The sequence below is a fragment of the Peromyscus eremicus genome, chromosome 3, assembly GCF_949786415.1.
Source record: "Peromyscus eremicus chromosome 3, PerEre_H2_v1, whole genome shotgun sequence".
NCBI classification, from domain to species: Eukaryota; Metazoa; Chordata; class Mammalia; order Rodentia; family Cricetidae; genus Peromyscus; species Peromyscus eremicus.
The window spans coordinates 74441518-74513606 of NC_081418.1; positions in this window are offsets into that span (position 1 = coordinate 74441518).

The following is a 72089-nucleotide window of genomic DNA, read 5'->3' on the forward strand; positions in this document are numbered from 1 at the left end:
TGTCTGTACTGCTGGTGTTTTATTTAGGAAGTGATCTCCAGTGCCAATGTGTTCAAGACTACTTCCTACTTTCTCTTCTATCAGGTTCAGGGTAACTGGATTTGCGTTGAGGTCTTTCATCCACTTGGACTTAAGTTTTGTGCACATTGATGGATATCAATCTATTTCTAGCCTTCTACATGTTGACATCCAATTATGCCAGTACCGTTTGTTGAAGATGCTTTCTTTTTTCCATTGTACACTTTTCGCTTCTTTGTCAAAAATTTTATGTTTGTAGGTGTGCGGATTAATGTAAGTGTCTTCAATTTGATTCCATTGGTCCACATGTCGGTTTTTATGCCAGTACCAAGCTATTTTTATTACTTTAGCTGTATAGTAGAGCTTGAGGTCAGGGATCATGATGCCTCCAGAGGTTATTTTATTGTGCAGAATTCTTTTGGCTATCCTGGGTTTTTTGTTTTTCCATATGAAGTTGAGTATTATTCTTTCCAGGTCTGTGAAAAATTGTGTTGGTATTTTGACCAGATAAACTATTTAGATAGTACAATAATCCCTAAGGAAATAGAATCTGTTAAAAGTCTCCCAACCAAAAAAAGCCCAGGACTGGATGGTTTCAGCTCAGAATTCTATCAGATCTTCAAAGAAGAGTTAATACTCTTTAAATTGTTCCATTAATAGAAGCAGAAGTAACGTTAACAAACTCCTTCTATGAGGCTACAATTAACCTGATTCCTAAACCAAACAAAGATGCAACAAAGAAAGAGAACTACAGACCGATCTCCCTCATGAACATTGATGCAAAAATACTCAATAAAATACTGGCAAACAGACTTCAAGAACACATCAAAACAGTTATCCACCATGTTAGTCAGTTTTAAGGTGTAAAATTATCAAGTACTTTTACTTGAAATAAGATGCCTGTTTGCCTAGTTTACCTTTCCATCTTTTTTTTGGGGTGTGTGTGTGGTAGCACTTTTCAGCCAGCAGGAGGCATTGGTATAGCTCCAAAGCAAGTGGTGTTAAGTGCCTTATCTGGTGGCAGAGTGAGGACATGCAGTAGGCAGTTTTTCCTGTGACTCCCTGGAGCTTCAGGACATAGAGAATTCCAGGCTGCTCTAAGCCCCTCTCTGCCTCTACAGAGGGGAGGTCTGCCAGCAGGCATGGCTCCAAGCCTTCTCTGTGCCACCACGTGTGGGGACAGTGCAGAGTCTATTTTAACTAGGTGAAACTGTGGAAGCCTTGGGCTAGGGCGGAGAGCTGTGGTGTTCAAGGAGGAGGGGGAATGCCTCACTCACAGTGGTTTCGCTGGTCTGGGGGCTAAACTTGCTGTGGAACTGAAACCAGATTAGCTCCTTTTCAGGAACGGAACCATGTAGGCTTTTCCTGGTTTTACAGAGCTCTTCAGGCGGTACCCTGCAGCTTCAAGTGCCCGCCAGCTGAGGAGGAAGCTGAGGGTGGGAGCCACCCAGGTGTTTGGAATTTGCCCCATGAGAGTGCCAGATATTGTTGAAATTATTAAGGCCACTCCATGTAGTTAAAAGGGAGGTTTATTTTGTGAGGTAACTTACAAGTGAAGGGATAGGCTACAGGGTCTGGGAAAGGTGTGGCACTGTCCAGTGGTGTTCTCTGGAGAACTCTGCTGGGTCTACCTCCAGCGTCCAGGGTCCAGGAACCAAAAGAGCCAGTGCATCCAGATCTTGGGTCTTCAGGATCCTCTCTTGGCCCTGCCTTGTAGGCATGACAGTTACTGAAGCCTCAATGGAGGTTGGAACTTCCAGATCAAAGTTGGAATGTCTACCCACTACATAAATGTATGTTGTGTGTGTGTGAGACTAAATCTATAAATACAAGTGACCATGAGATTCCCATCCCAAATTATATGTCTACAACACAATCCCTACATGTAAGGCTTAGAAATTCCACAGAATAGAGGGCAGAATGATCATAGGAGAAAGATGACCAGGACACCTGCTATGAGGTGGCATCTTTTCATATGTCAGGGAAGTTGCACCAATGAAATCTCAACAATATGGTTGCCTATACAAGACCTTCATAATGTCAGGCCTAGTTGACATGTCAATGTTAATTTGGAAAATTTCATAATACTTCACCTTTTGTGAGGCAGAGAGATAGCCAATTAATAATTGATGAGAGAGAGAGAGAAAGAGAGAGAGAGAGAGAGAGAGAGAGAGAGAGAGAGAGAGATTACTTTTTCCCTACAATGAGCCACATAACTCTTTATCCTATGAAAGGTGGTCAGCCTTAAAAACACATGTATTAACAACACTGAATAGACCCTTTAGTTGCATTAATGCAGTTAATTGTGTGTGTGTGTGTGTGTGTGTGTGTGTGTGTAGATAGATAGAATTACAGATAAAGATAGATGATAAGTAGATAGGTAGATAAATGGATAGATAGACATAAGATAGATGTTCCAAAGAAGATTGATAGATGACATATAGGTAGGTAGGTAGATAGATTGATATATAGATATATAGATGATAGATATAGATATATAGATAGATAGATAGATAGATAGATAGATAGATAGATAGATAGATAAATTGAAAGAAATATAGATGACAGATAGCTTTAACCGTCAACTTGACACAATTTAGATTTGTCTGGAAACAGAGTCTCAGTGGAAGGTTGTGTACATTGGATTGGCCTTTGGGCATGTCTTAATTATTATAGGAAGCTCTAGTCCACTGATGGCAAAGGCTCCCACTCCTGTCACTCGACTTTAAGTTTGGTAGCCTGTATTGTCCAGTGGGGCATTGTTGTCCTACATACAATAACTGTATTTCAACTCTTAAATTATGGATGTCTGTCTATATTTTAGGAAGCGTCTTTAGCCTTAAGTTTTCCTATAAGATTTTTCAAGCTGTGAACCTGTGAGCTACAAAACTGACAGTATTGGCAAAACATATCCATTGGTACACATCCTGGTTAGGTTTTGTCTTCTGACATAAGCTCAAGTCACCTCGGAAGAGAGAACCTCAATTTAGGAGAATTCTCCATGAGACTGGCTTGTAGTGAAGACTGGGGTATTTCTTTGGTTGATAGTTGATGTGAGAGGTCATTAATTTTGAAATGTGTATAAATGAATTCATCTACTGCTTTTATTAGCTTAAATAAGGTAATTATATACTCCCATTAATGTAAAAAATAAATGGCATTAATATATAAGTGTGGTGGTATTGGGTTCCCCAAAATATTGTGCACCCTAATAAACTTATCTGGGGTCAGAGAATAGAACAGCCACTAGATACAGAGGTTAGAAAATGGTGGTACTCACGCCTTTAATCCTAGCATTCCAGAGGCAGAAATCCATCTGGATCTCTGTGAGTTCAAGGCCACACTGGAAACAGCTAGGCATGGTGACCCACAAGCCTTTAATCCCAGGAACTGATAGCAGAAAGCAGAAAGGTATATAGGTGTGAAAAACCAAGAACTAGAGCTGGTTAAGCTTTTAGGCTTTTGAGCAACAGTTCAGCTGAGATTCATTCTGGATGAGGACTGAGAGGCTTCCAGTCTGAGGAAACAGGATCAGCTGAGGAACTGATGAGGTGAGGTGGCTGTGGCTTGTTCTGCTTCTCTGATCTTCCAGTGTTCACCCCAATACCTGTCTTCAGGCTTGTTTTTATTAATAAGTACCTTTAAGATTCATGCTACATATAAGTGATTCTGTGAGCAGAAAAAATGACGTTGCTTACAAATAGTCAAAATTAATAAAACTGTTGGGTTCTTATAAATCACTTTAAATTAAATGAGCATGGAAATCTAAAATCTTTTATTATCTCTCTACTGTTGAAAATAAATTGTTCACAATTAGGAATTAATCTTTTCCTGTAGTATATGAAATAATTTATTTCTCAGATGATATTATCAAACTTTTCCTTAATAATGCTGTCATGTCCACTAACATGCCTCCCATTTTGATTAAATACCTTGAGTCAAACACGAAAACCATTGAGGTGGAAGTGCATGATATACATCACAGTCATAACATGGGAAATGGACCTTCCCGTCCTCTCAAACAGATCATAGAAGACATTGATTCATTATTAAAGATGTGTACGCACCTAATATTTTAACTTAGCCTATATGATGATGGAATAATTCAACATATGTGAACATGAAATATAAAAGCACCAAAACTCAAAATTATTGCCCCTCAGACAAAGATAATTAAAAATAGGTGGAAATGTATGTAATATGAAAGAAATGGTATTACTGTAAAACCATATTGCAGTAAGAATAATACTGGCCAATCTGAATTCCATATTCTACAATTTTTCCTTGTAAAATAAAATACAGAATCATTTGATGATGAAAATTACCAGGCACATTATAACTGAGGTAATTTCACTATTAAACCCTTTGGGTTTAGAGAGTTTAATACTTTCCACTTAACTTTTTTCTTTTTTACAAGTCCTTTATTTATTCTCTCAATTGTTACAGTGAGTCCCATTTATTTCTGTAACATTTCATTGAAAGAAAAAAGATATTAAAATTTCAGAGATATTTTAAATTTTATTTTAATTAAATTTTAATTTAGTTTTCAGTTGTTATTTGTTCCAGGTGTCCATATGAGGCATGCATATATATGAATTATTCTTTCAATGAGGAAGGAAGAGTTATATTCATGCATTTCAATGATATTCACCTGATAGTCAAAAGATAGGACTGTGGCTAATAAATGGGCCAGTGTTAGCCCAAGAATATGTGGCTATTTTGGACCAGTAACAAACATTCCAATCTCCTGACAATCAGCAACCATTTGTAGAATATTTAGTGTAGGCTCTGCATTTTCCCATGAACTTTAGTTCACATGTCTCAGCTCAGCATTGGACATTACTGTGCTTTCCGTTATACAATTTTGTATGGAGCAGGTACATGATGAATTTTCTGCATGCATGAATGTCCTCTACCCTTGTGGTGATCTTTAATTTCACATAGAGAGGTTAGAAGGACAGAAAAATACTTCTAGCCATGTGCTCAGAAATTATTCTGACCTGCTCTGAAGATTAGCACATTGCACAGCACAGAATCCAAATGGAAAATTTTTGGTGATGGACAAGGTGGGAAATCTCAGATCCCATACCCACTGCCTTACTTTCTGCAGAAAAACACACTCTCTGTCTCTGGTAAGATTTACATGTGACATACATGTTGTTGTCATTTCTCAGGAAGTCCTGGCATCAAGTTTCATTCATCCCCAAACAGCCCCAGACACTGGGAACCAAGTGATCAAACATTTGAGCCTGTGGGAACACTCATTCCTGCCACCACATTCCCTGTGAACTAAATGGGGCTTCAAATGCCTCTCTGTGATCCAGCACTCAACTATCATTAATTCCTATTATTGTGAGCAGCTATGCATGAGAATGACAGTACCTGTTGTTAACTACTTTGAACATGAACATATAGATTGCAGTTTGGTGCTCTGGCAATCTACATAAACAACACTACATTTCTCCTTGGGATCTAAGATGTTCTTATCCATTAAATTTGAAGTGTGTTTCTAAAACTATGCCTGAATTATTATTGTGGAATGGCCTCAGCACCAAACAGAGAACATTTGGCTGACCCCATAACATGTGCTCCTCAGTTGTACCCATGTTTACGTACTAGTGTACTAATAATAAGCAGCTTGGCTTATTTTTACCTCTATTTTCCATTTTTTTTAGACCTGGTCTCACTATGTAGTCCTAACTGTTTAGGAACTCAATATGTAGATCAAACTGTCCTCCAAATCACAGAGATCCATCTGCCTCTGCTTTGAAAAACCTGGAATGGAATTAAAGACATGAAGCAGCACATCTATCACATTTAAAAAAATATAATGTATTTTTACTTATGTATAAATCTGTGTGGCTTTGTATGGCTGAATGCACCAGGTAGGTGAAGTACCTGCAGAGCCCACAAAGGATGCCATATTCTCCTGGAGCTGGAAATATGGTTGGTTCTGCACCAACATGTAGGTTCTAGAAATAAAAGTTGGGTCCTCTACAAGGGCATTCAGTTCTCAGATACACAAAATCATCTTTCTGCCATACCAGATTATTTTTTAATACTTACAGTGGATTGCCTATTTCGGTTTGTTGTATATTACATGACACTGATTGTAAAAATAAATATGTGCATGAGAAATCAATTCATTTAGTCAACAGAATAATCAGTACAATAGTAGGGAGTTGGAAAGAAAATCCATGAAACCTGGACTCTGGCTTTTCTAGGAAAGATATAAGAAAAGAAAATTTGAAAAGGACAAGTTATCTTCATTGTCATGATTTTGATTTCACAGAAAAGCTGATATGGGAAAGATCCATGATCTTGCTGTCATCTGTGAAGCTTCAAAAGCAAAAAGCAACACAAACAAATAAAACAGTATGATTGCAATACCTGATGGTACTAAAGAACTTTCTGATGGTGTAAAAAAAAATGAAGAATATGGTGGAGAATTTGATAAAAAATGACATGTGATGGGGTTAACCCTGTGTTTGTCTTCATTTTGCTTCCTCATCTCTGTCAGGAGCTTTAGATGACACTTTTGTGTGTGAATATTGATTTTTCTACCACAAAAGTGAAGAATGTAAAATGTTGCATTTGGGGAGACTTTTAGTAAGTTTATCTACATTTATAGTATTTTCCAATGGAAGATGCACTCTTGACTTTCACAAATATTACTCAGATGCCATCTGCCTTCTTTACAACTTAAAAGTAATTATTACCAGAGTATAAAATTAAAACAGACACAGATCAGAACTCAGTAGGATTGTCAATTTTTTAAATTATACTTGATGTGACAAATCTATCACATTATATTTTTTTCCTTCAATTGCTTCTCAATGTGATAGAAGTATAAACGAGAGCTACCAAGAGGGTAGCTCCACCTTGCTTTTTGAAAAAAATTATTCTCAATAAAAAAGAACTTTTGTAATTATATTATGCCTCCATAGCCTATTTAATAAGTAAACCCATAATGCTAATATTAAAATTCCACATTGTATAAAAATAAAAATTTTAAGAAGTTGTCATGAAGCATGACGGGATTGCTATCTGCATCATTTTTCTCTTCCCTTACATAGGCATGGGCATCTGAACTTTTATTTTTCTTGGTTTTAAGTAAAGTTAAAAGGAATTACAATTTTTGTCAATTTTCCATTTTAAATATATCCCTTCTTAGCTATGGGATTTGTGTTATTCACTTCTCAAGTATTTTCTTGAATAAAACTTTTCAGATTTTAATTTCAACAAAATCATATTATCAAAACTAAAAGAAAATAATAATGTGAATGAACATTTATATTTTAAATGATCTTACTATTTCCTTTTAAATTTTTTTTATTAATTTATTCTCTCATATATTTCATCCCAGCCTCAGTTTTTCCTCTCTCCTTTACTCCTAGTCCCTAACTGATCTGCATTCACTCCTTCTTCAATTCCTTTCACAAAAGAGCAGGCCTTCTAGGAACATCAACAAAACCTGGCATATCAAGTTGCAAAAAGACTTGACACATCCCCTAATAGTAAGGCTGCACAAGTTAACTCAGTAAAGGGGAAAGGGTCCCAAAAGCAGGCAAAAGGATCAGAAATAGTCCCTGTTCCTTTGTTAGGATTCTCAAAAAACAAAACCTAAAACCAAGCTACACAACAATAACATATGCAGAAGGCCTAGGCCAGTCCCATGCAGTCTCCCTAATTGTCAGTAGAGTCTCTATTAGCCCAAGTTTGTTGATTCTGTGGTTTGCTTGTGGTATTCTTGACCCTTTGGTTTCCAACAATGCTCCTACCCTTTCTCTGGAAGGATTTACAGAGTTCCGACTAAAGACTAATATCTGTGAATCTCTGTATCTATATCCATCTGTTTCATTCATTGGAAAAGCTAGGCAACCATATGACATGCATAGCCCAGGATTTATTATTTATTTATTTAATTTTTATTTATTTATTTATTTATTTATTTATTTATTTATTTATTTATTTATTCATTCATTCATTCATTCATTCATTAGTTTTATTAGTTAATTAGTTAGTTAGTTACTTAGTTAGTTAGCCAGTTAATTCATTTTGGGTTTTTCTCAAGACAGGGTTTCTCACATTTTTTAGAATGTGAGATTTATCCAATAAAAGTGATTCCTATCCCAAATAATATATCTATACCACTATCCCAACATCTAAGGCTTCAGAAGTCCAACAAAATAGAGAACAGAACACTCACAGGAGATAGATGACCAGGACATCTGCTCTGAGGTTGCATCTTCTTCAAATGACAGGGAAGTTTCACCAATGAAATCTCAACAGTATGGTTGTTTCAACAAGACCTTCATAACAACGTCAAGCCTAGTTGATATGTCAGTGTGGATGGGGGAAATTTCATAAGGCTTCATCTTAAATTAAGAAGAGTCAATTGGTAATTGGTGAGAGATAGAGAGAGAGACACAGAGAGAGACACAGAGAGAGACAGAGACAGAGAGAATTCCTTTTCCCCAGCAATGAGCCCCATAACTATTTATCCAATAAAAGGTGGTTAGCCTTAAAAACAGTTGTATGAGCAACAATAAATGGACTCGGTTGCATTTATGTATGTAATCCTGTGTGTGTGTGTGTGTGTGTGTGTGTGTGTGTGTGTGTGTGTGTAGATAGATAGAATGATAGATAATAGATAGATGATAGGTAGTTAGATTAATGGATATATAAACAGACACACAGATAGATATTCCATAAAATATTGACTAATAGATGACAGATAGGTAGGTAGATAGACAGATGGTAGATGATAGATAGATAGATAGATAGATAGATAGATAGATAGTTTATAGATGGTTTTAACTGTCACCTTGACATGACCTTGATTTGTCTAGAAATAGACTCTTACTGTAAGGTTGTGTAGATCGACTTGTCTTTTGGGCATGTCCTAATTATTATGGGAAGACCTAGTCCACTGAGGGCAAGGTCTCCCACTCCTGTCACTCAGCTTTATATCCATTAGCCTGTAGTGTCCAGTGGGGGCATTGTTGTCCTATACATAATAACTCCATTTAAACTGTTAAAATATGGATGTCTACACCTTTGGAAGCATCTACAGCACTAAGTTTTCCTATGTGATTTTTAAAGCTATGAACCTTGTGAGCTACAAAACAGACAATATTGGCAAAATATATCCATTGGTGCATGTCCTACTTATGTTTTTGTCTACTTGACAAAAGCTCAAATCATAAGGGAGTAGGGACCTTCAACAAAGGAGAATTCCCCATCAGATTGGCCTGTGGGAAAACCTGTGGGGAATTTTCTTGATTGATGGTTGATGTGAGAGGCCATTTAGAATGAAATATGTATTTATCTATTTCTCTACTGCTTTTATCAACTCAAATAAGATAATTATCTACACTTCTTAATGTTAAAAATAAATGGCATAAATATGTAAGTGATTTTGTGCCCTGAAAAAAATGACATTACTTACAAAGAGTCAAAATGAATCAAACTTTTGGGTTCTTATAAATCACTTTATGAATAAAGTGAGCATGGAAGTCTGACATCTTTGAATATCTGTCTACTGCTGAAAATAAATTGTTCACAATTAGGAATTAATTAATCTTTTTCTGTACTGTATATAATAATTTATTTCTCATATGATATTATCAAAATTTTTCTTAATAATGTTATCATGTCCACTAACATGTCTCTGATCATGATTAAATACCTTGAGTCAGTTATGAAAACCATTGAGGTCAAAGTGCATGCTATACTTCTCAGTTGTAACACAGGAAACCTTCATTTCCCTGCCTCTCAAACAGCTCATGGATGATATTCATTCATTACTAAAGTTGTGTAAACATCTAATGTTTTAACCTAGTCTATATTATGATGGAATAATTTGATAGACATAAACACATAATATTAAATTACCAATACGAAAATAATTGCTCCCCAGACATAGTTTATTAAAAATTGTTAATAATACATGTAATATGAAAGAACTGATGTTACGATAGAACAACATTTCAATAATAAAATGCTGGCCCATTTGCATTCCACGTTCTACAATTTTCCTGGTAGAATTAAGTATAGAATCATCTGATGATGAAAGTTACTAGTTACATCATACTAAGAAAATTTTATTATTAATCTCTTTGGGTTTAGAGATTTTAATAATTTCCACTTAATTTTGTTATTTTCCCAAGTTCTTTATTTATTCCCTCAATTGTTTCATTGAGTGCCATTGCTTTCTGTAAGATTTCACTGACAGAAAATAGAGATGAAATTTCAGAAGAAATTTTAAATTTATTTTAATTAAATTTGAATTAGTTTTCTGTTATTATTTGTGACAGATGTGCATATGAGACCTCATATATATGATAGAAATGTTTGTGAAGAATTAAAGCAGAGTTCTATTCATGCATTTCAAAGAAATTAACCAGGTAGTCATAAAAAAATGGCTATGGCTACTAAATGGGCCAAAGTTAGCCTAAGAAAATTTGGCTCTTTTGGACCTGCAACAAACATTTCATCTTTCTGATAACCAATTACCTTTTGTAGAATATGTAGTGTAGGTTTGGAATTTTCTTCTGAAATTTAGTTCACAAATCTCAGCTCAATCTTGGCAATTTCTGTGGTTTATATCATACAGTTTTGGGTGGGGCAGCTACAGGATGAAATTTCTGCCTGCATCGGTGTCCTCTACCATTGTGATGAACTTTAATCCCACAGAGATAGATTAGAAACACAGAAAAATACTTCTGACTATGTGTTTAGAAATTATTCTGACCTCCTCTGAAGATTATAACATCGCACAGCATGGAATCCAACTGGAATATTTTTGGTGATGGACAAGGTGTAAACTCACAGATTCTATACCATTGCTTTACCTCCTCTAGAAAAATGCAATTTCTATCTCTGGTAAGATTTACATTAGACTTATTTTTGATTGGCATTTCCCAGGATAGTTTGGCATTGAGCTGCACTCATTCCCAAATAGCCCCAGACACTGAAGACCAAGTGATGAAATATCTGAGCCTGTGGGGACACTCACATTCCTGCTTCCACATTCCCTGTGAACTAAATGGGAACTTCAAAGGCCCAGTCTAGGATTCAGCACGCAACTGTCACTCATCCCTATTATTGTGAACAGCTATGCATGACAATGACAGTTCCTTTTGTCCACTGCTTTGAACATAATCATGGAGGTTGCAGTTTGATGCTCTGTCAATGTACATAAACAACACTACATTCCTGTAGCTGGAAGATATCCTGTGTCCCGGCCTGTTGACAGTTGGGACAAATCTCTCACACTTGCATCCCCCAAGTAAACACAGAGAGGCTTATATTAATTATAACTGCATGGCCATGGCTCAAGCTTTGAGCTAGCTATCTCTATATCTTAAATTAGTCCATAAATATTAATCTATGTATCACCACATGTCCTGTGGCTTTACCTGTGTCCCATTACATGTTGCTCCTTGGGTGGCTGGCTAGAGTCTCCCTCCACCTTCTTCCTCTCTTTCTCTTTGAATTTCCTGCCTGCCTCTAAGCTGCCTTGCCATAGGCCAAATGGCTTTATTTTTCAACCCATCAGAGCAACACATGTTCGCAGCATACAAAAAGACATTCTCCTATCACTTCCCCTTTTCTGTCTAAACAAAAGGATGGTTTTAACTTTAACCTATTAAAATTACATATAACAAAGCAGTTATCAAGCAAGAATTACAGTTATAATATCTAATCTATTTGTATTTTGTAAGATTGACTTTTCTATCTATCCTATATTTGTAAGTCTAAGGTTTCATATCTAATTTATCTCCTATAACCAAGGAAAACCATAATTGTAACTATCTAGTCTTCAGCTACATCAAAGACCCTGGAAGGATTTATTATCACCTAAGTAAACAGGAAATGCATTATAAGCAACTTCCAAAATTCTAGAGTGACAGAGACAGCTGCCTGCCTGGACAGTTGCCCATAGTTCCTCTGTAATATTGGGGCATCCATCGTCAGCCCATAGGCCTAGTCTCTCAGTCATTTTTTTCTCTGTGTCCTGTAGAATGTCTGGCAGTTTTTTTCTGCAAAGCAGGAACCTGAAGAACCATCTTGCCTTACAAAGATCAGTGGTCTCCTTCCTATGGGTCCTGCACATCTAGTTTATATAACATCAGTCGATGCAAGGGCATTTTTTTTCACCCAATGGCTAACTTTTGCACAAAGAAAGCTAACTCCCTAATGAGTTTCTTCAATGCCCATTATCTTTTCTGAAGTAGATTGGTGTTGCAAGGAGCAGACAAGTCTCAATGTCCAGAGAGTCAAAGTTCTTAAAACATTTTAAATGCCATATTCTGTAGGTCTTTGAAGTATTTGAAGATTACCTACCTAATTGAAATATATCTATGTATTACTTAACTAACATGACTATAATTTGATTATCATAGATGACTAATTGTTAATCTGTATTTATCAACTATACACTACAATCTTATATGAGTTGCACAAACAAAATATTTTAAACAAGAGTAGAAATATACATACAGTATAACAAAATTAACTTTAAATTTGTATCAATAAACTAAAATCTATATCAATTTAAAACATTTTAAACAAGTTGTTCCTTAAAAGTAGGTTCAACAATCCACCCTTTTATCCTATCATATTGATATCCTGTATTTCCATATTATAGTCCCCTTTCTTCTTTTAGAAAGATATTGACTATGACCAATAACAATTTGTAACCAACAACCTAAACAAAGACAAACATCCATAATACATTTTTTTGGGAATGTGGGCATAGTTTTCTAGGCTACTTCCTGCTGATAACGGATGCTGTATTCTTATAGAGATCCTGAGAAAATTAAGAATTATGATCAAGTCCTGAATGGAACAGTCTGTGAGGCTGCATTATTTGAGTCAGTTGCCTTAAAACTGTTCTGAATGTTGGATAATTGTCAGTTCAGTCTCTATGAGCCTCTATGAGACCAGGTTTGTTGATTTTGTGGTTTTTGTTGTGGTATCTTTGATCATTTTGGCTCCGACAATTCTTCTACCACTTCTGCAGGATTCAGAGTTCCTCTTAAAACCTAATGTCTATGGATCTCTGCATCTGTTTCCTTCAGTTGTTTCAGTCATTCTAAATGCTAGGCAATCATATGTCATCCACAGCATAGGATTTATTTATTTGTTTGTTTGTTTGCTTAGTTGTTTTTTTTGTTTTTTTGCTTTTTTTGTTTTTGTTTTTGTTTTCAAGACAGGGTTTCTTTGTGTAGCCTAAAGTTTCCTGGAACTCACTCTTAAATCTGAGTGGTAACTTACAAGTTGTTATTGGCAATGATTTAAAAAAAGCTCAACAAAGGAGATTAAGGGTTCTTGTTTTGTTAAAAAAAAAAGGGAGGGGGAATCTATACATGCTAGGATAAAAGGGTAGATTACTGAATCTATTTTTTAAAAAGCAGCTACTTGTTTTAAATATTTTACAATTGATAGGGATCTTTGTATGTTGATACAAATTTGAGATTATGTTTTAGAACGTATGCATACATTTCTATCTTGTTCAAGATATTGTACCTATATAACTCATTTGAAAATATGATGCAAATTTCTAGTCCTTGAAAGTTATTATTACCAACTAAACAAGATATAAAGAAATATGTTAGTAGTTAGGCATTACAATCAAACTTATAGTCATATTAGGTATGTTTTCATGGTCAGAGATATATTTTAGACAGATCATCTTCAAACTCTTCAGAGATCTACATAATATGGCATTTAAGAAGTTTTATATGAAGTTTACTTATTTTATGGCAAAAGTGAGCCATTGAGCAATAAAGTGCCCTTGCCTCAACTGCAGACAATATGCTGTCCAAATGGGACAAGCAGGACACACAAAAAAAGTACTGTTGAACTTTACCAAGACAAGGTAAGAGAGCCCTTCAGAAAATCCTACTTCACAGATAAATCTGTAAGATATTCTAGGTCTGTAGGCCGAAGATGGATGTCTCAATGTTGCAAAGGAACCTTGGTTGAATATCCAGGCAGCTAGCTGTTTCTGTCATTTCTCACATTTTTTTCTGTCACTTGCTTGTATTTCCTCCTTACTCAGGTAATGTTATTTCCTTCTTGGGTCTCTGATGGAGTTGAAGATTTTACAGTTATAGTTATAGTGTTCCTTGTTACCAGATTCAGAAAAGAAATTCACTTAAGAAATATAAAGTATATAGGGTTGAAAGACATTAAAAGATTGTTTTGGTAATGCAAGTTAGAATAGAAAGTGAATTATGCACAACTTTTTGGACTCACCAAGATAGGATAGATATTGAGTATTTTCTTTGAATTTGTCAAATGTTTATGGACTAGATATCATTGATGTATTTATTGTCTATATATTTCAATTTTAGACAAAAATGGGGAATTGCCTCAAGATTATGATGGGAATACATGCAGAGATGATTGACCACACTAGCGGAAGTCCATTAACTGTGGACTAGTGGCTGTGGAGCCCCCATGGGACTGCATATGGGACTGGATATGGAAGACGGTTATTTGGCTTGAATTGTTTGGGGGGCACCCTGGCAGAGGGATAGGGATCGGGATCTGTCTTTGGTGCATGGACAGGCTTTTGGGAATCTGGTGCCTGTGGTGTGACTCCTTGCACAGTCTTGGTTCAGTGGGCAGGAGCTTGGACCTGCCTAGGCTCAGTGTGCTGGGCTCTTCTGACTCCTTAATGGGAGACCTTTATTTGGGGGATGTGAGGATGTGGGGCGGCTTGGGAGGGAGAGGGCTGCAGGTGGGAGAAGAGAGGAGGTGGCATCTGTGGGTGTATGTAGAATGAGCAGAAAATTTCTTAATAAAGAAATGTTTTGTTTGTATTCTAATAAACTTTACCTGGAGATCAGAGTATGGAGCTAGCCACTAGATTAGACATAGAGGCCACGGAGTGGTGGCACACACCTTTAATCCCAGCATTTGGGAGGAGGAAGCAGGATGATCAAGAGTTTAAGGCCACTATGAGATTGAAAGAAACAGAACCAAGTGGTGGAGGCACTCAACTTTAATTCCAGCACTAGGGAAGTGGAAACAGGAAATGAAATGGCTGGTCAGATAGAGTAATATAAGGTGGGAGGAGACAGGACCTCATCCCTCTTCTTAGGGTCTGATGATTCCTAGAGGCAAGAAATGACTGTGGCTTGCTCCTTGGTCTCTCTGATCTTTGATTATTTACCCTGATATCTGGCTCCAACAGAATTAAGACCAATTAGAATTCATGCTACATGACTCTGTCCTCTTTGTCCAGCTACTTTTTCTATTTGTGACTGGTTTCAACCAGAATTACCTAACCCTCTCAAACTAAAAAAAAAAAGAAAAGAAAAGAAAAAGAAATAGAGCAATCAATCTTGATGAAGTTAGGAACTCAGGCTGAGGCCACCCTACTCTGAATATACCCACCCAGGAGACAATGACAATATTGGCAAAGGACAAATATCCTGTGTAGCAGCCTAAAATAGGTTTGGCAATTGTGAGAATGCAGGCAGTGTATGTGTGTGTGTGTGTGTGTGTGTGTGGGGGCTGTATTGTCTAGGCAAAGTCCAAGGAAAGAAACCAATGTTCTTATTAGGTAGGCAAGGGGAGAGTATTATTAATTTTTTCTTCAGTTATTTTGCTATTATATTACTTTTAACCCTCTACCATTCTAATGGGACAATCTCTACATGACATCCTACCTTCTCATGTTCCTTTAAAAGCATTAACCATGCCTTGTAGATCCTTGTGTCATAGAACATATGGCTTTGTTTATATGGATATTGTGTCCAAGAGAACAAGAACCTGTGCTGAAGACAGGCCACATTTCTGCTCTTGGCAAACATTTCATTTCCAGCCTTCAAGGGAGGATTGCCCAGGTGTCAAAGCAGAGTGAGTAGTTGCAGATATATGTGGTGGGTGTTACCTATGAAAAATAAAACTCAGGGAAAGGAATAAGAAAAAAGATCAGAGTCTTGTGAAAGGAGGTGGAGGGAAAAGTGAGTAGAGGGTCCAGACTGGATATATCCCATATGCTTTTGGTCAGTGCTAGGGAGATCTAGAGCAGAGAGCTCATTATGGGAATCCCACATTAGGTAGAAATCTCTTTGTGCTACTGTCCTGATGTATGTGCTGATCGCTGGGGATGCTGGAGAGTGTATCTCCTGTAGAGGGTCCTAGAAGCTTCTCCAGAAAAAGGACAGCTGACTCTTGAAGAACAACCATGGGAATCCCCATGGCAAGACAGGACATTTGATTTCAAGTAATTTTGTCTCTATTTTAAGATTTCATGGATAGTGACTGGTGCTTTTCAAATCTCTTCTGAAACAGTACTATGACCATAAGCAACCAGACAAAAGCAATATGTGAGATTTTATAGAGGGTCTTATTATATGAGACATGCTTAAATCCAAGCTATAAATATAGAATAACATCCCCAAAGAAATATAAACTGGCCACTATCTCATGACACTAATCTAATCAATCACCCTGCAGGAAACACTGGTGCAGATTAAGAGATGAAATTACTTAAGAAACCTTATTTCTGTTCTCAGATTCCCTGAAGTCTCAGTCTGTGCCCGCCTTTCCTTGCTGGCATTCAGATGAACAAGGTCTCTCCCCTCTTGAGACTCTTTTCTATTTTCTTCTTTCAAACTAGAATTGAGACTTGGATACAGACCACACAACAAAATCTGTTATTCAAAACTACCTCATTTAATTTTTCTTTCTTTCTTCCTTTGTTCCTTCCTTCCTTCCTTCCTTCCTTGCTGTGGGATGGTCTGTATGTCAAATGTGTTGCTGATTGGTCAATAAATAAATCACTGATTGGCCAGTGGCCAGGCAGGAAGTATAGGTGGGACTAACAGAGAGGAGAATTGAGAGAACAGGAAGCTGGGTGAAGAGACACTGCCAGATGCCACCATGACAAGCCACATGTGAAGATGCCGGTAAGCCACGAGCCATGTGGCAAGGTATAGATTTATGAAAATGGATTAATTTAAGCTGTAAGAACAGTTAGCAAGAAGCCTGCCACGGCCATACAGTTTGTAATCAATATAAGTCTCTGTGTTTACTTAGTTGGGTCTGAGTGGCTGTGGGACTGGCGGGTGAGAGAGATTTGCCCTGACCGTGGGCCAGGCAGGAAAACTCTAGCTACACTTCCTTCCTTCCTTCCTTCCTTCCTTCCTTCCTTCCTTCCTTCCTTCCTTCATTTGTTCATTCCTTCCTTCCTTCCTTTCTCCCTTCTCATCTTCCATTCATTCATTTTTTCTCTTTCTTTTGACTGAGACAATGTGTTTACAGTGTCCTAGAATTCACTTTGTAACCAAGCTGCATTTAAGTTCATAGAGATCCTCCTGCCTTTGCATCCCAGGTGCTGTGATTAAAAGCCCGAGTCACCACTCAGCTTCAGTTTGCATTGTCAAACTAGGTTTCATTGTTGATTTCTTTGTTTGTTAACTTTTCTACATTACACTCAACACTGTCAGCATCCAAATAGCATCTCTTGTGAATTAACTTTTCTTCAGCATCCTCACTTCACTCTGCATTCCTACTATATTGCATGACATCAGCAGCACCTCTGGTCATCTGCTTATAAGAAATGTCTTTCAGATGTTATGATCTTATGGAGAAGATAGGACATTTCTTGTATTGTGTTAGAATATTTTAAGTCTGAATAGAAACATGTGGTTCAGATCTAGTTATTAGGTGATGATGTATAATGTATATGTTGGAGCTGTTTTTTTAATAATCGTATAAATTACTTAATCAGAAACCATTTAAATGCCAACCCTCAAGACAAGAGTTGAGTTAGAAACAACAACATTCTGGTTTTCTGTCTCAAAGTTCTATCATTGTGTGAGGATCTGACCAAGGAAGCCATTGAAAGGTCTCTTTTAGCTCATGGTGTATTCAACTTTCTTTAAATTAAAAAGTATGGTTTCTGGTACCCTGAGGTGTGAGGATTATTTGATTACTTAAGGCAACTTGCATGCTGACTAATGCAACATTGCACCATTTGCTGTAATCACAGTTGACTTCCAGGAAATTGAAAATATTATCTGCAAATTTTTAGCTGTGACTGTGAGACCTTAATTTTAACAGAATCAAAATGAGCTTCATTATCCTATGGCATTTGTGTTCCATTGTGAGCTCCATATCAACTTTCTGCCCCTATCTCTATCTCCCCAAACCTGCCCTCTCAAAGTCCACCAAACAGCAACCTCTCCCTGGGGCTACTCAAGACCACCCGTACAAGTTACTTAAGGTCTAGTAGTTATATTTTCCATGTGGCTCTTCCACTATGACCCTTCCCCTATGACCCTTCCTTTGCCTTCCAAAAGGTTATCTGGGATTGTTTTGCTCATTAAACCTGGATTTATTAATTTAGTTTGATTTGGCTTATTACATTAGCAGCAGCAGTGGATACCCAGCAACCAGGGATTTAAAATTTATCACTTTATAACTGATTAACTCTTCTTTATTTCCACTTTTCACTCTTTAGCATATTTTCTTTGGTTAATATCACAGACTTTTAACATAAGTTGATAAACAGAGGAGGTTGTTTTTGTTCAATAGATGCGATGCATATATTCACCTTATTGTTTTGCTTAAGTTTGTGTTAATAAGCTGCAATGTTTCTGTTATAGATAAGAAAAATAGTAAACATTCTTCCATTCTAAGGGAGGATTAGGAGAACCATGAGGTTTTCAAGGGATAAACAAAAAAATTATTTTTAAAATCTATTTGATATAAATTGAATTTTACCATTTATTAATGACAAATTTGAATACAGACTTAATTTGATTGTTAATTTTTATGTAAAGAATTAATTTCATTTGTGTGTCCTTTTAGTGTCATATTCTGCTAATTTTAAGGTACAATTTTTCAGGGGTTAGATCTTTACAACTTGTTTAATATAGTTACATAGTTCTTGTGAGCAAACTTAGGGAGCGTTAACATTGAATCAAAGTTGGACAAATGAGAAAAAATAAAATCCCAGCTACACCAGAACTGAACACTGAATGTGGCTGGAGCTGCAAGCAGCTGGAGCTAGATGTGCCTGGACTGCTTATGGGCTTACCGAGTCCTTGGCTCCCAATAGCATGGCTCAGGCTAGAGCACATGGCCTGACTTTCTTTTGCTTTTTTTTCTTCTGATGGGTAGTAGGCTCTTTCTCTCTCTACCCCCCTGCTCCCACCTCTCTCTCTGAATTCCCATTTTGAACTGCCACCACACTAGGTAGCTGCTTTGAAATTCCCTCAGACTTCTACTATTCTATGCAATCAACAGATCTGGTAAGTCAATTAAGATATCTTAAAGAGTGCAATTAGTTAAAAGAGAATTTTTTCCTGCATTAAAAAATTGGAAATATTTTACAAGGGAAGGAATTTGCTCTGTGTTTGATAACACATTAGGCAGTCTGAAAATGGAACAATTAAATAAAAGTATAATTAATGTTGATAGGATGTACATAACATCAATTATGAATATTATTTGTTTAATCACTTTTATTCAGTATTAAAAAGTTTGGTCAATTTAAGTGCCAAGATAAAAGCCTTAGAAAAACTTGAAATGAATTATAGAGAAATTCAGACCCAGACAGGATTTAAAGGTGAAATCTTTTCAGGATTGAGTTATACAGTTACTGAAAGACAGCCTGTTTTTAAACAACAAAACTTAATCTATCCAGTAACCTTACAGGAACTACCGGCTTAAGGGCATCTACAAGCTAATTGAACTCCAGTTGAAATGTTAGTTTTAAGGAGATTTAAGGAAGCCATAGTCTCATATGGTATGCATTCTCCATTTGTAAAGCACATGTTACTTGGTTCCTGGTCAACTTGTAATAGAATTGTCCCTTAGGACTGGAAAGGATTAGTTACAGCTGTCCTAGAAGCCAGGGCACAATTACAAATGGTTCAAAGAGGAGGCTAAAATAATAGAGCAACAATGTAGGACTAGAGGGTGGACATTTCCCAGGATCAGCTTTGTGGAGAAGGCCAATATACTGATCATCAAAGACAATGTTTATATGATAACCAAACCTTAACTCTGTGCCACATGAATGAATGGGACAGAATTGAAGAAACAAGAAAGAAAACTGAATCACTTACAAAAATTATACAGGGCCCCACAGAATCCTTCATGAATTTCTTAGAAAGGCTTTCTTCAACAGTAAATAGAATGATTGCAAATTCAGAACCTGGACAGAAAATAATTGAATCTTTGGCTTTTGAGAATGGGAATGTCAAATGCAATAGAATAATCAGGCCATTAAAGACCAGATCAGCACCCTTGGAGGACTGGATCAGGGACACAATTAATACTGAGTATCATGACCATGATGAGATGTGGATAGGAGAGTTGATTTCAAAAGCTTTGAGGAAAAATAATGTCAGATGTTTTGGTTGTAGTAAACAAGGTCATTTGAAAGAGGAGTATAAACAGGGCTTTCTTAGAAATAATGTTTATTCAAGAACAATGGCAACAGAATGTCCCTCCCTTATAGATTATGCAGAAGGTGTTTTAAGGGTAAACATTGGACCAACAAATGTAGATCCACAAGGGACAGACAAGGTAAGCCTTTTTCTCTGCCCTTAGGAATTTCCCAGAGGGGCCTCATGCAGACCTCCACAGAAAATTCTGTTCAGACCTTTCCTGCCATCATAAAAGAAACCCCTTCTCAGAGCAATTAAATAACCGAATGCCTATTGGAATAAACCAGGCTGCTTGGGTGATAGAATTGTTGTAGCAGAGGGAATAAAAAAATTCAAGAGAAACCATAAAGTGAATTTTTGGGAAACTTTTATAAATGAATAAAGATCCAAATTAAAAATATGAATAAATGACCTTCTTTTGTAAGGTTTACTAGCCACAGGTGTGGATGTGACAATAATTGTAGCAGAATTTTGGCATCCAAATTGACCTCTTCAGGAAGTAAATGTTCAGCTGTTAGGGATTGAAACATTATCTCAAGTGAAACAGAGTGCAAATGGCTCGACTGTATAGTTTGAGAAGGACAGAGAGGAAAATTATAGCCATATGTGGCTAATATAGCTATGAACTTATGGGGCCATGATCTATTACAACAATGGAATACTCGGATTAACATTCCTCCAGCCTCAGAAACAAACCATAAATTAACACATGTTTCTGAGAGAAATATTAGGGGGTATTATTATTATAAAGTGTGGTCACCAGCCATGCAGATTGTACAAGAACAAGGCACAACTGCTAATCTTTCAAAGACACCAACAGCTCTACTTTAAAATGGTTAACAGACAAGTCTGTATGGGTTCAGCAATGGCCTGTAACAACAGAGAAACTCCAGGCTTTAGAAGAGCTGGTATAAGAGCAGTTAAATGACCAGCATATCAAAGAGTCAACCAGCCTTTTGAATTCTCCTGTGTTTATTATTAAAAAGAAAGCTTTTAAATGGAGAGTGGTAACAGACCTTAGAGCAATTAACAAAGTAATTCAGCCAATGGACTCTCTACAATCTGTAATTCCTTTGCCTACTCTGTTACCTAAAGGATGGCCTCTTATAGTTATTAATTTAAAAGACTGTTTCTTTTCAATACACTACAAGAAAAAGACAGAGAAAGATTTGCCTTTACAGTGCCTACTTATAATAATTCTTATCTGGTTAAGAGATATCAATGGAGGGTTATCCCAAAAGGAATGTTAAATAGCCCAACGTTGTGCCAATATTTTGTACAACAGCCATTGGAAGTAATACATAAACAATTTCCTAAATGTATAATTTATCATTACATGGATGATATTTTACCAGCTGATTCAAATGCAGATAATTTAGAAAAAAACTGTTTGTAGAAATAAAGAAAATTTTGCCTTGTTGAAGAATACAAATTGCTTCTGAAAAGATACTAAGAGGAGATTCTATTAACTATTTAGGATATAAAATAGGTCTACAAAATTAGACCCCAAAAGGTGCAAATTAGGAGAGATCAATTAGAGATTCTTAATGACTTTCAAAAATTATTTTGAGACATTTCCCATATATAAACTGTTGTTGGGGTAAAAAATGATGAACTGAGTAATTTGTTCAAAACCTTAGAAGGTGCCGGCGGTGGTGGCACACGCCTTTAATCCTAGCACTCAGGAGGCAGAGCCAGGTGGATCTCTATGAGTTCAAGGCCAGCCTGATCTCCAGACTGAGATCCAGGACAGGCACCAAAACCACACAGAAACCCTGTCCTGAAACAAAACAAAACAACACACGCGCGCGCGCACACACACACACACACACACACACACACACACACACACACCAAAAAAATAAAATAATAAAATAAAAAAATAAATAAAACCCACGAAAAACCCAAAAACAAACAAACAAAAAACCTTAGAAGGTGACAAGGACTTAAATAGTCCAAGAGAATTATCAACTGAAGCTGAGAGAGAATTTAGCCTTGGTAGAAAAGAAAGTACAGGAAGGGCATGTGGATCATGTGGATCCATAACTTGGTTGCATTTTGGTTATTTTACCCTCTATGCATTCTCCTAGAGGAATTGTAAGGCAAAGGGAAAATATTATATTGGAATGGATATTTCTACCAAACAAACAGAGTAAAAAATTAAAAACATGTGGAAAAGATCTCTGACTTGATTTTAAAAGGAAAATTGAGACTTTGTCAATTAGCAGGAACAGACCCAGCAGAAATTGTCGTACCTTTAACTAAGGATAAAATTGACAAATTATGGGCAGAAAGTGAACCTTAACAAAAACCTTGCAGTAATTTTTTTGTGAGAGATTAACAGCAAATATCCCAAAAGTGATAGAATTCAACGTATAAAGAGAGCTGACTGGATTCTGTCTCCAATTGTTTGGGAAACACCTATATCTGGAACCCATACATTTTATACAGATGCAAACAACAAGGAAAGATAGGTTACTAGTAGGAAAATTTAAGTAAAGTGGTTCAAAGTCCTTATAATTAAGTTCAAAGTTCAGAATGGTATGCTATTCTGTTTGTATTAATGGATTTTTCTAAACCTCTCAACATAGTTACTGACTCTAAGTATGCTGAAAGTGTGGTCTTACATATCAAGACTACAGAATTTATCCCTGATAAATCAGAATTAACTTTGTTATTTATTCAGTTACAAGATATAATCAGGAATAGGAAGTATCCTTTCTTTATTCACATCTGATCCCATATGGGTCTGCCAGGCCCTCTAGCACAAGGAAATTATGAGATTGATAAGCTATTAATAGGAAATGTGCTGGAGGGCTCAGCATTTCATAAAAAAACATCATATCAATAGTAAGGGTTTAAAAAAGAGTCTTTCCATAACCTGGCAACAAGTCAAGGAAATTATAAGGAAATGTCCTATTTGTTCTTTTTACAATCAGATCTGCTACCAGCAGGATATAACCCAAAGGGTACTCAGAGGAATGAAATCTGGCAGATAGATGTGTTTCACTTTGCAGTATTTGGAAAATTGAAACATGTACACCACACTGTTGATGCTTATTTAGGATTTTAATGGGCAACTGCTCTGAGTTCTGAAAAAGCTGATTTTGAATCATGCATTTGCTAGAAGTTATGGCCATCATAGGTATACCTGCACAAATTAACACTGACAATGCTCGTCTCTGGTAAAATGAAAAAGTTTTTTTGCTTATTACAATATAAAGCATATTACAGGTATACCACATAATCCTACAGGCCAAGCAGTCATAGAAAGACTGAATCAAATTCTAAAGGATATGCTAAATAAACAGAAAGGGGGTAACAAAACCCCCAGAAATAGGTTACATAATGTTCTATTAACTGAATTTTCTCCATGCTACTGAGATAGGAACAACAGCTGCAGAGAGACATTGGATAATAGAAAAAATTACAGAATTAAATCAGCCTATATGTTTTAAAGATGTGCTGACCTCAGAATGGAAACCAGGATATGTGTTATTTTGGATGAGGTTTTGCTTTTGTTTCTACAGGAGAAGATAAGATGTGGATACCATCAAAATTGATAAAGGCTTGATTTGAACAAGAGAGATGTCTTAATTAGAAGAGGTAATAGTTCATCAACCAGCATGACCAACCAATTTAAATTAACTTTTACAACTAACAAATGCTTTTCATTTAATCATATATAACTTGCCAAAAGGAAACCTTCCTAAAGTTAGGCTTGGGGAAGGGTTTTTGTTTTTGTCTTTCAGGAGAATGAAGGCTAAGGAATCTGAAGAAAACTGGACAAATGAGACATCTGAAGAAAAAGGATAAATCATCTTGAAAAAATGTCCCAAGAAAAAGAGTAAATTCGCCTATTGGTACATCACATATAAAATTCCATAAGTCTTCCTAAATGTTTGTTTCTGCTCTTCTCTAAAGATACAACACAAATGGTCTTTTTGTAGTCTCAGTTCAGTTAAAAATTAAAACTGGCTTTGGAGTTGGAGAATGGCTCTCTCCTTCTCTAAACCCAAGCATGCTGTTAAAAGGAAAATGCAAAATCTCTGTATTATGTCAGAAGAAAGAGCCATCTTCTGATAAGGGACAGAAGAAAACCAAAAAACTAAGGGGCTATTCTATTGCCACTAATCTCAATTCTTTGCTTCTATTTTGATTCTTTAAACTTTTCTTAAGGTATAAATTTTATATCAAAATTTATAAGATTAATATATATGTTTTAATTTTTGCTATGATATTTATGGTCATATAGAGTACTAATTCTAGAAAAATGGCTCCATTTAGCTGCCTATACTGTCATTGTGTTGGAGTCTCTATCAGTTTTCTGCAGGGAATAATGACCAGGCCTAACAGCATATTTGGAGTTTCCAGAAAGATAATGGGGTCCCACAATGATGATTCCATGTGGACAATAATAATACCACTAAGCTGAGAAACATCTCCAAAAGATCAGCTTTGGACTCCAAACTGCTCAGAATGATTTTGAGATAGCTAGCTGATATGATCCAGCCTCACAGAGTGATGACTTGAGATAAGCCCTTCTCTTTTGCATTGTGCAGAGACTGGACAACAAATGATACAGCTATCTTCCCTGGAACTTGACAATTAACCCAAAATTTTTCTGTTTAGGTTCCCCTAAAAACGCCTTCACCCACAAACAGCAGGAAGTAATTTTAAGAACACGACACCCATATTCCCAAGAGGTAGGATGAGTGATTTTTGGTCTTTCAATGGGTTATGGGTTTGGAATAGTTGTCATTATTTAGGAGGGTTGGTTACAAGTTATTGTTGTTAATGGTCAGGAAAGGGATAAACAAAGGATATTATATTTAAGGTTTATGTTTCAAAAAAAGGAGGACATCGACAAGAGGTAGGTAATTTAATCTACTCTGAAAAGAAAAAGAAGATATAGATATGATATAGATTTAAAAAGGTAGATTGGTGTATCTACTTTTAAAAGACAACTGCTAGTTTTAAATACTTTACATTGGATTGGATTTTTATATATTGTATACAAATTATATATATTGAGATTGATATTTTCAGAAAATGATGTATGTATACTTCTAATCTTTTTCAGGATATTGTACTTATACATTTCACTTAACAATGTAATGCAATTTGCTAATCCTTGAATGTTATTATTACCAACTATTAGGATAGAAAGAAATGAGTTAGAAGTTAGACTTTATAATCAAACTTGTAGTCGTATTAGGTATGTTTTCAAGGTCGAACAGAGATATCTCATATAGATAGGTCATCTTCAGTCCCTTGAGAGATGTACAGAATATGGCATTTAAAATGATTTAGTAACACAATTTTTTTCTCTTTTTTTATGTCTGCTCCTGGCAGCACCAATCTACTTCAGAGAACATATGTGCATTAAACTAAATGCATATAAAGTTAACTTTCATTGTGGAAAAAGTTAATCACTGGGCAACAAAGTACCCTCACATTGACTGCTGACAGTATGCTATCCAAAATGGACAAACAGGACACAAAACAAAGGCCGACCGATCATTCCAAGGCAACTGTGGCTGCAGCTTTGGTAATAGGTGTCCTCTGAGGCTGGGAGAATGTGGAGAATATGGCACCATTGCTGAAGTGGCTTTGCAGTCCAAAAAATGTAGAGTGCCCCTTTCTTCAAAGGCAGCTGAAGAGGCAGTGGACTGATGGCTTCTGTTGTACAGTAGAACAGTAGCTGAAACAGTTATTCTTGGAGGAGTAACTAGACTGATGGAGTCTAACCTCTCAATGGTAGACTGGCATTTAATAAAGGAGATGAAGCCACCCATAAGCCGAGAAGAATGGGCAGCCAAATTCCAAAACCACCAGCAATTTCCAGAATTTAAAATCCTGAATGATGACAGGATACTGGCAGAATTCAAGTTTATCTGATACATGAAATACTCACACTGAGTGTGAGGTTGAGCTGTAGGCCTTGTGTACATCCTACTTCACAAATGAGTCTGTCAGATACTATAAGCTTGTAGGTCAAAGGTGAAGCCCCAACATGTAGAGAAACCACGACTGTCCAGGCAGTTGGCTGTTTCTGTCAACTCACAGTTTTGAAGTTGCTTGTTTGCACTTCCTGTTTTACTGGTTTTTATTTTCTCCTCGGGTCTCTGAGGGAGTTAAAGATTAGATAGTTGTAGTAACGATTTTCCTTGTTAAGAAACAGAAAAGAAACTCAATAAGAGGGGTAAAGTGTATGTTTGAAAGATATCATAAGATAGTTTTCTGTTGGTAATATAAGTTAGGACAGAAAGTGAATTAGGTACATTTTGGCCTCACCAAAATAGAATAGGTAATGGAATATTTTCTCTGAATTTGTCACATGCAAATGGACTAGACATTGTTGTTGTATTTATTGCTTGTATATACTCTATTTAGTTATTGAACTTATTGTATATAGTCCTCTCAAGTTGTGCTGCCTCTTAATGACCCAGTCAAATGAGCCTATGAGGTAATTCCTATCCAAATCATCACAGGAATGTAGCTCAGTCATAGAACACAAGGTCCTGGGTTTGATTCCCAGAGGTCCTAAGTATTTTAATTGATTGCAGTGTGGTGGCAGAAAAAAGTATTGAATCATGAATAGACACAGTATGGGACTCAATGGTAATAACAATGTCTACAAGATAACACTGGTCTAGTATATTAGTGCTTATGAGTTTGTATGATCCCTTTTCAGGCAAAGTATTTTTCAACTTTGTCAGGAGCAAATGTTCCACAACATGGTTGAGTCAGGGAAACATCTGCAGGACATGGTCTAAATTCCTACCTCACTACTATTACACTGAGTATGTCTCTCAGTTCTCATCAGAAATGCAGGCTAATTATGTGCCAAAGTCCTTCACATCTCAAATATTGCTGACAGCTGACTTCTGGGTCCCATTGCTGAATGTAGATTTATGTCATTAGAAATTTCCGTAAAAGATGTGACAGGAGTGGCTTTTGTCCAACTGTCTTTGGACATGCACCTCTCTTCTTGGGTGATCAAAACAACCTTTTGTTGCTGTTCTCTTTAAGGTATCCTAAATTTAGTATAGACTTATTTTGTTTTGTTGTATAAGCATGGGTTTATTATGCTTTATAGGTGTGTATGTTTTGTAAATTCCTATGAAGGCTGCCTGCTTAGCTCAAATGACATCAACTGGGCAATGGTTGGCATACTTCCCTGGAACATTGGTAAAATCTACACAATTCTTCTAGCCCAAGGAAACATTGTTTATCTATTATGAACTATACAAAAAGACATCCTGAGATTCGTTAAGAAGGCAGCCTTTGCTGCTGAGCAGCCATTTTTTCCCCCAGTGGCTGTACATTGATGTCATTCTTACTGAAGGGACAGGAATGCTATTGTCATTGTTTAAAAATGAGCTCAGGGAAAGGTGATTCATGTTGTACAGTACATAGCTCAAGAAGCAAAGTAGTGTCTACAAGAATTACAAGCTGTTCTATGGAGACTCATAGGAAACACTAGCTTTTAAAAATATTATATTTGTGTAATAATCTCATCATATTTAATGCTATCCTTCCTTTCTTTTAATACTAAATCTTTTTTTTTTTTTTTTTTTTTTTTTTGGTTTTTCGAGACAGGGTTTATCTGTGTAGCTTTGTGCCTTTCCTGGAACTCACTTGGTAGTCCAGGCTGGCCTCGAACTCACAGAGATCTGCCTGGCTCTGCCTCCCAAGTGCTGGGATTAAAGGCATGCACCACCACCGCCCGGCCCTTAATACTAAATCTTAATACCATGTATTTAATACTATGTCTTCCCTTTCTCTTCCTTCTACCTCCACCCTATACTTTTCAAAATATCCAGTCAACTTCCTGGGTAAATGCCTTGATCTGTTAGTGAGTACTAACTTTAATTTATAAAACCACAACCACAAACAACAACAACAACAACAACAACAAAACCAACAAACCCTGAATCAGCAATTGCAGATTTAAAAGAGATCACTTTGCTGTAAATCATGCTAGAGAGTCTCAAGGTCTTCCTTACAATATTATTGATGGCAGTATTTACTTAAAGTACACTTTGAGCAAGCACATCAAGTAAAATTCACAATTTTTTTAAACAATCATGAGGACCCTGATGCTGGGAATCAGTAATGCAGTACTAACTCGTATGAAATAAGAGCATCACGGCTTGCACACTAAGCACTAATAGAAACTAATCAATATAAAAAACAAAAACGTATTACACCAAAACAAGTGACTCATAGTGTAAATCTGGCTTTTTTGTTTCTTCTATTGATAATTTTAAAAGCTTTAAATCCTAGATGGGACCTTATCCTGGAGTATGTTATTTGTGGCTTTATTATATATATAAAGTCACACACATACACACACACACACACACACACACACACACACACACACACACACATATATATATAAATGTGTAGTATAATAAATTAGCTGGAAAGAAGATAACGACAAGTAAGTGGTGTTCATCATTGTGGTTTCAGTTGTTTTCAATGAATCATTTCTTTTTGTGGGAATTCCAGAATTTGCCTTCTATATTACACATTTGTACCTATACACTCCAAATCAGGAATCCAGTAGTTGCTTTTCTGTTAATAATAGCTAAGATAGGGAATTATCCAAAATGTCCATCAAACGATGATTGGATAAAGAAAATGTAGTATAAAGACACAATACATTATTATTCAACTGTAGAGAAAAACAAACTCATAGCAGTTGCAAGTAAATGGAAGGAACTAGATATTATCATGTTAAGTGAAGTAAGCTAGATTGGGACAGACAATATTTCTTTCATATGCATTCAGTCTATGTGCATATTTCTCTCTGTCTCTGTCTCTCTCCCCATATAGAACATGGAAGTAGAATTTAGGATTATGAAAGGAGAGGAAGGATTCTGAAAGAAGGGAGAAGAACAAGAGAGAATGTGACATGAAACAGGACTATTTGTGGGGAAGAAGGAGACTTGTCACATGTGGAAGAATAGAAGCACCATGAGGCCACCTCTTTTTATGTCAACTCAACAATTAATAGGGAAAATTAAAAATGAGGAAAACTATGGCTGTGAATTTAGGATATATATGTATAAAGGAATTTTGAGAGAAGTAAGGAGGTTTTGTCATGGAAGTCATGCTAGATTGTCACATCTTTTAGTAGTGTTTTGGGCAGAGAATTTTGTGATAACCAGAAAAAGTTCTACTTACATTTTATTTTGCCTTTGTTTTTAAATATAGACAATAGTTGCCTCTAATATTTATAGGACATGGTATGATGTTTCAATATGTTGATACAGATACTTCTTGATTAACAGTAGGGCTATATCTCAACAAATCCATCATAAGTTGAAGATACCAAAAGGCACAACTGTATGTACAACATTTGTTCACTATCTTATTCTAACCAGTCATAAACATGATCTGAATGCTTACAGTAGCATGTAGAAGGGGCAAAATCTAGGAGGAAGCCCATTATAATAAAATATTTGATATGTCTTTCACACACACACACACACACACACACACACACACACACACGGGCACAATACTGAGTCTATCACCAAGACACTAGCTGCTCTGCAGGAGAACTCAGGTTCAGTTCCCAGCATCCATGTGGTAGCTCACCACTGTCTATAACTCCAGTTCCACTGTATCCAACACCCTCACACAGACATATTTGCAGGTAAAACTACAATGCAGAAAAAACACAAGTAAATAAGTCATAAAAAACTGTGAATATCTGATACAATCAACCTATAATTTGAGAATGAAAAAGTGACATCATAATTCTAAATACCGTTCATAATTCACTCTAATATTTGTTCTGTATAATATAAAATAAAATTGTGTTAAGTACAAAATAGATTTATAAAATGAAAATGAATGTTTTCAGCATGAATACTCAAGGACAAAGGCACAAATCAGTATATAATATAATATATCAGATTTTATCAAGTGTTTTTCTGTGTTTATTTAAAGTGTTACTGTGGGAACTTCATAGTTAATCATACAACAATTACATGACAAATCTATTTTGTGTCTTCCAATACCAAAACATCAGCTATGATTTCCATCACTATTATAACTGAGAGGTATATAAACAAGATATGAAATAATTTTATATTAAATATGTTTAATCATACTGAATGTTCATGTTTCTGGCAATGATAACTGTGATTCATCATATAATTGAATATATTTAAAATATCATTAATTAAAATATTTAATAAATTATCATTACATTAAAATGAATATTTAAAGAAAATATTCAGCTTTCCTGAGTCAACATAATATCTAGGGAGCTATTCCAATAAGTCTTGTCCCATTGTACATTGTAAAGGTGAATCTACATAAGTTTTGCTACCATCTGACAAATGTGGGAAGATGTATCACAGTTGTATTTTACATAAGATGATACAAGATGTTCCCCTAAGACTCACGTTATAAAAAACAAAACAAAACAAAACAAAACAACCCACCAATAGCATATTGCCAGGTCTGGTAGCAGTTTAGAGGCTATTATCAGTGAGTTGGCAATGGTGAGTTAAACATTAGAGCTCTCCAACAGTAGAATCCATCCTGCCAACTAATCAAGTAAAAATTGTTTCTTACTTGTTGATTATAATATATTTTGTATCAAAAACACAATCATGCTTGGTAGTGTTTCTTAATACTTTATATATCCAATTTTATATGAGAGAAAACACCTTCCCTGTCAGTTTCTTAGGAGAATAGTGTTTTCGACATTATTTACATGAATTGCACAGAGATATATTCATGCATATGTTTTCGAGCAATATAATAACCTTTTATTTTCAATATGTAGGCACCTCCTCCATGAGTACACAGGACAGGAGTGCTTAAACATTTTCATGCAATATAACAAAATATGACATTGAGCTCAGTTAACTACACAAGCATCACACATTAGGAACAAAATAATCTCAAATACACAACTTTTATATATAATAACAGTAGTAATTTGTTTCACTAAATGTTGACTCTACTTCAGACAGGAGGTAATAAAAGACAGCACATTTTACCTGTTTTTCCAACTCCAAAAACTCATTGATCAAATAATTTTAGTGTTCCAGATATTAAACCAACATCTTAGATACAATGTGGTAGAAATTTATTCTGATATGGAGGAAGGGGAAGGATTTTGGAATTTTATTTTTTTGTTCATAAGAAAATATGGGTGAGCCATTTGCCACATATACTTCATATTCTCCAAGATCATCACCAAGTGGATTCTACAACACAGCAAGAGGTAAAATTGAAAAATATACTATCCTAAATGTACAGATATAAACATTTCCAAATCCTTAATGGATGTTAGATACATTTTTGGAAATGAAAATATGACATAAGAAGTTGTCTTGAAATCTCTCCTTTATTAATTGAACTAAAACATTAATTCATATCACAGCAAATTGGAAGTTCACACATGTAGTCCCACCTTATTTTCAGGAGACTTTTCTGAAGGGTATCATTTTTTTGCTGAGGGGGTTAGGAAGAGAAAGTTGATTTTTATGAAATGACAGCCAACTTTGATCAACCTGTAACCCAGGCAGGATTCTAACTGTCATCTTTTATAATTCTCCTCCATCAAATGCAGCAAGGGGAACAAACCCACTGAAGAAATGAGGAAAAAATATATGAAATTGGCCAATGCATACAAAAATCCCTATTAAAACATTATAAATGTCCGTAATACAGGTAATGCCACTGTTCTTTTGTATAAAATAACCAGAGGTCAGAGTAGTTCATTGATTCTTGATTCCAATACCACTCAAAAAAAGTGATTAAAAATCCTTAAAAGTACTAGTGAAATTCAACAGACCTTTTTTATACTCATTTATTTGTTTCCTCTCATAGGCCAATGTCCAAAATAAAATTGTTGATATTGTGAGCACACGCTTGATAGTTAATAACCTATGCTCATGGGAATTAAAGCATGTTTTTAAGCCAATCCGATCATTTAAACATAAAATAGTAAATGAGTAGGAAGAGAATAGGCTATGGCTTAGGTTAATATGTGTAAATAACACAGAGTATGGAATTAGTTTACCAAAATGCTTTTTATTAACAGACAAATTGAGTCTGATGTGAAAATGTAATAGAAGATATGATTAACATTTCAGAATACTGCTTTGATTCCTCTATCTCTGTGATAAAGACTAAAGGTCTCATAATTTTGATGCAATTCATCATTGCCATGTGTAAATTAGATATGCATATATTTTTCTGCATGTTTAAGATATCAATCTATAAACAGAAGTTCTCAACTCAATTCTGAAACAGAAGAATTCTTTCAATTAGTGGGTGCAAAACTAAGTAAATATAAATTATACCATTCATGATCATCTTCAGACTGAGCCCTATCTATAATAGGATTTATTTCTGAGAATTCCTTCAACATTAACCCCTTTATTTACTCAGAAGTTTTCATCGAAATATAAAATATTCAGTATTTTCTCACATATTTAGAATTTTTTTTTTATTTTGCAATACAATTCAGTTCTACATATCAGCCACAGATTCCCTTGTTCTCCCCCCTCCCGCCCCCCTCACCTTCCCCCCAGCCCGCCCCCCCATTCCAATCTCCTCCAGGGCAAAGCCTTCCCCACAGACTGAGATCAACCTGGTGGACTCAGTCCAGGTAGGTCCAGTCCCCTCCTCCCATGCCGAGCCAAGGGACCCTGCATAGGCCCCAGGTTTCAAACAGCCAACTCATGCAATGAGCACAGGACCCGGTCCCACTGCCTGGATGCCTCCCAAACAGATCAGGCCAATCAACTGTCTCACCCACTCAGAGGGCCTGATCCAGTTGGTGACCCCTCAGCCATTGGTTCATATTTCATGTGTTTCCGTTTGTTTGGCTATTTGTCTCTGTGCTTTATCCGACCTTGGTCTCAACAATTCTCTCTCATATAAACCCTCCTCATTCTCGCTAATTGGACTCCCAGAGATCCACCTGGGGCCTAGTCATGGATCTCTGCATCCAGATCCCTCAGTAGTTGGATGAAGTTTCTAGCACGACCATTAGGGTGTTTGGCCATCCCATCACCAGAGTAGGTCAGTTCGGACTGTCTCTCGACCATTGCCAGCAGTCTGTTGTGGGGGTATCTTTGTGAATTTCTGTGGGCCTCTCTAGCACTTTGTTTCTTCCTATTCTCATGTGGTCTTCATTTACCATGGTCTCCTATTCCTTGTTCTCCCTCTCTGTTGTTGATCCAGCTGGGATCTCCCACTCACCCAAGCTCTCTTTCCCTCGACCCACGCCCTTCACTACCCCCACTCATGTCCAGGCTGTTCATGTAGATCTCATTCCATTTCTCTGTCGTTGGGCGATCCCTGTGTCTTTCTTGGGGTCCTGTTTTCCAGTTAGCCTGCCTGGTGATGTGAGTAGCAGTCTAGTCATCCTTGTTCCACATCTAGTATCCTGTTATGAGTGAGTACATACCATGTTTGTCTTTCTGAGTCTGGGATACCTCACTCAGGATGATTTTTTCTAGATCCATCCATTTGTCTGCAAACCTCATGATGTCATTGTTTTTCTCTGCTGAGCAGTATTCCATTGTGTATATGTACCACATTTTGTTTATCCATTCTTCAGTTGAAGGGCATCTAGGTTGTTTCCATGTTCTGGCTATTACAAACAACGCTGATATGAACATAGCTGAACAAGTGCTCTTATGGTGTGGTTGAGCATTCCTTGGGTATATGCCCAAGAGTGGTATAGCTGGATCTTGGGGGAGATGGATTCCCAATTTTCTAAGAAATCGCCATATTGATTTCCAAAGTGGTTGTACAAGCTTGCATTCCCACCAGCAGTGGAGGAGAGTTCCCCTAGCTCCACATCCTCTCCAGCATAAGGTGTCTTCAGTGTTTTTGATCTTAGCCATTCTGACAGGCGTAAGGTGGTATCTCAGAGTTGTTTTGATTTGCATTTCCCTGATGATTAGGGATGTTGAGCAATTCCTTAAATGTCTTTCAGCCATTTGAGTTTCCTCTGTTGAGAATTCTCTGTTTAGTTCTATAGCCCATTTCTTAATTGGACTGTTGGGCATTTTGATGTCTAATTTCTTGAGTTCCTTATATATTCTGGATATCAGTCCTCTGTCAGATGTGGGATTGGTGAAGATCTTTTCCCATTCTGTAGGCTGTCGCTTTGCTTTGTTGACCGTATCCTTTGCCCTACAAAAGCTTCTCAGTTTCAAGAGGTCCCATTGATTGATTGTTTCTCTCAGTGTCTGTGCTACTGGTGTTCTATTTAGAAAGTGGTCTCCTATGCCAATGTGTTCAAGACTACTTCCTACTTTCTCTTCTAGCAGGTTCAGAGTAGCTGGATTTATGTTGAGGTCCTTGATCCACTTGGACTTAAGTTTTGTGCACGGTGATAGATATGGATCTATTTGCAGCCTTCTACATGTTGATATCCAGTTTTGCCAGCACCATTTGTTGAAGATGCTTTCTTTTTTCCATTGTGCACTTTTGGCTTCTTTGTCAAAAATTATTTGTTCATGGGTGTGCGGATTAATATCAGGGTCTTCAATTCGATTCCATTGGTCCACATGTCGGTTTTTATGCCAGTACCAAGCTGTTTTTATTACTGTAGCTCTATAGTAGAGCTTGAAGTCAGGGATCGTGATGCCTCCAGAGGTTGTTTTATTGTACAGGATTCTTTTGGCTATCCTGGGTTTTTTGTTTTTCCATATGAAGTTGAGTATTATTCTTTCCAGGTCTGCGAAGAATTGTGTTGGTATTTTGATGGGGATTGCATTGAATCTGTAGATTGCTTTTGGTAAGATTGCCATTTTTACTATGTTAGTTCTGCCTATCCATGAGCATGGGAGATCTTTCCATTTTCTGACATCTTCTTCAATTTCTTTTTTCAGGGACTTAAAGTTCTTGTCATATAGGTCCTTCACTTGCTTGGTTAGTATTACCCCAAGGTATTTTATGTCATTTGTGGCTACAGTAAAGGGTGATGTATCTCTGATTTCCTTCTCCGCTTTTTTGTCCATTGTATATAGGAGGGCTACTGATTTTTTGGAGTTGATCTTGTATCCTGCTATGTTGCTGAAGGTGTTTATAAGCTGTATCAGTTCCTTGGTGGAATCTTTGGGGTTGCTCAAGTATACTATCATGTCATCTGCAAATAGGGAAAGCTTGACTTCTTCCTTTCCAATTTGTATCCCCTTAATCTCCTTATGTTGTCTTATTGCTCTGGCTAGAACTTCAAGTACTATATTGAATAAGTATGGGGAGAGCGGACAGCCTTGCCTCGTTCCTGATTTTAGTGGAATTGCTTTGAGTTTCTCTCCATTTAATTTGATGTTGGCTGTTGGCTTGCTGTAAATTGCCTTTATTATGTTTAGGTATGTTCCCTGTATTCCTGATCGCTCCAAGACCTTTATCATGAAGGGGTGTTGGATTTTGTCAAATGCCTTTTCAGCATCTAGTGAGATGATCATGTGGTTTTTTTCTTTGAGTTTGTTTATATGGTGTATCACATTGACAGACTTTCGTATGTTGAACCATCCTTGCATCCCTGGAATGAATCCTACTTGATCATGGTGGATAATTGTTTTGATGTGGTCTTGGAGTCTGTTTGCCAGTATTTTTATTGAGTATTTTTGCATCAATGTTCATGAGGGAGATCGGTCTGTAGTTCTCTTTCTTTGTTGTATCCTTGTTTGGTTTGGGAATCAGGGTAATTGTAGCCTCATAGAAGGAGTTTGGTAATGTTCCTTCTGTTTCTATTGTATGGAACAATTTAGAGAGTATTGGTATTAACTCTTCTTTGAAGATCTGGTAGAATTCTGCACTGAAACCATCTGGTCCTGGGCTTTTTTTGGTTGGGAGACTTTTAATGACTGTTTCTATTTCGTTAGGGGTTATTGGACTATTTAAATAGTTTATCTGGTCTTGATTTAATTTAGGTATGTGGTACCTATCCAGAAAATTATCCATTTCTTTTAGGTTTTCCAGTTTTGTGGAATAGAGGTTTTTGAAGTATGACCTGATGATTCTCTGGATTTCCTCAATGTCTGTTGTTATGTCCCCCTTTTCATTTCTGATTTTGTTGATTTGGATGCTCTCTCTCTGTCTTTTGGTTAGTTTGGATAAGGGCTTGTCTATCTTGTTGATTTTCTCAAAGAACCAACTCTTTGTTTCATTAATTTTTTGTATTGTTCTCTTTGTTTCTATTTTATTGATTTCAGCTCTCACTTTGATAATTTCCTGGCATCTATTTTTCCTGGGAGACTTTGCTTCTTCCTGTTCTAGAACTTTCAGGTGTGCTGTTAAGTCACTAGTGTGAGATTTCTCCAGCTTATTTATGTGGGCGTTTAGTGCTATGAATTTCCCTCTTAGTACTGCTTTCATAGTGTCCCATAGGTTTGGATATGTGGTGTCTTCATTTTCGTTGATCTCTAGGAAGTCTTTAATTTCTTTCTTTATTTCTTCCTTAACCCATTGGTGATTCAGGTGGGTATTGTTCAGTTTCCATGAGATTGTAGGTTTTCTGTAGTTTTTGTTGTTGTTGAAATCCAACTTTAGACCATGGTGGTCTGATAGAACACAGGAGGTTATTCTAATTGTTTTGTATCTGTTTAGATTTGCTTTGTGACCAAGTATGTGGTCGATTTTTGAGAAGGTTCCATGGGGTGCTGAGAAGAAGGTATATTCTTTTTTGTTAGGATGGAATGTTCTGTAGATGTCGATTAAGTCCATTTGAGTCATGACATCAGTTAAGTCCTTTATTTCTCTGTTAAGTTTCGATTTGGGGGATCTGTCCAGTGGTGAAAGTGGGGTGTTGAGGTCTCCCACTATTAATGTGTGGGGTTTTATATGTGATTTAAGCTTTAATAATGTTTCTTTTACATATGTGGGTGCCCTTGTGTTTGGGGCATAAATGTTCAGAATTGAGACTTCATCTTGGTGGATCTTTCCTGTGATGAGTATGTAATGCCCTTCTTGATCTCTTTTGATTGATTTTAGTTTGAAGTCTATTTTGCTGGATATCAGGATGGCTACACCCGCTTGTTTCTTAAGACCGTTTGATTGGAAAGTCTTTTCCCAGCCTTTTATTTTTAGGTAGTGTCTATCTTTGAATTTGAGATGTGTTTCTTGTATGCAGCAGAAAGATGGGTCCTGCTTTCGTATCCATTCTGTAAGCCTATGTCTTTTTATAGGTGAATTAAGTCCATTGATATTGAGAGATATTAATGTCCAGTGATTGTTCATTCCTGTTATTTTTTGGTGGTGATGTGTGTGTACTTTTCTTCGTTGGGGTTTACTGCTGTGGCTTTATCTATTGCCTGTGTTTTCGAGGTTGTATCTGACTTCCTTAGGTTGGAATTTTCCTTCTAGTGCTTTCTGTAGGGCTGGGTTTGTGGATAAATATTGTTTAAATCTGGCTTTGTCATGGAATGTCTTGTTCACTCCATCTATGAGGATTGAAAGTTTTGCTGGGTATATTAGTCTAGGCTGACATCCATGGTCTCTTAATGTCTCCATTACATCTGTCCAGGACCTTCTGGCTTTCAAAGTCTCCATTGAGAAATCAGGTGTTATTCTGATAGGTTTGCCTTTATATGTCACTTGGCCTTTTTCCTTTGCTGCTCTTAATATTCTTTCTTTATTCTGTACGTTTAATTGTTTAATTATTATGTGGCGAGGGGACTTTTTTTGGGGGTCTAGTCTGTTTGGTGTTCTATAGGCTTCCTGTATCTTCATAGGCATTTCCTTCTTTAAGTTGGGAAAGTTTTCTTCTATGATCTTGTTGAATATATTTTCTGTGCCCTTGAATTGGTATTCTTCTCCTTCTTCTACCCCTATTATTCGTAAGTTTGGTCTTTTCATGGTGTCCCAAATTTCTTGGACATTTTGGTTCATGACTTTGTTGACTTTAGTGTTTTCTTTGACTGATGAATCTATTTCTTCTATTGTATCTTCAACGCTAGAGATCCTCTCTTCCATCTCTTGCATTCTGTTGATTATACTTGCATCTGAAGTTCCCAATCGTTTTCTCAGATTTTCTATTTCCAGCATTCCCTCTGTTTGTGTCTTCTTCATTTTTTCTATTTCCCTTTTCAGGTCTTGGACTGTTTCCTTCATTTGTTTCATTGATTTTTCTTGATTTTCTTTCAGTATTTTATTGTTCTCTTCCAGGACTTTTTTGATTTCTTCTAATTTGTTTGCCCTTTCCTCTAGTTGTTTACAGCATTCTTCACATTTTTTTGTCTTTTCCTCTACACGAGCCTCTAGCTTCTTCATGATGACATTCATAAGGCTATTTTCTTCTGCTTCTTCCAATTTCTGATGTTCAGGTCTAGGTGTTGGAGGAGGGCTAGGGCCTGGTGATGGTGTATTACTATTCATTTTGTTGTATGTGTTTCTGCCTTGACGTCTGCCCATCTCCTTGTGGTTCGTTCCTGGCCTTATCCGCACACTTGGTTCAGACAGAGCTGACAGATTCAGGAAGTCTCTCTCTTTTGTCCAGATGGGAGCTCTCTTGTCCAAATTGGAAGTCCGGGGCAGGATGGGAGCTCTTGTTCAGAAGGGAAGTCCGGGGGACGATGGGTGCTCTCCTCTCTCTCTCTCTCTCTCTCTCTCTCTCTCTCTCTCTCTCTCCTCCAGATGGGAAATCCAGGGCAAGATGGGAGCTGGGGGCCAGCCTCTAAGTCTCAAGAAGAGGCTTGGGGCTCAGGCGGATGGGCGTGGGGGCAGGGCGTGGAGACTGCAGGGTCTGCCAGGGGTCTTGGAGAAAGAGATCCTTCCCGGTGGGGCTAGAAGGGAACCTGCCCGGGGACCAGAACCTGGGGCCAAGTTGGGCAGGTCTTCTCCGGAGTGGCTGGTGCCCAGGGATGGGGTCGGGGGCAAGCTAGGGCACTCACCTGTGCTTCAGAAGGGAAGTCCTGGGCAAGATGGGAGCTGGGGGCCGGCCTCTAAGTCTCAGGAAGAGGCTTGGGGCTCAGGCGGATGGGCATGGGGGCAGGGCGTGGAGACTGCAGGGTCTGCCAAGGGTCTTGGAGAAGGGGATCCTTCCCGGTTGGGGTAGAAGGGCACCTGCCCGGGGACCAGAACCTGGGCCCAAGTTGGGCAGGTCTTCCCCGGAGTGGCTGGTGCCCAGGGATGGGGTTGGGGGCAAGCTAGGGCACTCACCTGTGCTTCAGAAGGGAAGTCCAGAGGAAGATGGGAGCTGGGGGCCGGCCTCTAAGTCTCAGGAAGAGGCTTGGGGCTCAGGCAGATGGGCGTGGGGGCAGGGCGTGGAGACTGCAGGGTCTGCCAGGGGTCTTGGAGAAGGGGATCCTTCCCGGTTGGGGTAGAAGGGCACCTGCCCGGGGACCAGAACCTGGGCCCAAGTTGGGCAGGTCTTCCCCGGAGTGGCTGGTGCCCAGGGATGGGGTTGGGGGCAAGCTAGGGCACTCACCTGTGCTTCAGAAGGGAAGTCCGGGGCAAGATGGGAGCTGAGGGGCTGGCCTCTAAGTCTCAGGAAGAGGCTTGGGGCTCAGGCAGATGGGCGTGGGGGCAGGGCGTGGAGACTGCAGGGTCTGCCAGGGGTCTTGGAGAAGGAGATCCTTCCCGGTGGGGCTAGAAGGGCACCTGCCGGGGACCAGAACCTGGGGCCAAGTTGGGCAGGTCTTCCCCGGAGTGGCTGGTGCTCAGGGATGGGGTCGGGGGCAAGCTAGGGCACTCACCTGTGCTTCAGAAGGGAAGTCCTGGGCAAGATGGGAGCTGAGGGGCCGGCCTCTAAGTCTCAGAAAGAGGCTTGGGGCTCAGGCAGATGGGCATGGGGGCAGGGCGTGGAGACTGCAGGGTCTGCCAGGGGTCTTGGAGAAGGGGATCCTTCCCAGTTGGGGTAGAAGGGCACCTGCCCGGGGACCAGAACCTGGGCCCAAGTTGGGCAGGTCTTCCCCGGAGTGGCTGGTGCCCAGGGATGGGGTTGGGGGCAAGCTAGGGCACTCACCTGTGCTTCAGAAGGGAAGTCCAGAGGAAGATCGGTGTGATAACTTTAAATGCAGACGACTAAGGTTTGCAAGCATGTTCATGAAAACAATCACCTGTCCTGTGTATGCAAACTCCAGAGCCTGCTTTAAGCCCAGGCTGGTCACACCACGTAAATTCACTTCATCAGCTCCACTTTCCACCATACAAAGACTGAACATTGCCTGAGACAGCGTTCAGACGGCATTCTCCAGCTGGGTCCTCAGAGTCAGGCTTAGAAGTTTTGAGAAGAATCTGCAAGCATTCCAGCCGATGAGGGGGAGCAGTCTGCCGGGCTTGATACCCAAGGGGGCCGGTGGACACCTGGCTCTCTGCGAGGCACAATGGTTCTGCTTCCCCCCTCGAATCTGGGCTCAAGGAAACTGCAGCAGCTCTGTCTGCCCGGCCGGGGCTGCAGCAGTGATGATCGCGCGCTCTGGAGTGTGTGGATGCCAGCCTGTGTGCGCGCTAGCCCGCGCGCTCCCGAACTCCCGGGGGGGGGGGGGGGGAAACTGTGTCCCCAGAAAGAGGGAGCCAGCCAGCCCCGCAGGTGGCGCGTGCAGCGGGACCCGCTCTCCCCTCCCCTCCGCGGACCTCCAGCTGCCCCTCACAGCTGCTCCGCCTTCCTCGAATTTTTATTTATAGTCCCTGTGTTAAAAAAAAAAAAAAAATGAACTTATGCCAGGCGGTGGTGCTGCATGCCTTTAATTCCAGCACTCTGGAGGCCGAACTCACTCTGTGAGTTCGAGCCCCACCTGGGCTAGAGAGTGAGTTCCAGGAAAGGTGTAAAGCTACACAGAGAAACCCTATCTGAAACAATAACAACAACAACAACAACAAAAATAAAATAAAATAAAATTCCTTATTATGCAGAATCAGTTTCTCTGTGGCAAGAACATTAAGTTTCATTTTATTTTTTTTTACAAAATCAGAGACAAGTGTATAGTAGAGCATTGCAGCACATTTTTTTGTTTTTCATTTTAACTGCATATGGGAATGTTCTGTCTGAAGGGGCACCGCTATTCAAAGCGTCTTTGTATCCTACTCTGTATTGTACATCAAACAAAATAGCATTACTTTTCTGAATTTATATCATATGAAAATAAGAAATAAAGGGGTGTGTGGAATGGAAAGAACAAGGGTGAAACAAATTAAGACATTTTAAGATTTAGTATTTGACTATTTGTTATTATTTATTTATGTTTTATATTATATTATATATTAAAGTTACGAAATTTATGCCAGGTATGGTGGGACATTCTGTGGTATCAGCACTTGCCAGGTGTGATCAGATAGCATAGATACAAAGTCATCCCCTGAAAACTCGCAGGTTCAAGCCCAGCCAGTGACACCTGAGAATGCATCTCAGGCAAATGAGTCTCATTTTCAGTTCAAATTGAATTTTTGTGTTTAAACTTTATAGAGTTACACTTGAAAATTCAGCATAGACGTTTTCATCATTTAACTACTTCTCCATCATTGTACTAATAACATGATATTCGAAGAATTGCTGTTGGTCTAATATATTTTTAAAATATTGATTTGGAAGATGTTTTGAGAAAAACAAGATAGCTTACACACGAAGAGTTTAAATGAACGAATGTCAATTGCTTGAAGTGTACTTATATACAAACTGTGAGAAATTATCCTCTGGCAAGAATCAAACAAATTGTCTCCATATCTGAGCATTTTAATGCTCACAAGAAAATGAATACTGACTCATCTGTGGGACTTTTTTTTTCATTTTTCTTTATTAAGAAATTTTCTACTCATTTCACATACCACCCCACAGATCCCACCTCCTCCCTCCTCCCACCCCCCAGCCCTCTGTCTCAAGCCATCCCACATCCCCACATCCCCCAAATCAAGGTCTCCCCATGGGGAGTCAGCAGAGCCCAGCACACTGAGCCTAGGCAGGTCCAAGCTTCTTCCCACTGCACCAAGTCTGTGCAAGACATCACACCACAGACATCAGATTTCCAGAAGCCTGCTCATGAACCAGGGAAAGATCCTGATCCTCCTGCTTGGTTCCCTCCAAACAGTTCAAGCCAAACAACCATCTTCCATATCCAGAGGGCCTAGTCCAGTCCCATGGGGGCTTCACAGCCACCAGTCCACAGTTCATGGGCTTCCACTAGTATGGCCAGTCATCTCTGCACATCCTCCCATCATGATCTCGACATCCCTCACTTGCAGAATCCTTCATCTTTCTCATCGAATGGATTTTTGTAGCTCAGCCTGGTGCCTGGCATCTGCCTTCCTCAGTCACTGGACAGAGGCTCTATGATGACAGTTAGGTTATTCGCTAGACTGGTCACCAGAGTAGACCAGTCCAGGCATCCTCTTGACCACTGCCAGCAGACCCAGGTGGGGTCATACTTGTGGATTCCTGAGAACCTCCCCAGCACCCTGCCTCTTCCTATTCCCATAATGTCCTCATCTAACATGACATCTTCCTCTCTGTCCTCCCACTCTGTCCCTGTTCTAGTTTGACCCTCCCATTTCCCTATGTTTTCATCCTTTACTTCTCACCCTCTGCCACCCCCCCACACACTCAGTCCGCTCATGTAGATCACATCCACTTGTTCTTCACAGGGTCATCCATGTGCTCCTCCTAGGGTCTTTCTCTGTTAGCTAGCCTCTCTGGAGTTGTGGGTTGCAGTCTGGCCATCCCTTCCCTCACATCTAGTAACTACTTATGAGTGAGTACATACTATGTTTGTCCTTCTAAATCTGGGTTACCTCACTCAGTATGATATTTTCTAGTTCCATCAATTTGCCTGCAAATTTCATGATTTCGTTGTTTTTTACTGCTCTCCAAAATATATAAAGAACTCAAAAGGCTAGACATCAAAATACTGAACAATCCAATTAAAAAAATGGGCTACAGACCTTAACAGAGAGTTCTCAACAGAAGAATCTCAAATGGCTGAAAGGCATTTAAGGAATTGCACAACATCCTTAATCATCAGGGAAATGCAAATCAAAACAACTCAGATACCATATTATACCTGTCAGAATGGCTAAGATAAAAACACTGAAGACAGCTTATGTTGGAGAGGATGTGGAGCAAGGGGAACACTCTTCCACTGTTGGTGGGAATGCAAACTTGTACAGCCACTCTAGAAATCAGTATGGCTGTTTCTCAGAAAATTGGGAATAAGTCTTCCTCAAGACCCAGCTATACCACTCTTGGGCATATACCCAAGAAATGCTCAATCCTACCACAAGAACACATGCTCAGCTATGTTCATATCAGCATTATTCATAATAGCCAGAACCTGGAAACAATCTAGATGCCCCTCAACTGAAGAATGGATAAAGAAAATGTGGCACTTATACATGATGGGACTCAATTTTTAATGTAAATATGTGCTATTGATATTTGATTTAAACTTATTAGAACCAAGAAAGATATTGGACATGAAAAATAATGTTAGTGAGTCTGATTTATGGAATTTTTCATATTAAAATGGGAATTAGCATGTAGCACTTGGCCATGCATAACAGGTATTGTGGCATGAATCTTAAAAAGTCTTATTAATAAAAACAAAATAAGAGCCAGGTATTGGGGTGAATGCTGGAAGGTCAGAGAACAAGCCACAGCTTCCTCACTTTGCCAATTCCTGAGCTGATCCTGTTTCCTCAGACTGGAAGCCTCTTTGTCCTCATCTGAATGGGTCTCAGCTGAACTGCTGCTCAAAAGCCTAAAAGCTTAACCAGCTCTAGTTCCTCATCCTCATGCCTTAAATATCTTGCTGCTTCCTGCCCTCACTTCCTGGTATTAAAGGCTCTTGTTACCATGCCTGGCTATTTCCAATGTAGCCTTGAACTCACAGAGATCCAGACACGTCTCTGCTTCTGGAATGCGATGATTAAAGGCATGTGTGCCACCATTTTCTGGCCTCTATATCTAGTGGCTGTTCTGATCTCTGACCCCAGATAAGTTTATTAGGGTGCACAGTATTTTGGGGAACACAATATGACCACAAGGTAAAACATTTATAACGTGTAGCACTTGGTCATGTATAAATCAGTAAACAGTCAATGTTGCTGCTATTCTTGAGACATTTCATGCCAACTGTGCCCTTTCATGTGTATAATGTCACCAAATTAGCTTATCATCATGGGATTAGAATTCCTGGAACATCATGCTCCATTGAATTCTCATCCTGTGAGTTTAAATAAAACAATGGCAGACAATGTAAATACTGACAACTGGAAAGTTCTGAAAATTTAAAACAAAGAACTAAATAAAAGGATCAGTGAAAGTGGGCTCATTGCACATCTTGCAAACTTAAATGCTTTGCAAGTGTCTTCAGTTCATAATTTCACTGGCAGCTGAATAGCTCTGGTCTTCTGCTCCAGAAGAGAAACTTCTAGAAGATGAAGGTTCTTCTGCTCACGGCCCTAGCTTGTTTGGTATCTGCTGCTGAGGAACCCTTACCGGTACAAGGGTGGACTTTCAGGGGGTTATACAGGGGCAAAAAGACTGTGTGTGTGCCCATGATGATGAGTTCAAAAATACTGCAACATAGGTATAGAAATCAGTCCCCAAACCACCCAACAGATGAAGTTATAATTCATTTCTCCTTAAGTCACAGTGATTTCTCCCTGGAAAATCAATCCTAAAGCCTTGGAGACATATGCTGGGGCAATTTTTGTCTTAATTTGTACAGGTTTTCCCATGATGGCCATAACTTCTAATAGGCGTGTAATCACAGAATTAGCCTTTTTAGAACTCATAGGAGTTGCCCATTGAAATCCTGAATAGGTGTCAATGGTATGATGTACATACTTCAATCTTTGAGATTCTGCAAAATGAAACATATCCATCTGCCAAATTTCATTTTTTTGTATACCTTTTGGATTGCTCCCTGCAGGTAATGGAATTTGGTTATAGATGGAACAAGTAGGACATTTTTTCACAATATCCTTAGCCTGTTGCCAAGTGATGGAGAAATCCTTCTTCAAACCTTTGCTATTTACATGGTATTTCTTATGAAATTCTGAGGCTTCTAGCACATTACCTATTAGTAACTGATCAATCTCATCATTACCTTGTGCTAGAGGTCCTGGCAGACCTGTATGGGATCTGGTATGTGTTATATATATAAAGGATGTTCCCTTTTTCTGAAGATTTCCTGAAATTGTATGAATAATGAAGTTAATTCTGTGTTATCAGGGATAAATTCAGCAGTTTCAATATGTAAAACAACTCTCTCTGCGTATTGAGAGTCAGTGACTATATTGAGGGGTTCTGTGAAGTCCATCAGTACCATAAGAATGGCATACAGTTCTGTCTTTCGTACAGAGTTGTATGGACTTTGTACCACTTTACTTAAGTCTCCTGATTTATATCCTGCTTTCCCTGATTTATTTGCATCAGTATAGAATGTGAGGACTCCAGAAATTGGCTTTTGTCATACAATGTGAGGAAGGACCCATTCAGTCTTCTTTATGAATTCTATTCTCTTGCTTTTGGGATAGTGGTTGTTAATCTCTCCCAAAAAGTTACTGCAGGCTCTCTTCTAGTATTCATTATCTTTCCATAGTGATGAAATTTCCTTATTAGTTAAAGATACTACAATTTCTGCTGGGTCCATTCCTGTCAACTGGCAAAGTCTTAGTTTACCTTTTTGAATCAAATCAGAGATCTTTTCTATATAAGTCTTTAATTTGTTATTTGGTTTACGAGGTAGGAATATCCATTCCAATATAATATCTTCCCTCTACATCAAAATACCTGTGGGGGAATGTCTGGAGGGGAATATGACAAGAATGCATTTAAGTTCTGGATCCACATGATCCACATGTGTTTCTCGAATTGTCTTTTCAGCTTCGGCTGATAATTCTCTTGGACTATTTAATTCTTTGTCCCTTTCTAGAGTATTAGCCAAATTTTGTAGTCCATCTTTTGGTATTCCCATGATACCCAGTAAGTTGGAAATGCTTCCTAATAACTTTTGAAAATCATTAAGAGTCTTCAATCGATCTCTCCTTAGTTATACCTTTTGGGGTCTAACTTTTTGTAGCTCTATCTTATATCCTAAGTAATTAATAGAATCTCCTCTTTGTATTTTTTCAGGATCAATTTGCAGTCCCCAGCGAGGCAAAACTTTTTTTTACTTTTTCAAACATGCTTTCTAATGTGTCTAACTTTGGATCAGCTAATAGGATATCATCCATATAGTTATAAATTATGGATTGTGGAAACTTTACATGAATTATCTCCAATGGTTTCTGCACAAAGTATTGGCACAAAGTAGGGCTGTTTAACATTCCCTGTGGGAGGACCTTCCATTGATATCTCTTGACTGGCTGAGAATTGTTATAATTAGGTACTGTGAAGGCAAATTTTTCTCTATCATTTTCTTGTAAGGGTATGGTAAAGAAACAGTCTTTTAAGTCAATAACTATTATAGGCCATTCTTTAGGTAGCAGAGAGGGCAAGGGCATCTCAGTCTGTAGGGAGCCCATTGGCTGAATTACTTTATTAACAGCTCTTAGATCTGTCAGCATTCTCCAGTTATCAGACTTTGTTTTAATATCAAATACAGGAGAATTCCAAGGGCTGGTAGATTCTTCAATGTGTTGAGCATTTAACTGCTCTTGAACCAGCTGTTCTAAAGCTTGTAGCTTGTCTTCTGTCAAAGGACATTGTCCAACCCAGACAGGTTTATTAGTTAGCCATTTTAACGGTAAGGCAGTTGGTACTTCTGAGAGTTCAACAGCTGTCATGCTCTGTTTGTGTACAGCCTGAATGGTTGGTGACTGATTTTTATAGCATGTCATGATATTGTTTCTAGAAACATACATTGGTCTGTATTCCTTTTCTGAAAGTGTAGGAATTTTAATCTGGGTATTCCACTGTTGTAACAGATCTTGGCCCCAAAGATTTACTGCTACATTTGCTACATATGGCTTCAGCCTTCCTCTCTGTCCTTCTGGCCCTATGCATTCAACCCATCTCGAACTCTGTTTTATCTGAGATAGGGTGCCAGTCTCTAAAAGTTGGACATCTACCTCTTGAAGAGGCCAATTCGGATGCCATGATTTTGGTGTAATTATAGTCACATCTGCACCTGTGTCTACCAGGTCCTCCATAACCAGGCTGTTAATTCGAATTCTAAGCTTTGATCTTTGTTTATTTATGGAAGTCTGCCAAAATATTTATTTTATAGTGTTTTTTGTAAACTGTGATCCACCTATCAGAGCTATTTTATCATCAATTGCAGTGTCGGTTTTTACATTAGGCATTGGTTTATTCTGTTTATTCAGTTGTCCTGGAGTTTAACTTTTTCTACAGTGGCTGGGAATGTTCCTACTACATTTGATTTGAGTTCTTGTAAGAGGCTCCCTGAGGCATTTCCCACCAGTAAAGGGTTGCCTCGAATATCTGTTTTTGATCTGCACTCACTGGTCCAATGTCGGCCTTTGCCACACCTTCTACATAATCCGGGAGGTGGCTGGGGTCTCCTGTTTAGGCTATTCCTAAAAGGAGTATTACTTCTAGGAGTATCCCATGTACAGTTTTTACTTATATGACCTGGTGTACCACATTTAAAACATTTGGAACATGGGGCCTTCTTTCACCTCTGGGATTTGTCTCTCCTATCCAAGCCTCATTACTATAATTACGAGACTCAACACCATTAGTATACTGAATCCATTCTTCCAAAGGAGCTGATCTGATCTTTAATGGTGTAAGTATTCTTCTGCATTCTGCATTAGTATTGTCGAATGCCAAGGACTCAATTAATACTTTTCTTAATTCTTTATCTGATACAGTTCTTGTTATAGCTGTGTTCGGTCTTTGTAAAAAATCAGTGAAGGGTTCGTGCAGTCCCTTAAACATCTTTGTGTATACCTCAGTTGGTTTTCCAGGTTCTGAAATTTTTTCCCAAGCATTTAGAGCTGCTGTATGGCATAGGGATATTGTATGCTCATCATAAATGGCTTGTACATTCCTGTCAGTGAAACATCCCTCACCAAGTATTTGATCTTGGAAGATCACCAAACCTCTGAGTTTACCTTGTTGTTCCAAATTTTTTGCCTCTTCTCTCAACCAGCTTTTCCACTGTAGCTGCTGACTATATTCTAGAACAGCGAAATTAACTGATGCCATTCATCTGGGATGATTCTATGTGAGGTAGACCACGAATTTAACAATTGTTTTACGTATGTGGAGTGTATCCCATATGTAATTACTGCTTCCTTTATATTTTTAAAGTCCCTTGTTGAAATTGGTTGTAATGTATATGTATTATATGGCTCGGGGTGTGTGTCATCCGCTGGCTTCTCATGGATGATAACAGGATAAGCCATTGTGTGAGAGCCATTTGGAGATGTTACAACCTCTGTGGTCTTGCCCTTCTGCTTATTAGGTCCCTTGTCATGTTTACTGAGAGTTTCTTCTAAGGCCTGCAAATGAGCATCTAGGGTCTGTTCTATAGAGTGAACCTCCTCTCTGGCAAGGGACTCCAGATTTCTCATGGAATCATAGAAGGTTTTTTTTTTTTTTTGGTTTTTCGAGACAGGGTTTCTCTGTGTAGCTTTGCGCCTCTCTTGGAACTCACTTGGTAGCCCAGGCTGGCCTCAAACTCACAGAGATCTGCCTGGCTCTGCCTCCTGAGTGCTGGGATTAAAGGCGTGCACCACCACCGCCCGGCTCATAGAAGTTTTTATGTTCCTCAGAAACACATGATTCCATGGACCTTATCTTATCAATTAATGATCATCTTTCTTCCTTATATAGTGTCTGGAGAGTTAGTGTTCTGTCCATTAAATATTCACATTTATTATCAATAAGATCAATTTTTGGTACAAGCCTGTTTTGTAAATCCTGATCAGCAGATTCCAGAGAAAGAATCTTTTTCTCTAAGGTCTCATTGCTATTCTTTAAAGCAGATTCTAGAGATAGAATCTTTTTCTGTAAGTCTTCATTGTTATTTTTGAAAGCCTTTAAATCCTGGTTAGCAGATTCCAGAGAGAGAATCTTTTTCTGTAAGCCTTCATTGCTCTCACTTAAAGCCTGTATCAGTCCCAATAATGACTCATCTTTGTTCTTGAGATTAAACCTGTGTTTGAACACTATGTGGATTATTACAATGAATGCCAAAATGGTACAGGCCAGATATGCCTTAGGAAGGTCGTATATTTTCAGGAAGATGTCATTCATCATACAGGCAAAAAGGTTTTCAAATTCTTGTGAGGTAATGTTGTCAGCCATATTACAAGAATTACTCAAAATTTGTTAGTCAATTTTAAGGTGTAAAATTATCAGGTACTTTTACTTACCTTTCGTGGTTTTGGGGGATGTAGTAGCACTTTCAGCCAGCAGGTGGCATTGGTTCAGCTCCAAAGCAGGGCCTGCTGGTGATCTTGGCTGACTGCAGCTTGCTGGAGTCAAGATGGTGGGAGCTGGAGCCTGCGCCCGCACCCAGGAAGCCGGGGAGTGCCTCTTTCGCTGGTCTGGGGCTAAGCTAGAGAACTGAGACCGGACTAGCTGCTCCCTTTTTCAGGAATGGAACTGTGTAGGCGTTCCCTGGTTATATGGAACTTTGCAGGCGGGTTTAGGTACTCACTAACCAGCTAACTGTGGAGGAAGCTGAGGGCAGGAGCCACCCAGACCTTTGGAATTTGCCCCACATGAGCGCCAGATATTAGTGTAAATATTAAGACCACTCCACGTAGTTAAAAGGAGATTTATTTAATGGCGTAACTTACAAATTAAGGGATAGGTAGGTCGCGGGATCTGGGGAAGGTGTATCACAGTCCAGCGGTGTTCTCTGGAGCTCTGCTTGATCCACCTCCACCATCCAGGGTCTGGGAACCGGGAGCACACCCGCCGATCCAGATCTTGGGTCCCCAGGCGCCTCCCTTGGCCCTGCCTTGTAGGCGTGACAGTTGCCGAAGTCTCAATGGGGGTTGGAACTTCCAGATAAAAGCTGGAATGGCTGCCCACTACAGCAAAAATTTTCCTTCCCACCATGCTTTTGGTCATAGTGCTTTAACAGAGCAATAGAAACCCTGTGATAGGCACCACACTATAGTCCACTAAAATCCCATTTGTCTCCTTTCCACTGTCATTGTGCAAGGCGATGATGCCATCTGCTTTCTTTACAACTTAGAAATGATTTTTTACCAGAGTTATAATTAAAACAGAACAGATCGGAACTCAATAGAATTGTCATTTTTCCATTACATTTGACATGACGTATCTATCATATTATTTTTTTCTTCCTTGATTGCTTCACAAAGTGATAGAAATATAAATGAGAGATACCAAGAGGGAGAAACACTTTAGTTTCCACCTTGCTTTTATGAAAATTATTTTCTATAAAAAAACTTCGGGATTCATATTACATCTCCACTGTCTATTTAAAAAAATAAGCTCATAAGGCTAATATTAAAATTCTGCACTGTATAGTTTTTCTTAAAATAAAAATTTTAAAAAGAGATCATGAAGCATCATGGGATTGCTTTTTGATCATCATTTTCTCTTTCGTTACATAGGCATGGACATCTGAATATTTTATTAAAAATTTTTATTCATTCTACATACCAACAACAGATCCCTTTCTCTTTCCTCCTCTTGCATCCTAGTCTCCCCCCTCCCCCACAGCACTCCCCCCCATTACCTCCTCTGACAAGGTAAGGCCTCCAATGGGGAGTCAGCAGAGCCTGGTACATTCAGTTGAGGCAGGTCCAAGCTCCTTTCCTCGCATCAAGGCTGTGCAAGGTGTCCCACCATAGGTAGTGGGCTTCAAAAGGCCAGTTCATGCACCAGGGTTGGATCCATCTGAATTTTAATTTTCTTGATTTTAAATAAAGTTAAAAATAAATACGATATATTTTTTCAATTTTCTATTTAAAATATTGGGCTTCTCAGCTTTGGGATTTGTGTCTCACTTCTTAAGACTTTCTTGTATGAAACTTTTTCAGGTTATATATTCAACAAAATTCTATCATCAGATCTAAAAGAAAATAATATTGGGAATGAACTTTTATATTTTAAGTAATCTTCCTGTCTTTTTACTTTTTAATTTTTTTATTAACTTATTCTCTCATCTATTACGTGTAAACAGCAGTTTCTCCTCCCTCTTCTTCTTCCAGTCCCTACCCAACTTGCAACTATTCTTCCTCTATTTCCCTTCAGAAAAGGGCAGGCCTCCCAGGAACATCAACCGAATCTGGCACATCTAGTTGCAGTAAGACTTGGCACATCATCTCATATTAAGGTTGGACAAGGCTACCTAGTAAGGAGAAAAGGGTCCCAAAAGCAGGCAAAAGCTTCAGAAGTAGTCCCTGTTCCCTTGTTGGGAGTCTCAAAAAAAAAAAAGACACAAAAAATAAGCTATACAACAATAACATATGCACAAGGCCTAGATCAGACCCATACAGTCTCCATAATTGTGGGTTCAGTTTCTTTGACCTCCCTATGAGCCCAGGTTTGTTGATTCTGTCATTTTTCTTGTGGTGTCCTTGACCCTTCAGGTTCCAACAAAACTTCTAACCCTGCTTTCACAGAGTTCACAGAGTTCTGACTAAAGCTTAATGTCTGCGGATCTCCGAATCTTTTTCCACCAGTTGTTTCAGTTATTTGAAATGCAAGGCAACCATATGACATGCACACTAAAGGATTTATTTGTTTATTTATTTAGTTAGTTTTAGGTTTGTTTTTTTGTTTTTTGTTTTGTTTGTTCGTTTGTTTTTTTCTAGATAAGGTTTCTCTGCGTAGCTTTGGCTATCCTGGAACTCACTCTGAAGTAGAGGCTGGCCTGGAACTCACAGAGATTCACCTGTCTTTCCTCCCAAGTTCTTGGATTAAAGGTGTGCTGGACAGCTACCAGGCTAGGATTTATTTTGACATGTCTATAATAATAATTTCCCCCCGGAATGTGTATAATTCACCTTAGTTTCATGTTTCTATAAATGTTTGGAAGTTTCATTAAGATTTTGAAACATCCAGATGATTAAATTATTCTGGAATCCTGGCCCTTGGGCATGTGGTCTGGGCAGACAGCACCCATTCTCTCTCTCTCTCTCTCTCTCTCTCTCTCTCTCTCTCTCTCTCTCTCTTTCTCTCTCTCTCTCTCTCTCTCTCTCTCTCTCTCACACACACACACACACACACACACACAGAGCTCACACCATGTTTTGAATTACCTGTCATGTTAAGTAATCACATTTTTGAATTACCTGTCATGTTAAGTAATCACATACAGTCAGATACTGGACATCTATGTCTTTTCCTGCTATAACTGTGTGAGTCTGGCACTCACATTCCATCTTTTAAAAAAAGCACATTCCTGCTTCTGAATTTACTCTTTCCAGGTTGCTAATATTCTATGATTGTCTTGGTAGCATTAACTGCCTTGGGGATATATTTAAATTTGGGTAATTAAACCAGATTTTAAAGACTGAAACAGAGACTCTGGGGTCAAGTTTGGAATTAGCAGTAAAAACATGCTTCCAAGAGAAGATTCTGTCCTAATTGTCTGTCTGAATTTCTGTTTTTGACTGGTTTCAACCAGAATTACCTAACCTTCTCACACTTTAGAAAAATAGAGCTGTCAATGTTGCTGAAGTCAGGAATACAGCTCAGACTGAGGCCACATATGATTGATGTATTATGCATCCCAATAAACTTATCTGGGGATCAAAGAACAGAACAGCCACTAGATTAGACATAGAGGCCAGACAGTGGTGGCACACACACCCTTAATCCTATCACTAGGGAGGCAGAGATCTGTCTAGATCTCTGTAAATTCAAGGCCACACTGGAACAGAGCCAGGTATGGTGGCACACACCTTTAATCCCAGCACTCGAGATCTCGTCTTTGCTCTGGAAGGACACATGTCTTTAAACCCAGGAAGTGATGGTAGGAAGCAGAAAGGTATATAAGCATGAGGACTAGGATGTAGAAGGCTTTTAGCAGCAGTTTAACTGAGACCATCAGAGGTGAGACCTCAGAGGCTTTCAGTCTGAGGATTCGTGGGAACAGGATCTGGTGAGGAGTTGGTGAGGTGAGGTTGACTGTGGCTTTTTCTGTTTCTCTCATCTTCTAGCCTTCACCCCAATATCTGGCTCTGGGTTTTCTATTAATAAGACCTTTTAAGATTCATGGTATAGCCTTCTCTGAATATACCCAGGCAACAATGACAATAATGGCAATGGACGTATATCCTGTGTACCAGCCCAGGATATGTCTGGCAATTGTGAGGATACAGGCAATGGAAAGGGAAATATATTCTCTAGGCAAGATTCAAGCACAGAAATCAATGTTAGGTAGAGAAGGGGAGGTTATTATTACATTTTTCTTTAGTTTTTTCCATTATTTTCCTTTTAACCCTCTACCCTTTGGATGTAACAATCTCTACGGGACACCATGACTTCTCATGTTCCTTTAAAATCATTAACCATGCCTTGTAGACTGTATGTGTCATTGAACATATGGCTTTGTTTGGATGGATATTGTGTCCAAGAGAACAAACACCTGTGCTGAAGACAGGCCACGTTCTTGCTCACGGCAAACATTTCATTTCCAGCCTTCAAAAGAGGCTTGCCCAGGTGCCAAAGAAGAGTGACCATTAGGAGATTTGTGTGGTGGGTGTTGCCTATAAAAAACAAAGCCTGAGGAAAGGAATAGGAGAAAGTTCATAATCCTGTGAAAGGATGTGGAGGGAATCTGTGTGTATTCGGGCCCAGACTGGACATGTCCATGTTGCTTGTGGTCAATGTAAGAGAGACCTAGAGCAGAGATTACTCATTATGGGAATCTCACATTGGATAGTAATCTGTGTCCTAGCACTCTGTTGAATGTGCTGATGGCTGAGGATGCTGGAGAGTGTATCTTCTATACTGGGTTCCAGAAGCTTCTCCAGAAAAATGACAGCTGACTTTTGAAGAAGAACCAGGGAATCCCTATGATAGGGACAGGACAGTTGATTTCAAGTAACTTGGTCTGTATCTTAAGATTTCAATCATAGTTAATGGTGCTTTTCTGAAGCAGTACATTGACCATAATAACCCCCAAAAAAGCAATAGGTGAGTTTTTATAGAGGGTCTACTGAGGTAAGGCATATTTAAATCCATGCTCTAAATATAGAATATCATTCACAAAGAAATGTAGACTCTTCACTGTGTCATGACACTAATCTAACCAATCACTCTGCAGCAAAAGTTGGTACAGATTTAAGAGACAAATCTCCTTAGGAATCTTCATTTCTGTTCTCATATCCATTGAGGTCTCCCCCTGTGCCAGCCTTCATTGCTGACATTCAGAGGAACAAGTTCTCTCCCCTTTTTGAGATTCTTTTCTGCTTTCCTCAATCAAGCATAAATTGTGACTTGGTTATAGACTATATCACAAGATGTGTTTTTCTCTACTGTCCCTTTTTTTTCTTCCTTCCCTCCCACCCACCTTCTCCCTCTCTTTCCTTCCTCCCTCCCTTCCTCCGTTCCTTCCTTTGTTCCTTCCTTCCTTCCTTTGAGTCTGACCTCCAGGAAATTGAAAATATGATAAGTGACTTTTAGCTCTTACTGAGAGACCTCAGTTTTAACAGAACCAAGCTGAACTTCATTATCCTATGACCTTTGTAACTAATTAACTTTTCTTTATCTCTACTTTTCCGTCTCTAACATATTGTCTTTGATTAATATTACAGACTTTTAACAGAAGTTCATAAATACAGGTTTTTTTGTTCAATAGATGTAAGGTATGTATTCTTCTCTTTGTTTTACATAAGTTTATGTTAATAAGCAGCAATTCTTTGGTTGTAGATAAGGAAAATGATAAACAATCTTCCTTTCTTTGTGAGGAATAGGATATCCATGAGATTTTAAGGAATAAACAAAAAGAATTTAATTTTTAAAATATATTTGTTATACATATAATTTTAGTAGTTGTTAATGACAAATTTGAACAAAAGATTAATGTGCTCACTAATTTTTATGTAAAGAATTTAATTACACAGCTGGAGTGAGGGTTCATGGTTAAGAGCACCTGCTGCTCTTCCAGAGGGTCCAGGTTGGGTTCCCAGCATTCACATGATGTATCACAAACCCTTGTAACTTTAGTTCAGTTTCAAAGGATCCAACATCCTCTTTTGGTATCTGTGAGTACCAAGCACACACTTAATGCACAGACACACATGCAGGTGAAACAAGCAGACATGTTGAATACAAATAAGTAACTCATGGATAGACATAGAATTGGGCTCAATGGTAATATCAATGATTTCAAGATGGCACTGGCCTGCTATTTGGGCACTTTTGTTGAGTTTAAATCACCCTTGTTCATCTTCAGGAGCAAATGCTCCACAAGATGGATGAATTAGAAGAACAGGACGTGGATCTAAGGTCCCATTCCACCACTATTACATGCAGGAGGTCTTTCTGTTCTCACTAGAAATACATACTATTTATGACCCACAGTCCTTCATATCTCATGTATTACTATAGCAGACTTATGTGCCCCATTGGTGAATATAGATTCGTGTCTTGGGGGCATTGCAGTAGAAATTTGTCAGGGATGGCTCTTGCCCAACTGTCTTTGGATGTGTACCACTCTCTATTGGGTGTTCAAAACAACCTTATGTTGCTGTTCTTCTTCAGGTTCCTAAATTTATTATAAATTTATTGAATTTTATTATAGAAGCATGGGTTTATTATGCTTTATATGTGCGTGTGTTTTGTAAACTCGTATGAACGCTGCCTGCTCAGCTTAAAGCAAGTGGGAAATGGATTGTGTATCGTGGAGCAGGGATAAAATTCACACAATTCCCCAAGCCCAAGAGTAACATTGCTTATCTATTATAAACTATCCAGCAAACCACCTTTGCTCTTCAACAAGTTGGCCTTTACAGTTGAGCAGCCATTATTTTTTTTTAAAGATTTATTTATTATGTATACAGTGTTCTGCCTACATGTATGCCTACAGGCCAGAAGAGGGCACCAGATCTCATTATAGATGGCTGTGAGCCACCATGTGGTTGCTGGGAATTGAACTCAGAACCTTTGGAAAAGCAGCCAGTGCTCTTAACCGCTGAGCCATCTCTCCAGCCCCTGAGCAGCCATTATTTAAGTGGCTATACATTGATGTCTTTTTTGATGAAGGGATATGAATACAATTGTCATTGTTTAAAAAGGAGCTCAAAGAAAGCAGAGTACATGTTCCCCTGTTCATAGATCAAGAAGACAAAGCTGTAACCTCAAGAATTACAGGCCATTCTATGGAGATTCATAGGAAACAACTGCTTCTAAAAATATTATATCTCTGTAATAAACTCATTATACTTAATATTATTCTTCCCTTATCTTCCTTTTCTTTTCTTTCTAACTCCATTCTACATTTTCCAAAATATCTTGTCTACTTCCTGGATCAATTGCTTGATCTGTTAGTGAATACTGACTTCAATTCATAAAAACAAAACAAAACAAAACAAACAAACAAACCATAAAACAGCAACTGCAGATTTAAAAGAAATCATTTTGTTCTAAAATATGCTAGAAAGTCCCAAGAGCTTCCTCACAATATAATTTATGGCTCTTCTTCACTTAAAACAAACTTTGAGCAAATACATCAAGAAAGATTTATAATTTCTTTAAAGGATCATGAGTCCTTAATCCAGGGAATCAATAATGTAGTACTAACTGATGTGAATAAGAGCATAATGGCTTGCACACTAAGGACTAATAGAAACTAATCAACTTACAAAAGGAAAAGTGTTTTGTACCAGAACAAGTGACTAAGAGTTCAAATTTTATTTTTTTTATTTGTTTCCTCAACTGATAATGCTGAAAGCTTTAAATCACCCTTGCATGTGCAATCAGAGGGTATAGACACTTAAGTCATCCTGTGAAAACTCAGATACAAACCTAGCCAGGGACATCTGAGAATGCATTTCAGACAAATGTGTATGATTTTCAGTTCAAATTGAATTTTTGTGTTTAAACTTCACAGAGTTACACTTAAAATTCAATATAGACATTTTCGTCAGCTTATCACTACTCAGCTATTGCTATTGTACTAATAACATGATATTCAAGAATTGCTGTTGATCTGAAATATTTTTAAAATATTTATTTGGAAGTAGATTAGAGAAAAAACAAGATTGTACACACATGGAACTTTTAAATGAGTGGAAGTCGTGAGTCTGAGGATTGCTTATATACAAAGTAGGAGACATTATCCTATGGAAAGAATTAAATAAATTGTCTCCATATCTGAGTGTTTTTGTGCTCACAAGAAAATGAATACAGACTCATTTGTGGAATTCATTTTTCACCTGAGTCTGTGCTATTGATATGCGATTTAAATGTTTTATAAACAAGAAATAGTTTATTGGACTTGGAAAATAATTTTAATGAAACCCATTCATTAAATTTTCATATTAAAATGGGAATAAAATTGTAGCACTTAGATCTTGGTCATATAAAATCAGGATATCTGAACAGTCAACATTGCCATTTTTGAGACATCTCATGCTGATTTTGTTCCTTCATTGGTAAAATGTCATCACCTTGCTTGTCATGATCATAGGATTAGAACTCAGTGCAGTTTAATGTTTCTGAATTGCTCTCCTTGATATACTCAGGAATATCATATTCCACTGAATTCTCATCTCATGAGTTTAAATAAGGCACTGTCAGACATGCAAATACTGACAACTGGACTGTTCTGAAAATCAAAAACAAACTACTAAATAAAAGGTTCAGTGAAAGTGGGCTCATGGCAGAGTGTGCAAACCTAAATGCTGTGCAAGTGTCTTCAGTTCATCATTTCACTGGCAGCTGAAAAACTCTGGTCTTCTGCTCCAGAAAAAACAGAAAACTCTAGAAGATGAAGGTTCTTCTGCTTGCTGCTCTAGCCTGCTTGATGTCTGCCATCCATCAACCCTTACCGGTACAAGAATGAATTTTCAGGGGAGTTATAGAGGGGAAAAACAGGTGTGGTTAACTGTAGCACGAATCTTAAATGGTCTTATGTAGCTAGAGTTTTCCTGCCTGGACCACAGTCAGGACAAATCTCTCTCACCTGCCAGTCGCACAGCCAGTCAGACCCGACCAAGTAAACACAGAGACTTATATTGGTTACAAAATGTATGGCCATGGCAGGCTTCTTGCTAACTGTTCTCACAGCTTAAATTAATCCATTTCTATAAATCTATACCTTGCCACGTGGCTCGTGGCTTACCGGCATCTTCACATGCTGTTTGTCATCATGGCGGCTGTCAGTGTCTCTCTGACTCAGCCTTCCACTTCCCAGCATTATTCTCCTCTTTGTCCCGCCCATACTTCTTGCCTAGCTAATGGCCAATAAGTGTTTTATTTATTGACTAATTAGCAACGCATTTGCCATACAGAACATCCCACAGCAGTCTTATTAATAAGAGCAACCTGGAGCCAAGTATTGAGGTGATGCTGGAAGATCAGGGAAGCAGAACAAGCTTCCTCACCACGCCAGTTCCTCAGCTGAACCTGTTTCCACAGACTGGAAGCCTCTGTGTCCTCATCCGAATGGGTCTCAGCTGAACTGTTGCTCAAAAGCCTAAAAGCTTAACCAGGCTATAGTTCCTTGTCCTCACACCTTAAATACCTTTCTGCATCCTGCCATTGTTTCTTGGGTTTAAGGCGTGAGTCACCATTCCTGGCTGTTTCCAGTGTGGCCTTGAATTCTTTCCTCCCAAGTGATAGGATTAAAGGTGTATGTGTGTGCTACCATTTTTCTGGCCTCTGTATCTAGTGGCTGTTCTGTTCTCTATCCCCAGATAAGTTTATTAGGGTGCACAATATTTTGGGGAAAACAATATCACCACAGTTAACTTGCCACTTTTTGATCTGACAATCAATGTGATTTGATGAAAGTATTGGTTCCATAAGGAAAGACCCTAGGGTACCTGCTCAGTGGAGATTCCCCCTGGAGTCCAAGAGAGATTTGTACAAATGACTAGGATTCTAATCTTAGGGATATCAATTGAATCTACACATGCTGAGCTCTCTCAGTCCATTCATTTTGTTGTTCTATGTTCGTTCTCCTTATACAGCTTCTTTATGACTCTCATACTTAGTTCCTCTCTTGGCTAACACTTTGTACCTTTTTCTGATGTTCTCTTTGTTCTCTCTCTGTGTGTCTCCATCTCTGTCTCTCTCTCTCTCTCTCTCTCTCTCTCTCTCTCTCTCTCTGTGTGTGTGTGTGTGTGTGTGTGTATCCAAAAACAAATGTTTCAGAAAAGGTGTAGAAATCAGAGATAAAATTAACCAACAGGCACAGTCTTAACTCCTTCCTGTTTGGATTACAGTGATTTCTTACTGGAAAAATCAATCCTAATGCCTTGGCATACAAAGATATTTTTTTTCATCCAAATATGCGTTGGATGCATTTACACATGGATTTTATTATGTTTTCTTTAGATTATTTATGTGCATAGAAGCTGCTTTGTAATAGGAACCTATAATCTATATTTTACACTCAATTTTTACTCTATATTTTTCCTCAATCATATTTAGTATTATACAAAACTATAACCTTTATAAAGTAAATATATATGTATTAAAATAATATCTCAGGCATTTTTAATATATAAACAAAAATACACAATAATGCTGTTATATTATTTATGTGATAAACTTTTATAACACTATATAAAAATACTATTCTATTTCTTTAGTTCAAAATCTATAATTTAGTTAATTTTTCCAACCATTGTTCACTTAAAAATTTTCCTTATTTTATCTTGCCATTTTATACGTGTGGGTATTTGGTCTGCATATTGCATTATGTATATGCAGCACCCACAAAGGCCATGTGCTATCCCTCAGAAATGAAGTTACAGGAGTATGTGTGCCAGCCTGTGGTTGCTGAGACTGGAAACCAGATCCTCTGACTGATGCATCTAATTCATATTAATTTTTAGTTTTCAGGGAACTGTAATATCATCTACCTAGCATCCAAATATGTGTGTATGACAGAAGAAAATAGTCAAGTGAGGATGTTGATGCGTGAAGTGTTTTAAGAATTACATACTTGTGAGCATAACATTCTATGTTAGGTAAGAAAATTTTATTCAAGTACAAAAAATGATTTGTTCAAATGGAACTCAAAGCATTCCCAATATATTTCTGAAATGGGAAGATAATGTGGATCTAATAATAATTCAGAAAAGCTGGAGTTGAAAGTAACTGCATCTAAAAATATTAAACTTCAGCATTCATATCTTGATGTTTTAATTTTTTTCTATTAAAATAGTGAAAATTCAAAAGCTACCCTTCCTGTCTGCAAACTCATCTTCTTGGACTGACCTGACTTCTGGCTGACCTCTGGCTGACCTCATGTGCTTCCTCCTTTCTTCTAGATTCAGCCACAGCAAGCATTGTCTGCCCCTCTGCTTTCCCAACCCTTTGCTGGCTCTTCCCTCCTCAAAGTGTCCTCCTTTCAGGGCACCCACTGCTTCTCCCCTCTGATCTCCCAGGACAGCACCTCAGGGTAGCTTTCCTAACCTTGTTAATAGGGTTTTATAAATGAGTCCTTCAGATCTCATATGTGTTGTTTGTATAATGTGTATAACTCTCTAAAATTATCCTATGTGTTCCTTCATTCTTCTCACCAAGATATACTTTCCCCAGTTGTGTGATAGAAGAGGTTCACTGTGTAACCCTGCTCTATTGAATGAATACACAAGTAAACTGTAGTTGGATAATTTAATATGAGGAAGAAAAAATGAGCCTCAATGGGTTTGGGAGATGTACTTATGTAAAACTGAAAAAAAAAAACAAACTGTTTAGAAGAAAATGGAAGCGTATGAAAGTTAAATAACTAGGGAAATGTTAATACACACAAAATAGGAGTGGCATAATCCAGCCATGACGGTAGAGATGGGCACAGATTGGAACTGGCTGTGTTGACCATGTGAAACAGATACTTATTTGGAGGAAATACACAGATGGAAGAGCAGTTTGCAAGTCTTGAGATGGGGAAAGAGCACATGTTTTACCACCAAGCCCATGCAAGCTTGAATGTGCTGCCAAACAGCTGATTCAGGAATCTGGTCCTGGGAGGTGCCTGCACTATATAGATTATGCAAGAGTTTATACAACTTTATATCTTCACGGTACTGGAGGCTACTGCTTATGAGGCTCAGAGCAGGTAAGAGCCTGTGTTAGAGTATTCGCGATGCTCACCAGAATGGGTCAGATGCTACTTATCTTCAGCCCTGACTGTTTTTGGGCAACTGAGGCTACATAATAAAACTGGATTTTTTTATAAGGCCAGATATCTAGATTTTTATATAAATTTCTCTATAGTACAATACTGACAAAAAAGCACTTACCAAAACGTACCAGGATCCAAGCAAAAACAGATTTATTGTTAGCACCCTGCAGCCTCTAGTACCTTCCAAATTTCATTGAGACATATTTTTGGAAATAATGAAGAAGTCTAGGAAATGAAATAAGGAGAAATTAAAATATTTTCATAGTAGAGTTGTCATATCTTCATTTCAAAGGAACATGAGAGTACAGAAAAGCACAAAATACTGAAAACAAGAAAAAACAAGTTGTATTCATATTTCCGAAAATATTTTACTAAAGGACAATTGTTTGGTAACTGACAAAGTGCACATATAAATGCATATATAAATATGTTACATATAGACAGTTTTCTGGTTTTTTAAAGTTCTTATGATCTTTATTTTAAAGGCTCCAGTGTAATCATGTAATTGTGGATGGTTCTGTTTTGAGTTGTTATTTCACTTTCATTTTTTTACTATTCAAATCTAATGGTGGACATCATGATATCTAAATGTTTTGCTACACATCATTAGAAGTGATTGGCTAGGGCTTGGGGATTTAGCTCAGTGGTAGAGCGCTTGCCTAGCAAGTGCAAGGCCCTGGGTTCGGTCCTCAGCTCTGACAAATAGAAAAAAAAAAGTGATTGCCTAAGGTTCTCTCCAATATAAACTGTTATCTGTGTTTTTGATCTTAGCTACTCTGACAGGTGTAAGATGGTATCTCAGAGTTGTTTTCATTTGCATCTCCCTGATGACTAAGGATGTTGAATATTTCCTTAAAGTCTTTCTGTCATTTGAGATTCTTCTGTTGAAAATTCTCTGTTTAGCTCTGTAGCCCATTTATTAACTGGATTTTTTGATACTTTGCTGTCTAGTTTGTTGAGTTATTTATATATTTTGGAGATCAGCCCCCTATCAGATGTGGGATTGGTAAAGATCTTTTCCCATTCTGTAGGCTACCTTTTTGTTTTATTGGCAGTGTTCTTCACCTTACAGAAGCTTCTCAGTTTCAGGAGGTCCCATTTATTAATTATTGCTCTCAGTGTCTATGCTACTCGTGTTATATTTAGGAAGTGGTCTCCTGTGCCAATTCACTCAAGGCTACTTCCTTCTTTCTCTTCTATGAGGTCCAGTGTAACTGGATTTATGTTGAGGTCTTGGATCCATTTGGACTTGAGTTTTGTGCATGGTGATAGATAGGGATCTATTTGCATTCTTCTACATATAGATATCCAGTTATGCCAACACCACTTGTTGAAGATGCTTTGTTTTTCCATTGTATACTTTCAGCTTAATTGTCAAAAATCAGGTGTTCTTCGGTATGTGGATTAATTTCAGGCTCTTTGATTTGATTCCATTGATCAATATGTGTGTTTTTATGCCAATGGCAAGCTGTTTTTATTATTATAGCTCTATAGAAGAGCTTGAGTCAGGGATGGTGATGCCTCTGAAAGTTCCTTTATTGTATAAGATTTTTCTGGATTCCCTGAGTTTCTTGCTATTCCATATGAAGTTGAGTATTATTCTTTCAAGGTCTGTGAAGAATTGCATTGGGATTTTGATGGAGATTGCATTGAATCTGTAGATTGCTTTTGGTAAAACTGCCATTTTTACTACGTAGATCCTACCTATGCATGAGCATGGGAGATCTTTCAATTTTCTGATAGCTTCTTTAATTTCTTTCTTCAAAGACTTAAAGTTCTTGTCATACAGGTCTTTCACTTGTTTGGTTAGTGTTACCTCAAGATCTTTTATGTTTATTCACTATTATGTTTGTTACAGTCTCATTGTGATGACCAATTACCTAGCGAGTTGAAACTTAAGGAAGAAAGGGTTTCTTTTGTCTCACAGCTGGAGGATATATATGGTTCTCCATGGTAGGAAAGGGACATCAGTGGCCCTGTCTCCAGATGGACTGTCATGAGTGTGAGGCTTCTGGTCACAGTGTATTCACAGTCAAGCAACAAAGGTAGATTGATTATCTGCTCGGCTCACTTTCTTCTTTCCCATTTTCATCCAGTGTAGGACCTCAGCCTTAGGTATAGTTCTACTCACACATCTTCCATTCTCAGTTAAGCATTTTTGGAGATGCTTTTACAGACATGCCCAGATGTCTGTCTCCAAGGTGGTGCTAAATCCAGTCAAATTGAAAATGAAGATTAGTAATCACAAGCTCACTCTTGTTTACTTGACACTCAAACACATCACTTTTAATCAGAGTGCTTACTCTACCATTCTTTTTTGAAGCAAACCCTTCCATGCTATTCTTTATTCAATCTCTTTCCTGTCAAATGAATTTGTTCACAAATTGCAGAGTTTTTGTTTTTTCTCTCAAGGCAGCTTTCCTACTGTCCTAGTAAAGAACATGAGATTCTCTTTCATGATCCCAGATTCAATAAATTTCTCACTTTGTCTGCATTTTAAACTCTCTCAAAATGCTCATCTTCACTAAACTGCACATTTTTCAGATCTCTCTGATGTAACTGGAAAGTAACTCTAGGATAGTGAGCCTTGCCACAAGCCTGGATTTTGTGCCCTCTTGATATTTCCTCTGCCAAAAAACTTAGCCAATAACTTTTAAGTTCAGCCACATGGAAGTTCTCCAGATGATTGTAGAATGCAGCCAGTTTGTTTCCTAGAATTTAATATGAGTGGTATTTAGATCAATTCTTGACAGAGTTCCTTTTGCCTTCTCGGATCTCATGAATCAATCCTCCACTGAGTATTTCTTTTGGCTTCTTGTCTTCCAAACTCCTGCTAACCTGCCTATTCAACTCCATTTACTGACTTATATACCTTTCTACCTGTATTTCTAAACTTTCCTGTACTTCTGCAAATTCCAAAGGCCTAAGAGTTACCCACTAAGGGTTATCTTACCAAAGACTGCTCCTGAGTACCAGTTTTCTGGGTCAATTACTATCTTCTTGCCATGACTTGAGGAAAAGAAACTTAAAGAAGGTATATTAGTCACATTTCAATTGCTGTGGTAAGACACCATGGTGAATGCAACTTAATTAGGCTTACATTTTTAAAGGATTTGAATCTATAATGGTGGGTAAAGGTACAGCAACATGTGTCTAGAGCAGCAGAGAGCTCACATCTTGATCCAAAAACAGGAGGCAGAGATCATGCTAAATAAAAAAGTCCTTTGAAACCTCAAAGCATGTCTTCAGTAACACATCTCCTTCAACATGGCCACAACTTCTAATCCTCCCCAAAGCGTTCTACCAACTGGGCACCAACTATTCAAATATAAGTTTATGGGGCTATTCTCATTTAAACTACCATACTCTTTTTCACCACGGATTTATTGCAGATAACTTTTGGTAAAGGGTGGGACTTTGTTCTTGATCCATAATCAAATGAATAAGGAAGTCATCTGAACTCATCACAAAGCATATTGGTTGTATCAAACATATTTACATAATTGCCTTTCTTAATCATTTAATTAACAATTCCATTTATTTATTGGTAAGAATTTCAAATACATATAGAGTGAAATATGAAAGAACTCTTCTGTTCCCTCTCTCCAACCCTCTCTGTATCCTTCATCATATCCTCCTCCTAACTTCATATCTTCTTTTTTTACTGAATAACTGTCTAAGTCCAATTAATGTTGCCCACTTGCTCATGGGTATGGGGTCATCTACTGGGACATGGGAGAGTTATGAGTGACCATGCCCTGGAAATGGAATAGTTCTCTCCACTGTAGCATGAATCTTAAAAGCTCTTATTAATAAAATCAAACCTGGAGCCAGGAATTGGGGTGAATGCTGGTAGATCAGAGAAGCAGAACAAGCCACAGCCACCTCACCTTGCCAGTTCCTCAGCTAATCCTGTTTCCTCAGACTGGAAACCTCTGAGTCCTCATCCAAATAGATCTCTATTGTGGTATTTTACTTGTACTGAAATGTGATTTTAATTATATGTTAATAAATAAAGTTGCTGGGGGGTCAGAGCTATTAGAGCCATAGCAAGAGCATGACTGTGGTGGCGCATGCCTTTAATCCCAGCACTTGGTAAACAGAGCTAGGTAGATCTCTGTGTGTTCAAGGATACAGCCAACATTGGAGACACATGCCTTTAATCTCAATACCATAGAGGACCTGGAGGGCTGTACATTCAGGCAGTGACAAGGAAGTCATGTGTTTGGGTTTACAACCAATGAGAATGCAGAGAGAAAGACTATTTAAAGACATACACACAGGAAGTAGGCCCCCTTTCGGAGAGCTCTCTTGGCTGAAGCAGGAAGGGTAAAGCTCTTAGTTCTGACCTCTTGGCTTTCTTCTCTGAATTGGCTCTGTGTTTCTTATTTAATAAGATGGTTGGTTACATCTACAGATCTCTGCTGCCTACAGACCAGAGACAGATCCCAATCCCCCTGCCTTGGTGCCCCCCAAACAGTTCCAACCAAACAACCATCTTCTTTTTCCAAAGGGCCTAGTCCAGTTGCATGGGGGCTCCACAGCCACCAGTCCAGAGTTCATGGGCTTCCACTAGTGTGGCCAGTCATCTCTGCACTTCCTTCCACCATAATCTCAATGTCCCTCACCTGCAGAATCTCTCCTCTCTCTCATCAATTGGATTCACAGAGCTCAGCCTGGTGCCTGGCCATGGATCTCTGCATCTGCCTCCACCAGTCCCTGGACAAAGGCTCTCTGATGACAGCTAGGTTATTTGCTAGGCTGTCACCAGAGTAGACCAGTCCAGGCAATCCCTGGACCACTGGCAGCAGACCAAAGTGGGGTCAGGTCTATAGGCAGGCTTCTGGGAATCTAGTGCCTGTAGTGTGACACCTTGCACAGCCTGGGTGCAGTGGGAAGGGGCTTGGATCTGCCTAGGCTCAGTGTGCAGGGCTCTGCTGACTCCCCATGGGAGACCTCAATTTGGGGGATATGGGGATGCAGGGTGGCTTGGGAAAGAGGCCAGGTGGTGGGAGGAGGGAGGAGGGGGGAACTATGGATGGTATGTGGAGTGAGTTGAAAATTTCTTAATAAAGAAAAATGAAAAAACAAACAACAACAAAAACAAAAACAACAACAACAAAAAACCCCAATAGATCTCAGCTGAACTGCTGCTCAAAAGCCTAAAAGCTTAACTAGCTCTATTTCCTGGTTTTCACACCTTATATACCTTTCTGCTTTCTGCCATCACTTCCTGGGATTAAAGGCATGAGTCACCATGCCTGGCAGTTTCTAGTGTGGTTTTGAACTCACAGAGATCCAGATGGATCTCTGCCTCCCAAGTGATAGAATTAAAGTCCTGTGTGCCACCATTTTCTGGCCTCTATATCTATCTAGTGGCTGTTCTGTCCTCTGACCCCAGATAAGTTTATTAGGATGCACTATATATTGGGGGACATAATATATCACCACACTCTCCAGCAGCAATCAGTTGATTACAAATAGCAATTTGGCAAGAGGCATGCTATGGAAAGCAACCCCCCCCCCACATCTACGCTGGAATTATGGCAGTGACAAGCAGGTAACCAGAGATGCACAACCACAGTTACGTGATTTTTGACAAAGATGCCAGTAATATATACTGGGGTGGTGGGGGGAAGGGCAATATTTTCAAGAAATAATTCTGGGAAGACAGATTCAAATTGAAATTTGTTCTTCATTTTCTCACTTTGCACAAATCTCAACTCTAAATAGATCACAAGATCTGCTACCCTAAACATGGCAGAATAAGAGAATCTGATGTGAATCATAGGCACATGTCATTGTTTTCTTTAATGTCATACAAATAATTTTGATAGGAACTTGCCATGTCCTCTTCTCTTTCCTTTAGATAAATATGATACACAAAATTGATCACAACTTAAAATAAGTGTTGATGAGATTTCAGTGAAATATTTTCTTCACAATGTTGCTTATCTTTAAACATGCACTAAATATTCACATGAGGAATTACTGTGGCTTTTTAAAAAATCTATTCTACTTTCTTTTCTCTTCAAGATATATGTCCCAAATGAGGACATCATTTGAAGAACAGAAACATGACAATTACAACTCTTGACAGAGAAGAATGTTGGAAAATAGCCAGGTATGTTGGTGCATATGTTTAATCCCAAGCAATTAGAAAGCAGAGGCAGATAGATAATTATAGATTGTGAGCACCAGGCCAGCAATGTATGCATAGCCTGAGACATTGTCTAAACAAAAGCTGTTAGAAAACTTTTGGGTAACCAAATTACTTTACATTACAATGTTGCAAAAAGGAGGAAATTACCTTATTGTATATGAGTGGATGAAATGCCTTGAAATGCCTAAGTATTTAATATTTTTACCTGAGATGCATATGGGCCGAGTGAGATACACATGGGAATATAATTTTTGGTGTTCAAAGAAATGTGATATAAATAAAAGTGTTCATTATTTCAATTATTGGTCATGTATAATATTTTATTTTCTACTTATTTATCACAACTCAACTATTGTTTCCTGTCCTTCCTCTCTTACATTCCCTCCTTCCACTTCCTCCCCAGTATCCTCCTCCATCCATATTCAGAGAAGGACAGGCCTCTCCTAGTTATCAACCAAAAGTGATATTTCAAGTTGAAGGTTAGACCAGGCAAACCAGTATGAGGAAAAGGGTCCCAAAAGCCACCAAAAGAGTCAGAGACAGCCCCTACTCTTACTGTTAGCAGTCCCATGAGAAGACCAATTTACATAACTGTAACATCTATGTAGAGGATCCAGATCGGTCCCAAGCAGGTATCCTAGTTGTTGGTTCAGTCTCTGTGAGTCCCTATGATTTAACTTTGTAAGTGGTATCCAACTGATTTTTGAACAAAAAAGCCAAAATTATACAATGGAAAAAAGAAAGTATCTTCAACAAATGGTGTTGTCATAACTGGATGTTATGAAATGTCATAACATGTAGGAGATTGCAAATAAATCCCTATCTATCACCATGCACAAAACTCAAGTCCAAGTGGATCAAAGACCTCAATATAAAACCAGTTATACTGAACATGATAGAAGAGAAAGTAGGAAGTAGTCTGGAACGCATTGACACACACACACACACACACACACACACACAAAAACACTTCCTAAATATAACACCAGTAGCACAGACAATGAGAACAATGATTATTTAATGGGACCTCTTGAAACTGAGACACTTCTATAAGGCAAAGGAGGACACAGTAAATGAGACAAAATGACAGCCTTCAGAGTGGGAAAGATCTTCATCAACCCCACATGTGGCAGAGGACCCATCTCCAAAATATATAAAGAACTCAAGAAACTAGACATCAAAATAACAAACAATCCAATTAAAAAAATCTGACAGAAGGCTGATCTCCAAAAATATATAAAGAACTCAAAAAACTAGACATCAAAATAATGAATAATCCAATTAAAAAATGGGGTACAACTAAACAGAGAATTCTCAATGGAAGAATCTCAAATGGCTGAAAGACATTTAAGGAATTGCTCAACATTCTTAGTCATCAGGGAACTACAAATCAAAACAACTCTGAGATACCATCTTACACCTGTCAGAATGGCTAAGATCAAAAACAATGATGACAGCTTATGTTGGAAAGGATATGGAGAAAGGGGAACACTCCTCCAGTGTTGGTGGGAGTGCAAACTTATACAGCCACTTTGGTGTATCAGTATGGTGGTTTCTCAGACAATTAGCAATCCATCTTCCTCAAGATCCAGCTATACCACTCTTGGGCATATACCCAAGGTATGCTCAATCATACCTCAAGGGCATTTGCTCAATTATGTTCATAGCAGCATTATTTGTAATAGTCAGAACTTGGAAACAACCTAGATGCCCTTCAACTGAAGAGTAGATGCAGAAAATGTAGTACATATATGCAATGGAGTACTACTCAGCAGATAAAAACAATGACATCATGAAATTTGCAGGCAAATGGATGGAACTAGAAAATATTATCCTGAGTGAATTAACTCAGAATCAGAAGGACAAATATGTAAAGTGAATCTTAAAAGGTCCTATTAAATAAAAAACATGGTGCCAGCTATTGGGATAAATTCGGAAAGATCAGAGAGACAGAACAAACCACAACTAACCTCACCTTGCCAAATCCTCAGCTGATCCTGTTAACTACAAATAAGTGTTGATGAAATTTCAGTGAAATATTTTCTTTACAATGTTGCTTACTTTTAAACATGCACTAAATATTCACAGGAGAAATTACTGTGACTTTTTAAAAAAATCTATTGTTCTTTCTTTTCTCTTCAATATATATATCCCAAATGAGGACATCATTTGGAGAATAGAAACATGAGAAAGATGATCAGGATATCTGCTCTGAGGTTGCATCTTCTTCATATTACAGGGAAGTTGCACCAATGAAATCTCAAAAAAGGAAATTTCCTAAGACTTCACCTTAAATGAAGAAGAGAGATAGCCAATTGATGATTGTTGAGAGAGAGAGAGAGAGAGAGAGAGAGAGAGAGAGAGAGAGAGAGAGACAGAGACAGAGACAGAGACAGAGAGACAGAGAAAGAGAGAGAATTACTTTTCCCTTAAAAACAGTTGTATGAGCAAAAATAAATGGACTCAGTTGCATTTATGTATGTAATCCTGTGTGTGTGTATGTAGATAGATATAATGATAGATAATAGAGAGATGATATGTAGGTAGTTAAATTAATGAATATGCAGACAGGCACATATAAATGTTCCATAAAAGATTGACTAATAGATGACATGTAGATGGACAGATAGATAGAGAATAGATGATAGATGATAGATAGATGGAAGATAAAAGATATTTAGATAGATAGTTGATAAACAGCTTTAAGTGTCACCTTGACACGACCTAGATTTGTCTAGAAATAGACTCTTACTGAAAGGTTGTGTAGATCGACTTGTCCTTTGGGCATGTCCTAATTATTATGGGAAGTCCTAGTCCACTGAGGGTAAGGTCTCCCACTCCTGTCACTCAGCTTTATATCTGTCAGTCTATAGTGTCCAGTGGGGGCATTGTTGTCCTATACATAATAGCTCTATTTAAACTGTTAAAATATGGATGTCAACATTTTAGGAAGCATCTACAGCCCTCTGTTTTTCTATGTGATTTTTCAGGCCATGAAGCTTGTGAACTATAAAACAGACAATATTGGCAAAGTATATCCATTGGTTCATGTTCTGGTTATGTGTTTCTCTGCTTGACACAAGCTCAAGTCATTGGGGAATAGGGAACCTCAACATAGGACAATTCTCCATCAGAATGGCCTGTGGGAAAGCCTGTGGGGAATTTTCTTGATTGATGGTTAGTGTGAGAGGCCATTTAGATTGAAATATGTATGAATCTGTTTCTCTACTGCTTTTATCAACTCAAATAAGACAAGTATATACTTCTATTAATGTTAAAAATAAATGGCATTACAAACTTGTAGAACCACTTTGGAAATCAGTATGGCAGTTTCTCAGAAAATTGGGAATCAGTCTAACTCAAGACCCGGATATATCACTGTTGGGCATATACCAAGGAATGCCCAGTCTAACCACAAGAACACATGTTCAACTATGTTCAAAGCAGTATTATTTGTAATAGTCAGAACCTGAAAACAACCTAGATGCCCTGCAACCAAAGAATGGATAAAAAATGGGGCACATATACACAATGGAGTACTGCTCAGCAGAGAAAAACAATGACATCATGAAATTTGCAAGCAAGTGGATGGAACTAGAAATTATCATGCTGAGTGAGGTAATTGAGACTCATAAGGACAAACATGGCATGTACTCACTCACAAGTGGATAGTAGATGTAAAACAAAGGATAACCAGACTACAACCCACAGCTCCAGAGAAGCTTAACTAACAAGGAGGACCCTAAGAGTGACATATAGATATCCCAGTGAAGGAGAAATAGATGAGATCTACATGAGCAAACTGGGAGTGTGGTGTGGGGTGATGGAAGGCAAGGAATGGGGGATGAGGACATGTGGAAGTGGGAGGTTCCAGCTGGAACAGGGACAGAGTGAGAGAACCAGGAAGGAGATACCATGATAAATGAAGACATCTTGGCAATAGGAAGAAACAGGGTGCTAGGGAAGGTCCTAGGAATCCACAAGGATGATCCCATCTTAGACTACTAGAAATAGTGAAGAGGGTGCCTGAACAGGTCTACTATGGTAACCAGATGAGTGAATACCCTAACTGTCATCATAGAGCCTTCATCCAGTTACTGATGGAAGCAGATGCATAGATATATGGCTGGACATTAGGCCAAGCTCCAGGAGTCCAACTGATGAGAGAGAGGAGGGATTCTGTAAGCAAGGGACATCAAGATTATGATGACATAATATACAGAGACGACCAGTCACACTAGTGGAAACCCATGAACAGTGGAAATAGCTGTGGAGCCC